We start from the raw sequence: 72,089 nt of genomic DNA on the forward strand, positions 1-72,089 counted from the left end.
GAAATAAAATATTTATCTAAAGTTGTTTGGGACAATGATATATGCTTTAGAGTTGTTACCACATATTTTAACTTGGGAGTGCGTAATAATTCGCTAGCATGGACACCTTCTTATTAAAGCCAAAATATTTGCTTCTCAAGCATGTTTAGATTTTCCTGGCACAAAACTTTTTGTATTTCCGTACTATTATCCTCAAAATTATTTCCTTTCTCTTCTTATCTAATTGCAGTAATGATTTTTTCTTCAGTTAAAGCATACATGATTTGTTGCTCATTTGGATAATCAATGAAGAAATTAATATCCATTTGATTAGTGTAGTGAAGTTGTCAAATCTAATCACTCATCCACTTCATTTGTAACTTGCAATTCATCAACATCGGGGGTCCTAATTTTGGAGTGCTTAAAACCATTGGCAATTGTCTGAAGCTTCACATCAATTGACCATGCATCAACTGTATTTATAGTTACATCAATGACTCTTATCTTTGTTAGTTCCAAGACACGATCTTCTATCCGTTTCAAAAATAGGCAATTGAAGCGCTAAATTGAAATCCTAATACTATTAAAATATGAATTGAAATCCTAATATTGTATTACTAAAACATGACTTGTAAAATAAGAAATCAAAACAATAATTTTTATAGCTACACCTCTATTAAGTTATAATCTCCTCATATTAATAAAATTAGTTGATCCCATCATTATGACTATAGAGAAGTTTTACTGTATAAACAATCTAATGATAATGTACAGAAGAACCATGAGCTCCCATGTACAAGACATGATTGCATCTCAGGTCTAGGGATAAAGTGACGCTAATGCACATAACGATGATCATTGACTAAAGATATTATACCCATGTGATCAATTGTCCAACAATCACATTCGATGCTTCATTCTCTAATAAATCACCTCATCACTCGTGCCCTTACGATATGAGTCTCATCACCCAAACATCAACATCTCATGCTAATCAATCGTGGCACGTAGTAATTCTGATCTTGTGATAATATCGTCTCAATTATTTTCACATCCGATCAAGAACAAACTTAAGAGTGAGTCACATGAAAGAATCCTAATACTCATATTCTCAAATTCTTTAAAAATAGAATTCTTTCCAAAACAAGCTCAAGGGCATATGCAACTTAATTTAATATAGATGACACAAAGTAGCATAGAATAATCGTCATTTTATTAATCATAACACATTACAGAATTTATATATAAATGTTTCCCTAAACCTTTGTCCTATCATTGGTTTTAAGGCATATACACTAACAAACTCCCACTTGCACTAAAACCAATCGCTATGGTATCCAATACCCATCTTCTCAAGATGGCGATCTAATTGTAACTGTGTCATAGGCTTTGTGAGTGGGTTAGCTGCTAACAGTGTCTTTTGCATGATAATTTAACCACCTCCAATGTACCCATTGATTATATGATATTTTTGCTGAATATGCTTAGTTTTCTGGTGAGACCTTGGTTCCTTGGATTGTGCTATCACCCCATTGTAATGTGCTCTCAATTGATGGAACCATACCAAGTTCTATTATGAATTTCTTGATCCATATCGATTCCTTTGCGGCCTTTGAAGCAGTAATATACTCAGCTTCTATAGTGGAATCTATAGTTGTAGCTTGTTTGGAACTTTTCCAACTAACTACTCCTCCATTACAAAGAAAAATAAATCCTGATGTAGATTTTCTATCATTGACATCTGATTTGAAATCTGAGTCTGTATACCCATCAATTTTTAATTCAAAACTACCGTATGTCAAAATTAAATCCTTAGTTCTTCTCAAGTACTTAAGGATATTTTTTATTGCTACCCAATGCTCTTCTCCAGCGTTGGACTAATATCTGCTTGTAATTCTTATAGCATAAGCTATATTAGGTCTTGTACATAGCATAGCATACATAAGACTACCAATTGCTAATACATATGGTATTCTGCTCATGTGTTCTCTATCCTCAGGCTTCTTGGGGCTCATTGATCTAGATAAATGAATCCCATGCCTAAAGGGTAGACGACCTCTCTTAGAATCTTGCATGTTAAATCTCTTTAATACCTTTTCTATGTATCTTTTGGATAATTGACACGACCTATCCCCTGACCCTCCCTATCCTATAAGCTCCAAGTGCACTGATAATCCGAGGATTATACTGATTTATCTAGGCTTTTTGGCCAGATTTTGGATACTTCTTATTTCATTTGTGCCTGAATTCCAACTTAATTGCATATATTATATGTTTCAGGCCAAAACATGCAGTTAGAGCAAATAATGAGCGGAATTGAGTTTCTGGACCCAGAAGCAAGCGAATCTCAGGATTCGGGGAAATTCTGAAGCGGATTTGAAGCACTATGAAGTTTCTTCCTATTGGAGAGCACCAAAGATTGAAGACTCAAGCAAGGAAGCAAGCGGAGGGCACTTCCATAATTTTAGAATTGTTCAGAAGACTTTGCTGTGGCGAAGTACTTTCTTCGCCGCGATGATAAACTCTCAGGACGGATTAAGATATTTAAACCAACTCGTTGCGAATTTTAGTTTTTCAAAACTGTGCATTTTATTTTAGGTGAGAGTTTTAGGTTTTGTTGGACCGACTATATAAGAAAAACTTAGCCATTTTAGAGGGGGGGTTTGTCATTTTTGGGAGAAAAGAAGAGAAGATTGGAGATTGAACTCTTTGGATTCATCAAATAGGGAAGATTTTTGTTCTCTTTTCTTTATTCCAACATGTTGAATGCATTGTTTACTGTTTTTATTTCTATTTGTGTTAATTTTAGTATGATCTAACTCACTTTGGGTTAGGGTTTTGATGTAATTGGGATTTTTATGATTAATCAATAAATTAATGTTGCCTCTACATTCTAATACATGGATTGTGTGATTACTCTTGTTTTTATTGAAATTAATTGTTGAACATGATGAGATTGAGAAATGAATCATGTATAAGCTTCTTAGGGTAATTGCCATTGTTGTATTGAACGCTAGAGATAGGTTTGAGAATCAATGAAATCAGTTTAGGATTTCATTAGCTTAATGAACTTGGAACTATTAATCTTCATTTTGTTGGGTGCGGAAGCTTAATAGGGAAAAGTAGGAAAACATAGCCTGAGAAGGTATGTTTTACACATTAGGGAGTCCGATTTACAATCTGTGCATGTGAGTGTAGAAGTAATATAATTTGTAGATTAATTCATAAAATCCTAGTGAAGTCAAAACCCTAACCGTTTGTTTTTAATTGATATTTCTCTTGAATTAACCTTGCTATCTTTAATTAGTTTTTAAGTATGTAGTAATTCTTGTTTTTACTTTAGCCTAAATTTCTCCCGCAAATCCAAACATCTTCAGTTTCTCCAACTCGATAAACAACTAGGAAAATCAGTGCTTAACAAACAATCCTCGTGGGAACGATACTCTACTTATCACTCTATTACTTTTTGCGACTAGTGCACTTGCTACACATTACATGTTGTAATTTCAACACATCAAGTTTTTGGCACCGTTGCCAGGGATTGATTTTTGTGTTAACATTGAACTTTTCTTGTGTTAGCTAGATTGGAGTTTAATTTTAGTTTTAATTGTTTCCTAGTTTAATTTTGTTGTTCTTTTCTGTTAGCCTGTGATCTCCCACTTTCTTTCTTTCTGTGTAGTTTATGCGAAAAGCTAGACGTCATCCAGTGGTTCCTATTGATCTAGAGATTGAAAGAACCGCAAGAAGACTTAACAAAGAAAGAAGAGAATGAGAGGCCATAGTCATTGAGATGGCAGAAAACAAAACATTGAGGGAATTATCAGTACCCACGGTTGATGGCAATGGTCCAAGTATAACTAGGCCACTAGTGCAAGCCAATACTTTCGAAATAAAGCTGAAAATCATCCAGATGATCCAATAGTTGGTACAATTTAAGGGAGATCTGAAGGAAGATCCAAATTCACACATTGCAAACATCTTGGAGATCTACGATACCTTGAAATCAAACGGAGTGTCAGATGACACCATCAGATTAAGATTGTTTCCTTTTTCATTAAGGGATAAGGCAAAGGGATGGTTAATGGCACTACCACCAGGAATAATCACAACCTCGAATGAACTAGCATAGAAGTTCCTTACTAAATACTTCCCTCCAGCGAAATCTGCAAAGATGAGAAATGATATCACATCGTTTCTACAGGAAGAGACTGAGTCACTTTATGAAGCTTGGGAAAGATACAAGGAACTACTGAGAAAGTGTCCACACCATGGTTTTCTAGTTTGGATGCAAGTCCAAACATTCTATAATGGGTTGATGGTTAATATGCAAACGATAGTGGATGCAGCATCTAAAGGAGCATTGCAAAACAAGACAGCGGAAGAAGCTTATGAGTTGCTTGAAGTCTTGGCAAGTAAAAACTATCAAAGACCTAATGAGAGAATGCAATCGAAGAAGTCTATGGGTATTCATGAAGTTGATGCTTACACGACCATTTTAGCCCAACTTACAACACTTCAGAAGCAATTAGGAGGTATGCAAGTGAATTCTATTAAAACACCTCAACTGACATGTGATGTTTGTGTAGGTAACCATGCGAGCAATGAATGTCAAGTGGAGAACACCTTCGCTTCAGCTTCATCATCATCGGAACAAGTCAACTACTTGGCAGGGAATCAAAGACAATAGAACAATCCCTTCCCCAACACGTACAATCTTGGTTGGATAAATCATCCAAACTTGTCTTAGGGCAATCAAAAACAGCAAAATAACCAATGGAATCAAAGAACAATGCCAAACAATCAAGTAGGGGTGAATAATCAACCAGCGGATCAAAGATTGTCAAAATTGGAGGATATGTTCGAGAAACTCATGCAAGAGACCACAGGTTTCATGAGTGAGATGAGGGCAAATTTCAGAAACCAATGGGCGTCCATTCAAAACTTGGAGGTACAGGTGGGGCAAATAGTAGAAAAATTGAATGAGCGGCCATAGGGTTCCCTACCAAGCAATACAGTGACAGATCCACGTGAACAAGCAAATGCAATAACTCTACAAAGTGGAACAGTCTTGGAAGAAGTGGAACAAACAGGGAAAGAGGAGAGCCCACCAAAAGACAAGGAAGATTCTGATGAAGAAGTCGACGAAAAGATCATTGTTGAAGAGAAACCAACAAGTTCCAGGGAAGATGAACCAAGGAGGGAAGAGAGGCAAAGGCAAAAGAAACAAAAATTGCCATTTCCCGAGATACCATTAGAGTTGGCACATCATACCCCTCTTGTGCCTTTTCCTTAGAGTCTTAGAAAGAAAAATCAGGATAAGAAGTTTACAGAATTCATTGAGATATTTAAAAAACTGCATATTAACATTCCTTTTGCAGATGCTCTACAACAGATGCCGAGCTATGCAAAATTCCTCAAGGATATTCTGTCAAACAAAAGGAAGTTGGAAGAGGAGGAAACAATGATGCTTACAAAGGAATGCAGTGCCATTCTACAGAAGAAGCTTCCACCAAAACTCAAGGATCCAGGGAGTTTCACTATCCCTTGTGTTATAGGAGATATTACATTTGATAGAGTTTTCTGTGATGTAGGTGCAAGCATAAAACTAATGCCTTTTTCTGTTTTTAGGAGACCAAGGATTAGTGAAGTGAAGCCAACAACCATTTCTTTGCAGCTTGCAGATAGATCCATCAAGCATCCGAGGGGCATAGTTGAAGATGTATTAGTCAATGTAGACAAAGTCATCTTTCCGGTAGACTTTGTCATGTTGGATATGGAAGAGGACAAGGAAATGCCTCTCATTTTGGGGTGACCATTTCTTGCCACTAGAAGAGCCCTAATTGATGTGGAAGAAGGAAAATTGCTTTTAAGGGTCAAAGATGAAACGGTGACATTCAATGTTTTTGACGCCATGAAATTTCCATCAGAGTCAGATTCTTGCTTTTGTGTAGACTTGGTGGACAGACTAGTAGCAGATACTATTGAAGAGAACACCCATCAACTACCTTTAGAAGCTTGCATTGCCCAATAAAAAACAATAGAGGTAGATGAGCCAGCGAAAAATGAGTGTGCTAGACTTTTGGAAGCACTTCAGCCAATAAATGCAAGCCAAGATCGAGAATTTGAAGAGTTTGACATTGAAAAAGTGAAGGAAAAGGCAAGAAAGGAAGAACCTCCAAAACTTGAACTGAAGCCTTTAACTTCTCACCTCAAATATGTGTATCTTGGTGAATCAGAAACCTTTCCGGTGATTATCAATGCAAGGCTGAGTAAAGTAGAGGAAGAGTGGTTGATTCAGGTGTTAAGGGAGCACAAATCAGCAATTGGATGGGCCATATCGGACATTAGGGGTATCTTGCCATTTTTTGTATGCACAAGATACTCATGGAAGATGATTTCAAGCCTAGGGTGCAACCAGAACAGAGAGTGAATCCTTCTATGAAGGAAGTGATGAGAAAAGAAGTGGTGAAACTTTTAGATGCAGGCATAATCTATCCTATTTCAAATAGTCCATGGGTGAGCCCGGTGCAAGTGGTTCCAAAGAAAGGGGGTATCATGATAATAAAGAATGATAGCAATGAACTGATACCAACTAGGACAGTCACGGGTTGGAGGGTGTGCATTGATTATTGGAAACTGAATGAAGCAACAAGGAATGATCATTTTCCATTTCCTTTCATCAATCAAATGTTGGAAAGATTGGCAAGGCGTGCTTATTATTATTTCTTAGATGGTTTTTCAAGTTATAATCAGATTGCCATTGCTCATGAAGATCAAGACAAGACAACATTCACTTGTCCTTATGGCACATTTGCATACAGAAGGATGCCTTTTGGGTTGTGCAACGCACTAGCCAAATTCCAGCGATGCATGATGTCAATTTTTGGTGACATGGTGGAGCGGTTCATAGAAGTCTTCATGGATGACTTCTCTATTTTCGGTTATTCTTTTGATAATTGTTTATCTAATCTCTCATTTGTTTTATAGCAATGTCAAGATAAAATTTGGTGCTCAATTGGGAGAAATGTCACTTCATGGTTCATGAAGGAATTGTACTCGGTCACCGAATCTCAAAGGATGACATCGAAGTGGATCGAGCCAAAACGAAAGTGATTGAGAAACTACCACCACCTACAAACGTTAAGGCAATTTGGAGTTTCTTGGGACATGTGTGGTTCTATAGACGGTTTATCAATGACTTCTCTAAAATCTCTAAACCCCTTTGCAATTTACTAATTAAGGATGTCTCTTTTGATTTTGATGATGAATGCATGCATGCTTTTCAAACTCTTAAACATTTATTAGTATCTGCACCCATTATTGCAGTTCCCGATTGGTGACTACCTTTTGAATTGATGTGTGATGCTAGTGACTTTGCATTAGGAGTAGTTTTAGGATAAAGGAAGAACAAAGTTTCACATGTAATTCAGTATGCCAGCAAGACACTAACCGATGCACAGTTGAATTACACCACTACTGAAAAAGAGGTGTTAGCTGTTGTTTTTGCATTTGACCAATTTCATTCTTATTTGCTAGGTGCTAAGGTGATAGTCTACATGGATCATTCAACACTCAAGCATCTGTTGGAAAAGCAAGAAGCAAAACCAAGGCTAATAAGATGGATCTTACTACTGCAAGAATTTGAATTGGAGATCCGAGACAAAAAGGGGTCAGAAAATGTAATGGCAGATCATCCATCAAGAATTGAACGACCAACCCAAGGAAGTGAAGAGGAAACTCAAATCAAGGAGACCTTTTTGGATGAGAAATTGATAAGAGTTGAGGAAGCACCTTGGTATGTAGATATTGCAAATTATTTATCACCGAGAGTGCTCCCAAATGGCATGACCTTCCAGCAGAAGAGGAAGTTTTTCTTTGACTTGAAGTTTTATTTCTAGGAAGAACCATTTCTGTATAAACACTATGCAGATCAGATGATACATAAGTGTGTCCCAGAAGAAGAGATGGAGAGTCTTTTAAGGCATTGCCATGAGAAGGAAGTGGGTGTTCATTTTAGAAGAACTAGGACAGCAGCCAAGGTTCTTCAATCTGGATTTTATTGGCCAACCCTATTCCGGGTAGTTCAGGAATGTGATCAATGTCAACGGAGTGGAAATATTTCAAGGAGAGATGAAATGCCGTTGAATAACATCCTGGTTGTTGAACTATTTGATGTGAGGTGAATTGCCTTCATGGGTCCTTTCCCAAATTATTATGGAAATATGTACATCTTGTTGGCTATGGACTATGTGTCAAAATGGGTGGAAGCAGTTGCATTACCATCCAATGATGCTAGGGTGGTGGTTAATTTTGTAAGGAAGAACATTTTCTCAAGATTTGGATTACCACGGGCAATCATCAGTGATAGGGGATCTCATTTTTGCAATAGGCAATTTGATGCTCTCTTGGGAAAATATGGAGTGAAACATAGAGTAGCCACACCATACCATCCTCAGGTCAACGAGCAAGTGGAACTGTCAAACAGGGAGTTGAAAAAGATTTTAGCGAAGACGATTAATGTGTCTAGGAAGGATTGGTCACAGAAGTTGGATGATGCATTAGGGGCATACCGCATTGCATTCAAGACTCCAATTGGTATGTCTCCATTCTGTTCGGTATATGGGAAGATATGTCACTTGCCGGTGGAACTCGAGCATAAGGCATATTGGGCTGTCAAGCGGCTAAACATGGATTTACAAGCTGCTGGGGAGGAAAGGATGCTGAAATTGAATGAACTTGATGAGTTTCGTCATGAAGCATATGAGAATGCTTCGATTTACAAGGAAAAGACCAAGATGTGGCATGACAAGCATATCACGAAGAAAAACTTTGAAGTGCGTCAAAAAGTCTTGTTGTACAATTCTAGACTTAGGCTCTTTCCTTGAAAGCTTAAGTCTAGATGGTCCGGACCCTTCATAGTTACCAAAGTCTACCCATACGGAGCTGTGGAGATTTCATATAAAGAAAAGGGGACATTTAAGGTCAATGGACAGTGGTTGAAGCCATAAATCGATGGGATGATAAGTTGCAAGTCACTACCCTTCAAACTTGACATCCCGGAATGAGGACTTGAGAATGTCAAGCTTCCGACTATAAACAAGCGCTTCTTGGGAGGCAACCCAAGTGTTTTCGTTTTTTTGTTGTTTTGAATTTTTTTAATTGTTTTATGACTTAGGAATTAATTTAATTTAGTTTGTTTTTGGTGTTTCAGGTGAATGATTGAAAAGTGGTGAAAATCGGAATTCTCCAGATTTCGCCGCGGCGAAGTAAACTCCTTGCCGCGGCGTTATTTTCACTGGAATTTTTCACCAAAGCAAGACAATTTTCTTCGCCATGGCATCTAAGGTATTGAGCGAAGTGAATTAAGTACTTCACCGCGACAAAGTTTGTTCTTCGCCGCGGCGCTGTATTCACTGGAATTTTTCACCGCAGCAAGTCTTTTCTCTTTTCTATTCTTTCTTTTCTATTTCTCTTCTTTCTTTTGTGTTTTCTACTCTTTCTTTTCTATTCTTTCTTGCTTTTCTATTCTTTCTTGCTTTTCTATTCTTTCTTTCTTTTCTATTATATTCCTTCTTTTTATTCTATTCTATTCTTTCTTTTTTTTTTCTATTCTTGTTTGCCAATCTGACTTGGTTGAGACATGGATTCGGAACCCTGGCCATGTGAGTGGGTACAATCCTCATCTACATACACTTCTAACGGACTTTACAAATTCTTCTTTCTTATTCTAAGGCCGCTCACTGAAGGCGGCGTGCATGTAGGTATGCTCTTTTGGGTACAATCCTCATCCACATGCACTTCTAACGGAATGTACAAATTCTTCTTTCTTATGCTGAGGTTGCTCACTAAAGGCGGCGTGCATGTGGGGTTATTCTTCTTCTCTGTCACTCACAGGTTCCCCATCACAACAACCTTCTCTTCTCTTATCTTTTTACGTTTCTTTAAATAAAATTTCAGATTTGAACTTCTTTAATTATATTCTTTAGAGAATGATTCTACAATTTATTTCTTTTCTTTCTTTCTCTTTATTCTTTAATGTTCTCATACATGTGTATTTGAATGAAAATATGCTTATTCTTTGCTTTTCTTTCTAAATGCAAATGTGAGAATGCATTATGGCATGTAAAGATATCATTAGGGAACTAGTATTCTCTACCAACAATATTCCCATACTTGAAATCAATCATAGATTATTAGACTAAAAATAACTAATAAATTGGAAGCACTTTTGAGGTAGTCATTCTGCGCAGGTCATATTCAAGAAGGCATATCTCAAGTTATACACATCGGATTGCTATGATCTTAGACTCATTTCAAAGCTTAGAGAAAGCGCTACAACTTTTATGTTTAGGTCTCAACCCAGTTCGATGGGTAAGATTCCCAAAAATCACTTAAGAGGCCACAGATTTGACAAGGCAGCCATGGTAATATGTTTTCTCTAAGGATTTCCATCAAACAATTCATATGCACATGCAATACGAAGTTGACTACACTTCCAAATCTTTCTCAAGCCACCAAAATAGGAGTACACTCCCTAAAGCCAACAATCAACCTAGCTGAAATTCACCCTCCACCTTTACACGTCCATTCTTCCATTTTTTTTTTTTTTTTCATCCAAAATCCATCAACTCAACACATACAAATACATCACTTTTCATCACATATTAATAAATCAATTCTCATCCCATACTAATAAATCAATTCTCTACACATATTAATGAGTCAATTTTCATCACATACTACTAATTCACTTCCCATCACATACTAATAAATTACTTCTCATGGTCATGAAATTCACATATCAAACAACCTCAATTTTCAATCCATAATTTCTCATCATCCAAACACACATACAACATAAAATAAATTTCTCTACACAACTTGTCATTAAATCAAGGCTAAAGTTGGATTTACTTACCTTGAATTTGAGTAATTTCCAACATTATAATCTCTCTTTGATAATTTCCTCTTCCTCTTAAACCCTAAGCGTATAAAATTATAAGAATTCAACACTTTAAAATTTAATCTCACTTCTTGGTGCAAGAATCTTACCTTTCGATGCTTATGATTGAAAATCTATCAAAATCTAGCCAAAATCCTATGAATTTCCTTGGAAATTAATGAAGAAATTTGAGAGAATTTGGGTAGAGAATGGCTTGAATGGAGGGTAGAGTGGCTAGGGTTTCTCTTCTTCAACTCTTAATATCATAAAATAATATATATTAGATTCCCATTTTACCCTTGTACTTTCTAGGAAATTCCATCTTTGCTCTTTAATCAATTACAATAATGCCCTCATCTCCATTGCATTTTCCATAAAATTCTACTACTTTTCACTCCTACACTTTCAACTAATTATGAGTGAAATGACCATTATACCCCAACAACGTTTTTAAGAGCTTCACACTTGTTCAAGATAACTCTAACTAGGTTCAACTAAGGGTATTAGAGCATAAATAAAACTACGTACCTTGATGTGGGCGTTACAAATTGTCAAAAGTTTGCAGCTATGAAGAAATTAGAGAAGGTGTTAGCTGAAGGGGAAAAGGAGTTTCTAACTGAGATTAAAGTTATTGGGAAAACCCATCATAGGAACCTATTTCGTTTGTTGGTTATTCCTTTGATGGACCCACTAAGGTCTTGGTATATGGGTACATGAGCAACGGTTCTCTCATTGATCTACTCTTCAGTCTTGAAAAACAACCTAATTGGATTGAAAGAATGGGTATCGCTCGCGATATAGCTAAAGGCATTCTCTATCTACATGATGAGTGTGAAACAAAAATCATTCATTGTGATATAAAACCTCAAAACATACTCATGGATGAAAATATGTGTGTAAAAGTTTCTGATTTTGGATTGTCAAAATTGATGAAGCTGGACCAAACTAATACTTTTACAGGAATTAGAGGAACGAGAGGATAGGCTGCACCAGAATGGCATCGAAATCTACCTGTGGCAGCAAAAGTAGATGTTTATAGTTTTGGAGTTGTTTTGCTAGAGCTCATATGTTGTCGTAGAAGTATGGACCTGAATCTTTCAAAGAATCAAATTATTCTCCAAGATTGGGTTTACGAGTGTTTTGAGACGGGTAAGTTGAGTTTGTTAGTAGGCAATGAAGAAGTTGAACTTAAACAATTGGAGAGGGTGATAAAAGTTGCACTTTGGTGCATTATTGATGAGCCATCGCTTCGTCCTTCGATGAAGAAAGTTTTAGTTATGTTGGAAGGGCCTGTTGACATTCCAATACCTCATAATCCCGCTTCTTATTTTAGTTGCATCTAGGTCATTGTGTTTATTTGTGTGTTCTAGCATTTACATTTTTATTACCGTGGAAAGTCAAATGTAACTAAATTTTTCAGAGTTTTTTCATTTATGTATCAGTATATGTTTCCAAAAAATGGTTTTCTTCAGGGACAAAAGTATCCTCTGTACTATAAATTCATCTATCTTGGTGCTTAACGAATTTGATGATAAACATAGAGAAGTGTTGAGGATGGACATTGTATTGCGTCGAAGTCAATAATTGTCAATTTGCATATACATTATTGGAATTTCCTATACACTTATATTTAAATTTTAAAATTTTAGATCTCCTTATTTATTTAAAATGAAGACCATCATTTACGATGTTGATCAAGGTTAAAAGATGAAATTTTAATTAATTTTATTGAATATTGTTCCTTTATACTAATAAACGGCAGTAAAAGGTTCACAAGAGTAATAAACAATAGTTTGGATTTTAAAATAAAGTTGAATTGTAAAAATAACTCATCATAGATGTCAACAGTGTGGTGACAAGACTGTCCGATGTAATTATTTCTTTTCCTAGAAATTGACAAATAAAGATGGTCGGCAGTGCAAATTCTGAATCTCGTGTTAGTACGTTGGGTATGTAAAAATTAGCTTTCTTAGAAGCCGTGTAATTGACTTAGAGAAAACAGAGAAGACTTAGAAATGCTATGTCAGTAGCAATATTAAATTAGTGAGTGTAAAAAGTAGCTTTATAGACGTAAAAACCTATACGGAAGGGAGGTCTAATTCCGTGAGGTTGAGGCCACTAGCGATCCGTTGCACCTGCACACGTAGAGAAACAAATGCATGAAGCAAATGGAAAACACCAGGGTGGTGTTTGCTGTAGGCACTCCGATACTCAATTCAGCAAGGCTGAAAGAGGCTAATTTAGTGAGAGCTAGGGAGTAGAGAGGTTACCGGGAGTCTAGTCTGGGACTGTGACTACGGCAGTGATGTGTAGCGCTCAAGTAGGAGCTTCGGGTGAGAAGGTGTAATGTCATCTAATCTTCCTTGTGAGAGGGATGGCCTCTGCTTATATAGTGACTGTTTGGTCTCCCAGTCCTGGTGGGAGTAGGAGTCCTAGTGTGACTCTGATACAAACCCTAGAGGAATTAGGGCGGTGGTGAGCTGTCTTAACAATGTTCGAATAGGAAAGTGATCTCGAACAGGAAAGTAGCCTCGAGTAGGAAAGTGATCGAAACAGGAAGGTGACCTTGAATAGGAGATTGATCAGAAATGGGAAAGTGATCTATGGGGGCCGTGGGCTCTGAACTCGCATAGAGGTCCAGAAAGTGAGCTGGGATTAGGAGGCTCGTGCCCAGATGGTTTGGGCCGACTATATCTCATATCAAATGGGCCTAATCCGACTTGGGCTGTATTGGGATTGGGCCTGGTTTCTTCCTCACTGTCGGTCCTGTTTTCCTATTTGGGCCAAGGAGGATTTTTAGCCCTAATAGTTTGTCCCCCACTCTCTGAGTTAAAAATTTCTTAAGTCAGAGAGTAGGAAGCGATCGAGGTATGCTCGGTCTTCCTTCTTGGATGACCGACCGTTGGTGTAGCGGAATAGTTTGATGTAGGTGACTCGTTTGTCAAGGGTTGCTCAATGCCCAAGCCAATCCAGAATATGTAATCACCTCAAGAGGGTATGCCCGATCGGTGTAAAGGGCTGAATCCCACCGACCGGAAGGGCGAGATATCAATCTATAGCCGGGGTGTTCACTCAGCATGTTGGGTCGAGTGAGTTAGGGAGTTTATTAAACTAAAAATTCACTTGGTCGGAATACATGGACGATCAAGTGGATGAAATGTGCGGGCCTCGACCAAGGGTTGTCCACTCGTCTGCTGCGGGAGGATGAACTGGCGAGGCCTCCTGCCTTATTCTTCTGAAAAGGGCTCAAGTCGGGCCGTTCCAAGCTGATCGATCGGTCGGCCAGGCCTCCTGGGCTACCGAAGCATGGGGCATTTTGGATCCGCTTCAGAAGTCATGGGCTGAGTCAGTCGAGAGGACAAGGCGACGGAACGTGGTTTCTGTATAGTGCTACAGTTTCCTAGGTGGCTTGGATCCCTACCACTCATACAGTGTTGATCAATTTGCATTCTGGAGGTAGGAAAATGAAGAGTTCCTCTGACCCTTAACCAATCATGGGCCGTCACGTGTCAGCCTTTGTTAGATTTCCCTTATAAAAACGAGGTTGTAGACTCTTCGTCTCCTATTTTTTGTCTTCCATTTATCTGCATTTCAAAAATTTTCCTCTTCCTTTCCTTTTTTTGTTTCAGTTTCGTTGAGCAGCGGCGGCTTTCTTTCTGCAGTCTATCGTTTTACGGTAAATACTCTTTTCTTTGGACTCTGATTTTTTTAGTTTTTTTTCTCATTGTTTGTTAGGTTTTTTGGAAAATAGGGTGAAATTTTTGAACTTTCTAGTAGTTTCGACTGGTTTTGAGGAGTTTTAGAATACAAAATTTTAGAATATGCGTGAATTTTGATATTTCTGGTGGGTTTTCGGCGAGTTGGCTAGTTTTTTGGCCTTTTTCAGGCGTTTTAGACAGAACCAAGAAGACAAAAACAATTTTAGTGCTGCTCTGACTCAGCTTGGTCAGTCTGCCTGACTGAATTGAGTGACAGGTTTGATTCTAGTTTAACTGAGTAGGTAAGTGATAATCCGTAAATTATACAGTTTTTATTAGATCTTTTTGTCGGATTTCAGGTACTTTCTAGTGCATTTTGACCTGAATTGTTGCTTAATTATTTACTTTTCGTGTTTCAGGTTAAAATGGACTTTTTGAGCAAATAAAGACAAAATTGGATAGTTTTGACTCATAAATTAGCGGATCTCAGAAGATAGGAGAGTTCCGGAGCAGGACAAAGCACGATGAAGCTTGTTCCCAAGGAAGAGAGCCGAGAATCGAAGAATCGAAGAATCGAACGAAGAAGCAAGCAAAGTGGCAGTTCTGTAATTTCAAAACTTTTCAAGGAGCTTCGCCCCGGCGAAGGAATTGTCTTCGCCGCGGCGAAGTAAGCCAGAGACAATTGGGATTTCTTCATTCTTCGCCGCGGCGAAGAATTCTTCTTCGTCGCGGCGACAGTTAATTTATTCAGTTTTGTTAAATGCACAGTTTCGTGTTGTGCGTGTTTTGGTTAGGTTATTTGGACTAAGTATAAAAGAAAAACTTAGCCTTTTTCCCAGGGATCTTTAGCTTTTTAGGTTTAGCCGTTTTTACACTTTTCTTAGAGTAAAACTTGGAGTTTTTTTCGGATTGTTTAAGGGAGAAGATTCGGATTTTGACTGGAAGATTCATCTTTTGGGGAGATTTCTTATCTTTCATCTCAGTTTCATTATGCTTAACTTGTTTATTTCTGTTTTTCGTTTTTGTAGTATTGATTTAGCTATGAACTAATCTTTTATGGGTTAGGGTTTTGATTGTAGTTTGGATTTTAATGGGTTAAGTGATTGATTGTTTTATTTTCATATGAATCTGCATGGGTTGTGTGTTACTCTGAATTTTTAATGCTTTATATGATGAACATGATGAGATTGAGAAATAATTCATGTTAGGCTTCTTGGGTAAACACAATTATAGTATTGGATGCTAGAGATAGATTCAAGAATTAATGAAATCATATTAGGACTCTTTTGCTTAATGAGTTTGGAATTATTAATCTTCAATTTGTTGGGTGCGGAAGGTTAATAAGGATGAATAGGAAAACATAGCCCGAGAGGGTATGTTTAACGCATTAGCGAGTTCGATTTACAACCATTGCATTTGAATGTGAATTTAGTGTAATTTTAAGGTAACCCATAAAATCCAAATGAAGTCAATACCCTACCCATTTTGCTTGAATTGATATTTCGTGTTTTCATATTGCTTTCTTAATTAAGTTTTAATTCTTAGTCTAAAATTCATTGTCTTTTTAATTAAAATTTGCTCCCACCAATCCAAAGTTTTCGATTGCTTCAACTAGGTAACAATAGGAAACTTAGTGCTTTGCTAACAATCCTCGTGGGAACGATATCCTACCCATCATTTTATTACTTGAGCGACTAGTGCACTTACTAGTTTTGCATGTTGTAAGAAACACGCATCAGTAAGTCCTTTGGTCCATCCGACTGAGTGGTTAAGGGAGTGTGCAGAGTGGATTGAAAAGGTGATTGGTCATCCAAACCAAGTGGGTGGTACGGCAGTGTAGGCATTTGAGTCGGTGACCAAGGGCGAGTAGACTCATAGGGTTGAGCTTGAAGGTGGGTCGGTGACTTGGGGTGAACGAGGAAAGTCTTAATCGAATCTGGGATCAGGTCGGTCGGTAGTGAGGGTCGATCGGGGTTTAGGTTTTGATCAGTTGTTGCCGGGTGCATCAACCGGTCCTGAAGAGTGAGCGATAGCCGGTTGTTATACCCTTGTTCGGTTGGTAGCGTGAGTGGTCACTTGACACTTAGATTTTTGGGAGCCCAGGTCGTGAGGTCCAATCGGTTGGTGAGGTAGGGCGAGTGGCTACCTGACACTTAGGTTTTTGGGGGCTTAGGTTGTGAGGTCCAGTCAGTTGGTGAGGTAGGGAGAGTGGCTACCTGACACTTAGGTTTTTGGGGGCCCAGGTCGTGAGGTCCAGTCGATTAATGAGGTAGGACGAGTAAGTCGATATGTCAAACTCAGAGTTGGCTAGCTCGAGTGAGGTTGCGGCAGGTTTTGGGAATGAGTACCAACACGCCCCTACCATGGTGATGATGCCCGAGGGGGGCGTTCTGATGGGCGTACCAACTGGAGTTATTGTAGCTCCTACAGGGACAAGTACTACCGGCCTGAGTGGTTCGGGTAGGCATGGGAGAAGTGGGGAAGACTCCGAAGGTGCTGGTAGTCTGTCTTCATCCAGTAGCACCTCTGAGGAAGAGCCGAGTCAACAGGGCAATGGGATCTTGACCAGGGATTATCCGCCCAGGCTTAAGGAAAGCGATGTGTGGCACATCCAAACTTTGTACCACATTCCAAGTTCGGCTGATATTCGGGTGCCACGATCATATGAGCGGTTTGACTGGGAGGCACAAGGTTGGGTTAGTGTTGATAAGAAGTGGTTTCATGACGGGTTGAGGTTGCCTATTCCTCGCCTTGTCTGGGAGGTGTTGAACCACTTCATGATTGCTCCGTCTCAGCTCATGCCGAATGGTTGGAGGTTACTTATGGCTCTGGAGGAACTCTATATCTGGAACCAGGTGATGTTCGGGCTACATGAGTTGTTGTTCTTATACTTTCTGAAGGAGAATGACAAAGAGAATGGTCGATATTTGATTAACCTGAGGCATGATCGATCTCACCTGGTGACTGGCCTGCGGTCAAGTGACAAGAACCAAAAGATCGATACTTTTTTGTGAGGGGTCAGGCTGTCTTCGGAGAGGGAGGACAAGGTGACATCTCGAGCAGCTGGCGGGCTACTGGTGAGAACTTCATTGCTTTCTTTGTACTTTGATTACTAAATCTTGATTTTGTTTTTTGCTTACAGAGCTTGAGTACAATCGAGTCGGGCCAGGCAGAGCGGAGACGGCTTGGACATGGTGACCTATAGGGTTCTAACTCTTCTGAAGGAGCAGAGGGATTGGCGGGTAGTGTTGGCAGAGTCTAACCTCAAGACCAGCCATCTTTGGGCCGGAGTAAAGGCGATTCAGCAAGGTATTCCCTTTCCTTCATTGAAGCAGACTTGGGATTTACTTTTGGCTCGGTACTGCAATCATATCATTTTTGGTGAGTCAAGGTTAACCCACTAACCGTTGAGAGTTTACCTTGCAGAGACTCTAATGAAGAAGTTTACTGTCCCCAACGCGAGCGAGTCCATTGCCCGACGTCGGAGAAGAGAAAGAGGGAATCCTCAGCCAGGGAAGATAGGAGAGTGGAGGACATGTTGGCAACGCCGCCGAGTCAGCAGCCCACCGTCGGAGCTGGGTCATGTAAAACCCCCCTCCAGTCAGGTATCCTCTGAATATCCCTCAATGAGAATCCCGAGGATACATGTCTGGAGAACAAGTTGTATTTAGAAAAATCTGTGCAAGGATAATAATAATAATATCCAAAACATGCATATAAAATGTCACGCAGGATCCAAACTTATAATTTACAAACTTTAAGAAATTACACAATCAAAACATATTTATAGGGTTGAAGCTTCCAAAGGTATTTCACAAATATTTATCATTTACATTATTTACATCAAGATAAAAACATCGAGATGACAATAAATCATCTCCCCTCACGTGTAGTCCCGCTGTCTCTAGCATCCCTCGCTTCTAGTCTACCTGCAAAGCAATCAACAATGAAAGGGTGAGCGCTAATCGCTCAGTAAGGAATGATCTATTTCATTCTGAATGTACTATTTGATCTTTATTTAAACATATCTGTTAACACATCACTTATCTTTTACATCTAGGGATACTTCCCCTTTTATTACTAATTCATATGCTTTTCATCATTTTATCCCATGGCTATATAAACATCAATGTGTACACACACATCACATATCATGACATAACATCTAAAATCATCTAACATGAGTATAAATCATCTCATGATGTAAATAACATCATAACTCATGTAATGCAACTAAATGCATATGAAACATTTAACGTCTAGCCGATCGGACCTTTCTTAGCATCTTAAGCACTTCATATCATCTAGCCTCAAATTTCATCTAGAGCTCATATCATCGGGAGGCGTGCTTACGCGTTATTTAGCATCTAAAGCATATATTCATCTTTCCTCAACCGGTATACGAGGATATGCTTACGCGTTTTCCATCGTGTCTATATGCATCTCTATCATGTCTATTTGCATCTCTAACATCTTATGGCATGTAAATACATATTTTGGTGAGCTTAATACTTTTAATTCATCTATGGATTATCAACCCATTTACATTACCTCTTGCTCACATACATCATCTTAAAACATGTATTACATTGCATCTTCATGCCATTTCATAACATTAATCATGCATTGACATCATGACCATGTATATCTTTCAAAGATCATCTAACTAATGGGTAAACATTAGTACATGGCATAATTACAATAATACATTAATAATCAATTCATAATCATAAGAATTGATTATGTTAAATCTTAAACTTTAATAACCAGTTTATGCTTCAGGCCATTTTCCATCCTTTTCTCAAACGAATTGGCTCTTGGCATAAACATAAAAGTTATAGGTCTGTGTCTTAGCTTTCTAATGCTTCAAGAATCATCTCATTTCGATTTTTATAACTCAAGTTATGGTCGAAATACTGAAGCAGGGTTAACAAAACCCCTAAGCCCACTAAATCCGAATTTTCATATTAACTATGCCACATCAATTCCTATTGACATTAACCAATAGGTTAACTTATGGATCAAATAAACCTCCCCTTAATAGTCTTTAACATCTTAAAGGAAGTGTAAAATCTCATTCCCATAATCATCCATTATTGCTATAACATTGTAAGCTAATGCAAACAACACATCAACACTTCTAATAGCAACCATTCAACACCATGTGGCCTCCAATACTACAATTTTTGCCACAATCAGTATCCACACTTCATTTTCTTCAATCAAACATAACAACTCATAAAACATAAAGAGCAATAACTTCATGTATAATGAATTCAAGGCAATAAGTAGAATAAATGAGTTCAACTACACTTGCCATCAACTAATTCTATGCCTTAAAGCTTTAATTTAAGGTTTCATAAAAATCTACAAACCCTAGCATAAACCCTAAAGTCATGGGAGGTTCTTCCTTACCTTTTTAAAGACTTCCTCCAACAAATCCTTTGCCTTTGACTTCTTTTACACCTTAATCCTACATATATAACATTATACCTCAACATCTACCTCAAATCTTCAAATCACATCAAAACTAAAGTTTTTAATCCTTACCTTAAACCCTTCAAATTGAAGATCCAAGGCTCCTATCTTGTTCTCCTTGAAAAATTATGCAAAACTCCTTGAAAACCTAGAGAAAGAAAGCTTGTTTCATGGAAGATTTGAGAGAAAATGGAAGAAATGTTGAAGAAATGCTCTCTCCCTTGGCTTGAACGAATTTCATCTCATTTATAGGAAAATATTTCATTTATTTTCCAAAATTATGCTATTGGCCCAATTATTTTAGTTGTATAACTCATAAGTCCTTAATTCTTCATATAAGGGCATTTTGGTCATTTCACACTAGACATAATTATTACTTAATTAATGGCATTAAATGCAATGAAGCTTACTCGTCCTTGACTTTTTCAATGATTATCCATAGGCAAAATGACCATTTCACCCCTAATGTCTTTTTATGGATAATTGATTCATACCGTTCCAAATGAATCAACTATTTTGCCTTTAGTTAGATTTTATGCTTTTTAACATAAAATTAACATTTAAAGGACTATTTTGAGTTAGGAATATACCTTTGACATCTTGGGTATTACAGGTCATCCCAGACCGCGGTCATGGATGAGGAGGCCGGGACGATTACATTCAAGATTCTATCTACCGCGTCGACCTATTCTGAAGTGACTTCCATGAGCAAACTGGCCAACTTGTTCTTGTTCCTGACAGACGAGGCGCGTCTGAACCAGATGAGCACAGTTGCTGCTGCTGACTGTGGAGTATCTTGTGCTTTACAGGTTTGGCTAGACTTTTGTTTTATTTAGCTCCTTACTTTCGTACTGATGACAATACCTTGTTGTGCAGGCACTCACGAGCAGTATTCACCTAAGGAAATCTGTGGTGGCGTAGGAAAAGAGGGTACAAGATGTGTCCAAGGCGAACACTAGCTTGTGCCAAAGAGAGGCAATAACCCAAAAGGCCGAGCAAGAGGGTCAGCAGCATCTGAGGGATAGCGAGCGTGAGTTGGAGAGGTTGAGGCGTGAGTTGACCATGAAGACCACGGAGATCAAGTCTCTCAGGGAGTAGTGTATTTCCATCGCTGATGACGTTATCATCAAGGCCCGAGGTGAACTCATGCTTGAGTTCAAGGAAGGGAGGACCTCTCACTAGGATCCGGACGAAGACATCCAGCTCATGCGGGAGTTGTTAGAAGAGGGAGATAGTCATCCAAGGGGCAGGATGAGGAGCAAATGCCTGACCTTGCTAGCCAGCTAGGGCTATCGGCTACTGGGGATGCGGGCGACCGAGCTGCTGGAGAGGGTACTGGCGGTGCAGACATGACGGCCGAGTCAGAGATGGAGGAGGCGACTCGTACTGAGGATACTTAGCTTAGTTTTCCTTTATGTATTTTAGGGTCTACGATGCCTTTTTTCTTGGCGTGTGCCTTTTTTCTTGGTGTGTGTGTCGTTTTTGTACTTTGAACTAAACCGTTTGGGGTTGTATGTATTATATTCGGTTGTTCTAACTTTTGATGCTTTCTTCATAGATGAGTGAGTTGTTCATTGTTTCTTTACTTGTAGATGCACTATGTTGTGTTTGTTACTTTAGTGCGGCCTAGTGGCTGAGGCATGTAGGCCTTATGTTGGGCTAGGTTGGTGATTTGATTATTGAAGGTGTAAGAACCATTCACTCGGTTTGGCCAACCGAGTACACGGTCTCCTGGATTGAATGAAGTCAATTCGAAGGTGTGAATTCTAGGATCAAACAGGGCCAACTCGAAAGTGTGAGTCGTGGGTTGGGCAGAGTCGATCTGATGGTGTAGATTTGTAGATCAGGTAGCACCGATCAGGAAGTTGATTTCATGAACTGAGCGGGGTCAATTCGAAGGTGCAAGTTCATGGATCGGGCAGGGCTGATCTGAAGGTGTTATCATGAGTCGAGCAGGGTCGATACGATGGTTCAAATCTATGGATCGACCAAGGCCGATCTGAAGGTGTTATCGTGAATCGAGCAGGATTGATTCGATGGTGCAAATTTATGGATCGGGCAGGGTTGATCTGAAGGTGTTATCGTGAATCGAGCAGTGTCGATTCAATCGTTTAAATTTGTGGATCGGGTAGGGCCGATCTGAAGGTGTAACAAACAATTGATTGAACGGAGTCGATTCGAAGACGAGAAATTTCTGAATAATACTTCATTAATACTTGGCCATGAGACCGACTGTCTATGAGGAGGTGGATAGGCCCACTCATCCTTTTTAAACGAGAAAGAAAAGTTAAAAAAAAAGGAATCATAAAAAACAAGTTCACCTAGAAATAGTAGCATTTGAGGTGAATGGCATTCCAACTGTTACTGATGTCTTTGCCCTCGGGGGTTTGGAGTTTGTAAACGCCCTTCCCTACTTCTTTAGTTATCTTGTAGGGGCCTTGCCAGGTGGGACCAAGTTTGCCAGAGTTGATCTCTTTGGTGTTTTGGAAGACCTTGCGGAGTTCCCAGTCGCCTATCTTGAAAGTGCGGATCCTCATGTTGCGGTTGTAGTGTCGGGCGGCCTGTTGCTGATAGACTTCATTACGGATGCTCGCCCATTCCCGTAGCTCGTCGACGGTGTCCAAGTTCTGGCAAAGGTTCTAGTTGTTTGATTCCTCGTCTGCCTATTGGAGCCCAGTGGACGGGACTGATACTTCGATTGGGATGACCACTTCAAAACCGTATGTAAGGGAGAAAGGGGTCTCACCCATTAACGAGCAAGCCGTGGTTCGGTATGACCAAAGGACTCCGGGTGGCTTATCTGCCCATGCACCCTTAGCTTTCTGTAATCGCTTCTTTAATGTCTGAATGATGGTCTTGTTTGATGAATCGGCCTAGCCATTAGACTGGGGGTTGTGGGGGGTTGAGAAGCTCAATTTTATTCCCCACACGTTACAGAAATCCTTGAAGCCTAAACTGATGAACTGGGATCCATTGTCGATGACGATCTCCTTCGGTATCCCAAACCTACAGATGACATTCTTCCAGATGAAAGCTTTTACCTCTCAGTCTCTGACTTGTGCAAAGGCTTCGGCATCAATCCACTTGGTAAAGTAGTCTGTCATAGCTAGCATAAAGACTCGTTGTCCAGGTGCAGTCAGTAGTTTTCCCATGATGTCCATTCCCCACTTCATAAAGGGCCAGGGTGTGAGGATGGAATAGAGTCGCTCCGGTGGGAAGTGTGAGACATGAGCAAACCTTTGACAACTATCACACTTCTTCACATAAGCGGCCGAATCGGAGCGTATGGTCTGCCAGTAATATCCAGCAGTGATCAACTGGTGTGCAAGGCTGCGTCCCCCAGCATGGTTTCCACATTAGCCTTCATAGAGTTCGGCGAGAACACTTTGGGCCTCTTTTGGGCTTGTGCACTTAAGATAGGGGCCCGAGAATGATTTTCTAAGGAGTTAGCCCTCATGTATGGTGAATTTGGCGGTTCTTGCTTTCAGTCGACGTGTTTCATTCTTGTCAGCTAGGAGTTCGTCATGTTCCAAGTACCTCACTATCGGAGTCATCTAGCAGTCGGCTAGTTCAACATCCATTACTTCCTCGTGCGACTTGTTTAGTGGTTATTCCTTCCAGTTGGCTGGCCATTGCATGAACAATAAAGGGATGGACAACTGAGAAGAACATTTGAGTGTTGAGCCAAGGTTAGAGACGGCGTCAACGTGAGAGTTCTCTACTCTCGGGACTTGGACTATGGAGAACTCTTCGAATTGGGCCTATAGTCCCTTGACCATGTTCAAGTAAGCCGTCATCTTCGAGTTGCATGCTTGGTATGTGCCTTGCAGTAGATTGACTATGAGCTAGGAGTCGGACTTTACCTTCAGTCTCTTGGCTCTAATTTCTTTGGCTAAGGAGAGTCCAACAATGAAAGCCTCATATTCGGCTTCATTGTTTGTGCACTTGAACCTAAACCGTATTGCTCGCTGGATGATGTCTCCCTCTAGTGAAATCAGTACTAGCCTGAGTCCACTTTCGTTCACGTTACTTGAGCCATCCACTAAAAGAGTCCATTTGGAGGGCGGCCATTCAGTCAAGTATAATAACTCCTTTTCTACTTGGGTGGTGGTACTCGGGGTGAAATCAGTAATGAAGTCTGCCAATGCTTAGGACTTGACAGCAGTGCGAGGTTGGTAGGATATGTCAAACTCGCTTAACTCCATTGTCCACTGCGTGAGTAGCCCTGATAGCTCTGGTTTGTGTAGTATCTTCTTGAGGGGGAAAAAGGTGAGTACAACTATGGAATGGCACTAGAAGTACGGCCTGAGCTTCCTGGATGCATGGATGAGGGCGAGGGCCAGTTTCTCCAGCTGACTGTACCGCGTTTCTACGTCGAGGAGTGACTTACTTACATAGTAGACCGGTAGCTGTTTCGTCTCTTCTTCCCAAACCAGTACTGCTGAAATTGCTGTCTTTGAGACTACCAGGTAAGAGTAAAGCTTCTCCCCATCCACAGGCTTGGAAATGAGCAGAAGGGAGATCCGGTACCTTTTTAGTTGTTACCGAGAGTCTTCGTAGGAGGGAGTCCACTAGAGCTTCTTGGACTTCTTGAGGGCATGGAAGAAGAGATGGCACTTGTCAGCAGATCTGGAGATGAATTGGCTCAAGGTGACAACTCGTCCTACCAGGCGTTGGATGTCTTTGATGCAAGCTGGAGATGGTATATTGAGGATCACTCTGATCTGGTTGGGGTTGGCTTCTATCCCTTATTAAGTCACCATGTAGCCTAAGAACTTTCCTGACAAGATGCCAAATGAGCATTTGGCTGGATTTAACTTCATGTTATACTTCCTGAGGATGGCGAATGCCTAGCTGAGGTGGCCAAGGTGCTGTTCGGCCATCTTTAACTTAACGAGCATGTCGTCAATGTAAACCTCCATGGTGTCTTCGAGGTGCTCGACAAACATCTTGTTAATTAGCCGCTAGTAGGTGGCCCCAGTGTTCTTAAGACCAAATGGCATTATCTTGTAGCAATAGGTTCCCCTTTCTGTGATGAAGGTTGTCTTCTCTTAGTCGTCCGGGTGCATCAAGATCTAGTTGTACCCTGAGAAAACGTCTATGAAACTAAGAAGCTCGTGGCCTATGGTTGCGTCAACCATCATGTCAATATGTGGAAGCGGGAAGAAATCCTTCGGGCAGGCTTTGTTCAAGTCTGTGAAGTCGATGCAGACGCTCCACTTCCCGTTCTTTTTCTTTATGACCATGACGTTCGCTAGCCATTCGGGGTAGTATACCTCTCCGATCATACCATTGCTCAAGAGCTTTTCAATCTCTTCATTGATGATTCGGTTCCTTTCTGGCGTGAATTCCTTTCTTCTCTGCTTTACTGATGGGTGATTTGGATCTACCTTGAGCTGGTAGACCATTGCGTCTGGACTGATTCCAGTCGTGTTGGCATGGGACCAGGCGAAGCAGTCTTGGTTCTGTTTGAGGAATTCCACTAGCTTTTCTCTTGTCTCGGGCTTGAGGCGGGACCCTATGTGTGTCTTTCTCTTAGGGCGTCCGGATGTATCTGTACTTCATCCAACTCTTCCATAGATGATTGATCCGGCTCAGTCGGAGGGGTTGGATGAGACTATAATTGCTATGAAGAGTTACCTTTGCCCTTAAAGGCATTCTTGTAGCAGTCTCTGGAAGCTTTGGGGTCGCCCTTGATCTCTCGTACCCCCCATTTGGTTGGAAACCTGATCGTCTGGTGGAAGGTAGATGGGATTGCTCTCATGTCGTAGATCCAGGGTAGACCCAAGATGACGTTGTAGGGAGAGGGGCAATCGATCACTAGAAAGACGGTCTGTTTGTTTACTTTGTCGGCATAGATAGGGAGGATGATATCCCCGATAGTGTACTTCTGCTCAAAGCTGAACCCAACCAGCAGTGTCGGCCGCATATTGATGTTTGCTTCTTCCAGTCTCATAGCCTTCACTGCTTCGAGGAATAGGATGTTTGCTAAAGATCCTCCATCTACGAATACTCTCTTCACTAGGATGTTAGCGATCTGCATGGAGACGACCAGAGCATTGTGATAAGGAGTGGCCAAGGTGACCGGCTTGTCATCTTCAAATCGAATTACCTGATGAGTGTGTGACCATGAGACCGGATGGATGGACTAGACTTCGTGGTGGTGGTTGGCTATGGCATATTTCTGACCCTCTGGAGATGAGCGAACAAAGCCCTTTCGGTGTGGGTTCCCGGGAGGTGGTGATGGTTCTTTTGAGCTTTTCTGGCTAATGGTGTTCTTCCCCTTATCTGTTAGCAGATCTTGGAGATGTCCCCTCTTCAGAAGTGTAGCGACCTCTAGCCGCAAGGCGATGTAGTTTGCGGTGTTGTGTCCATAGTCGCCGTGAAACTCGCACCACTTGGTCTTGTCTCTCCTTGCCTCGGGATTGAGCTTGCCCGACCACTTAATGGTGGATCCCATTCCTTTCATAATCGTGACAACCTGGGTCGGTTCGACGTTGAGGTTGTACTTCGGTATTTTGTACCAGTTCAATCCGAACTGTCTGCTCTCGGTTCTTGTTGGCTGGCGATCATATGGTTTTCTGACTCACCTCGTATTACTTGTTGGGGGTTGGTAGCAATGTTCCACTAGTCTATGCTCTGGCTTCCTGTCATTCCGCCTCGAGTCGTATCTCGGTTTATCTCATCTTCCTCCCATCTTATTTGGATCACTGCCCGGGCCAAGGCGTCTTCCATTGTGGTGTAACCCAGCTTTGTAAGTGATAAGCGTATTTTATACTATGATTTTGCATTGAATTTTGATAGGATTTAGGATACTTTTCATACAATTTGGGCCATAATTGCTACCTAATTCTATTAATTTGTCTTTGTAGGCATAAACGATGATTTTTAGCATAAATGACAGTTTTGAGCGTAAATTGTGTAACTTGAGCTTGAAAACTCGGAATGACCTGAATTTAGAAGCTTTGGAAAGCTAAGAAGAAGAGCTACAACGTTCATGTTTTGGGTTTTTCCTAATTCTGACTGGACAAAGTAAAACTTGGCTTGAAGTCGTGAAAAGGACACTGGGAACTGAAGAAAACGTCTTTGGACGTGCTTCAGTATTCTGCCATAACTTGAGCTGTAGACCTCGGATTGTGCTGATTCTTGAACGACCAGAAAGCTAATTGAAGGGATACAATTCATATGTTTAACACTTTTTCATATTCGAACTCTATCATTCCAAATTGGGCCTGTAATTCTTCGCCGCGGCAGGAAAAATCTTCGCCGCGGCGACAACTTCAGGCTGTAAAAAATAAAACGACGCTTTTTGGCTTGCTAGGACTTCGTCCTTAAGTGAGAGAGGTATAAATTAGAGCGAAAAGGAAAGAAAGGGCCTTGGTTCATGATTTGGGAGCAGCTCATGGAAGGAGAAGATTATTGAAGATTTGGGCTCAAATTAAGAAGATTTCTCCATCTTTTGCTTGCTTTCAATGATGAATCTTGATTCAGTTTGTTTTTGTTGTTTTATTTTCGTTTTTGAGTATGAACTGAGTTGTTTAGCTAGGGTTTGATGTAATCTTGATACAATGATTCAAATTTATATAGATTATTACTTTGAGTTTTAATTTCATGATTGAGTGTTTCTCTTTGCTTAATGTCTTTTGGATGCTTGATCACCATTCAAATGTGTGTTGTTCACAATGAGACTGAGAAGTGATTTGTGATTGTGCCTCTTGGGATAAATACCATAGATTAGCAAACGCTAGAGATAGGTTTAGCGATCTATGAAATCTGATAGAATTCCACAAAGCTTAAATCCTTTGAACTATTAATCTTCATTTTGTTGGGTGCGGAAGCTTAATAGGGATAAGTAGGAAAATGTAGCATGAGAATGTATGTTTTACACTTAGGAATTCGATTTTCGATCAAGGAATTAGAACTTGGGTAATAGATTCTATGTTTGGGTTAGCGTATTTAGGTGAATTCAACACCCTAGCATTTGTTTTAGAATTGTTTAATTAGTTAAGTGTTTGGGTTTTGCATTTGTATTTAGTTTGTTAATCTTCCATCAATCCATTTATTGTTGCTTCAATTAGGCCTTAAACTAGAAAATCGGTAATTAGTACCACTATCCTCGTGGGAACGATACTCACTCATCACTTTATTACTTTTTGCGACTAGTATACTTGCTATTTTTGCATGTTGTAGTAAACCGTATCAGTTTTTGGCGCTGTTGCCGAGGATAGTTGATTTAATTGATAGTACTAGTGTAGTGCTAAATTGAAGCTTTATTTCATTTTTGTAGTTAATTGTAAATATTGTATAGTCTTAAGTATGAGAATTGACATTACCTCTTTCGTGCAAGGCAACGATGAATCACTATATGAAGCTTGGGAGAGGTACACGGAGTTTTAAGGAATTGTCCATATTGGTCTACCGTTTTGGAGACAGTCCAAACATTTTACAATGGGTTCTACCAATATTCAAATGATGGTAGATGTGGCAGCAGGCGGAGCCTTAAATAACAAGACCCCAAGATGCTTATGAATTGCTTGAGTTGATGGCCAACAATAACTACCAAAGCCCTAATGAGAGAGCTGCCGAAGAAACAATGGGTCTACATGAGGTCGATGAGTTTGCCACATTATCTGCACAAGTTACATCACTTCAAAGCCAGTTGGGAGTAGAATGTAAATTCTATTCACTCACCTTTTATAACTTGTGAATTTTGTGCGGAAACCATGAGAGTGTGGAATGCCAATATGGAAACCAGTTATTCTGCTCAACAACCGAGCAAGTGAATTACATGGTTATTTCACAAAGGCTGCAAAGTGACTCCTCTCCAATGCTTACAATCTTGGGTGGGGAATCACCCAAATTTGTCCTGGAGCGATCAAAGCAGTCATCAATCAATGACAACCAACAACATCAACCAGTGGTAATCATCAACCATTAGCAAAGAATGTCGAAATTGGAGGTATATTTGGGGAATTCATGCAAGAAACCAAGTTTTATGAATGAGACACGCTCAAACTTCATAAATCAAGGAGTTGTCATTCAAAATTTGGAGGTTCAAATGGCAATTGGTTGAACAACTGACAGAGAGATCTCAAGGTTCTTTGCCAAGCACAACGGTCACAAATCCTGAAGAACAATTGAATGTCGTAACATTGAGGAGAGGTATAGTGTTGGAGCAACCTCACAATGAAGAAAAGTTGGAAGAACTTGAAGACAAGACCAATGAAGAGGAAAATCTCAAGCGGAAAGGTGTGCAAAATACTTAGGGGATTTCAACCAAGCAACTCACCTCACAAGGAACAATTTGAGGAATTTGGTGTAAATGCGCACAAGTCAATTGGTGTTGGAAGAGACTCCAAACATTGGACTCAACCATCACCATCTCATCTCAAGTACGCATATACGAATTTGAAGTTCCGAAAAATGCTTATGAGAATGTCCGAAATCCAAAGGAAAGATCAAGAGGTGGCAATGGGAAGTGAGCACCCCACAAGGTCCGGATTGACAGGACCATGGGAAAGTCGAGCTTTCACATAAACAAGCGCTTCTGGAGCAACCCAAGTCTTTTCATTGTTTTTCATTTCATTGCTATTTGAATTTGTTTTAGTTTTGTTATGATTTTGAATTAGTTTTAATTTGTGTGTTTTTGGGTGTTTCAGGTGAAGTTTGAAGCTGAGGAAAAGGAAAGAAAAACTTCAGACTTCGCCGGGCGAAGATGTTTTCTTCGCCGGGCGAAGTGCCCTGAAGAATGTTGTAGCTCCTGTAATTTTTCGCGCGGCGAAGATTTGTTGTCACCGTGGCGACGATTGTGTTTTGAATTTAGGGTTTTATCACGAAGAACTTCATCGCGGCGAAGTCTATTCCTCCCGCGGCGAAGTCTTTTTCCTTTTAAAGGCGCGTGACCTTTTATTTTTGCGAAAATTTTCCTGAAGCACTTTTCTTTTAGTTTTTGTTTTTATTCTTTATGTTTTGAGTAGGAATTGATGTTGATTTCCTGGTTTTTGGCTCTTTATTGTTTTTTTAGATTTTAGGTTTAGTTCAATAAGGTTGAGATTAGGATGTAATTCTTCATATTAATCGGTGAGGGTATCTAACACATTTGGCACCATAGACTTCATTTGTTTGCAGATGATGATGATGAGAAGCCAGGAATGGATGCCAGGATGTTGCACAAAAATCAGCCTTTACGATTAGTCAGGGGAGTATCTCATAACCTTTACTTTTGTTTTTCTATTCCTTGGATGTGTATGATGTGACATTGGGGACAATGTCATTTTAAGTTTGGGGTAGAAATAGACATAAACTTGGTTTAAGGGTATACCGGCTGGAAACCAGAACCCGCCTTAAAAACTGCCTAGCAGTACTTGGCAACCTCGGTATAACACCGCCCGTACACCTTAAACGGAAAAAAAAAAAAACATTAGTTATTTTATTTAGTTTGATTGTTTTTGCCGATGATGAATTGCATAAGTCTATGATGAAACTTGAATTGTTGGGATTTTATTCTTGGAAAATGTTACATTGCTTCAAGTTTAGGTTTATTGACTGAATTTTGATTGAGGTTTGTTGGTGGTTCAACCACCTTTTCATTTTTTTGGCATGCTTAGAAATATTTTATGTGGTTAGGTGAAGTTTGATAATGTTGTGGACTCTAGAACCTATAGAGAAGTGCTTAGGCGAAATTCTAGGATTAGACATTGTTGAGGAAAGATTTAGGCATTTTTGGGAACGTAGCCTTTCCAGCCGACCCATGAAGATCTTTCCCTAGTCACCCATTTGAGCCTTATAAGATTATCATTGCCTATTTTCCTTGCAAACCAAAAATTGTCCAATCCCTATACCCTAAACACTTTTCATACCCTTTAGGAGATTATGGACCAAATGTAGACACAAAAGAGCTTTGAGAGGTGTGTGACAGTGATGGACCAAATCTTAAGTTTGGGGGTTGCAAAAAGGGCACGAAGAAGGGGCAATAGACCTCAATGGTGTTGCAAATAATTATTGTAAATTTTATATTTGAAAAAAAAAAAAAAAAGAAAGAAAAGAAAAGAAGAAGAAGAAGAAAAAAAAAAAATTGCTTTAGTTCAATTCAAAATCAACAATAAGAAATGCATAAGTTTGAGGTTTAAAATGGTTGACACTATGATTGGTGGTTGAGAAGAAAGTGGAGATTGATGTAGCTCTTAGTGTTTGCATGAGGAACCGAGTTCTCTTGCTTTATTTATCTATCCTTTTCCTTGGAGCCCACCACCCGAGCTTAATGTTACAACTTGCAAAGACCTTTGATCCTTAGCGATGTCTAGTCCACATTGTGGACAGTAGTTCGATACTTAGGCTTTGAGTCTGCCACCATTTGATAAACTTACATTTCTCATAAAATAATCCGGGAAGTCGGAATGTGGACTGAGTGGGGATCACCTACTCGGGGATCAATAGAGAAAGATGTCGATACAACTTATAACTTCTTGGAGTGTTGAACATTTTCTACTAATAATTTTTCAACAACCTTAGAGACTTGTATAAATTCTAGGCAATTCTTGTGTTGAGTTTGAGCCTAATTTTGTTTGTTCATTTTTAGTTTTGTTGTTTGTTGTTTTGTGTTTGGTTTTGTTTCTTGCTTTTCTTCCTTTGATTTTTTATTCCTTTTTGCTCGAGGACGAGCAAATCTTAAGTTTGGGGGTGTTGATAGCGTATTTTATACTATGATTGCATTAAATTTTGATAGGATTTAGGATACTTTTCATACAATTTGGGCCATAATTGCTCCCTAATTCTATTAATTTGTCTTTGTAGGCTTAAACGATGATTTTTAGCATAATGACAGTTTTGAGCGTAAATTGTGTAACTTGAGCTTGAAAACTCAGAATGACCTGAATTTAGAAGCTTTGGAAAGCTAAGAAGAAGAGCTACAACGTTCATGTTTTGGGTTTTTCCTAATTCTGACTGGACAAAGGTGAAAACTTGGCTTGACGTCGTGAAAATGACGCTGGACCTGAAGAAAAACGTCTTTGGACGTGCTTCAGTATTCTGCCATAACTTGAGCTGTAGACCTCGGATTGTGCTGATTCTTGAACGACAGTAGGATAATTGAAAGGGATACAATTCATATGTTTAACACTTTTCCCATTCGAACTCTATCATGCTCAAATTGGGCCTGTAATTCTTCACTGCGCGAGGAAAAATCTTGCCGCGGCGCACACTGCAGCCCTGTAAAAAATAAAACGACGCTTTTTGGCTTGCTAGGGCTTCGTCCTTAAGTGAGAGAGGTATAAATTAGAGCAAAAAGGAAAGAAAAGGGCCTTGGTTCGTGATTTGGGAGGCAGCTCATGGAAGGAGAAGATTATTGAAGATTTGGGCTTCAAATTAGAGAAGATTTCTCCATCTTTTGCTTGCTTTTCAATGATGAATCTTGATTCAGTTTGTTTTGTTGTTTTATTTCGTTTTTGAGTAGAACTGAGTTTTTAGCTAGGGTTTGATGTAATCTTGATACAATGATTCAATTTATATAGATTGAATTACTTTGAGTTTTAATTTCATGATTGAGTGTTATCTCTTTGCTTAATGTCTTTTGGATGCTTGATCACCATTCAAATGTGTGTTGTTCACAATGAGACTGAGAAGTGATTGTGATTGTGCCTCTTGGGATAAATACCATAGATTAGCAAACGCTAGAGATATGTTTAGCGATCTATGAAATCTAGATAGAATTCCACAAAGCTTAAAATCCTTTGAACTATTAATCTTCATTTTGTTGGGTGCGGAAGCTTAATAGGGATAAGTAGGAAATGTAGCATGAGAATTTATGTTTTACAACTTGGGGAATTCGATTTTCGATCAAGGAATAGAACTTGGGTAATAGATTCTATGATTTGGGTTAGCGTATTTAGGTGAATTCAACACCCTAGCATTTGTTTTAGAATTGTTTAATTAGTTAAGTTGTTGGTTTTGCATTTGTATTTAGTTTGTTAATCTTCCATCAATCCAATTTATTGTTGCTTCAATTAGGACTTAAACTAGAAAAATCGTATAGTAACACTATCCTCATGGGAACGATACTCACTCTCACACTTTATTACTTTTTGCGACTAGTATACTTGCTATTTTTGCATGTTGTATAAACACGTATCAAGTTTTTGGCAAAAATAGCAAGTATACTAGTCGCAAAAGTAATAAGTGATGAGTGAGTATTGTCCCACGAGGATAGTGTACTAATACCGATTTTTTAGTTTAAGTCCTAATTGAACAACAAAATTGAATTGATGGAAGATTAACAAACTAAATAAATGCAAAACCCAATATAACTAATTAAACAATTCTAAAACAAATGCTAGGGTGTTAATTCACCTAAATACGCTAACCCAAATCATAGAATCTATTACCCAAGTTCTAATCCTTGATTGAAAATCGAATTCCCTAAGTTTAAAACATACATTCTCATGCTACATTTCCCTACTTATCCGTATTAAGCTTCCGCACCCAACAAAATGAAGATTAATAGTTCAAAGGATTTTAAGCTTTGTGGAATTCATCTAGATTTCATAGATCGCTAAACCTATCTCTAGCGTTTGCTATCTATGGTATGTATCCCAAGAGGCACAATCACAAATCACTTCTCAGTCTCATTGTGAACAACACACATTTGAATGGTGATCAAGCATCCAAAAGACATTAAGCAAAGAGATAAACACTCAATCATGAAATTAAAACTCAAAGTAATTCAATCCATATAAATTTGAATCATTGTATCAAGATTACATCAAACCCTAGCTAAACAACTCAGTTCATACTCAAAAACGAAATAAAACAACAAAAACAAACTGAATCAAGATTCATCATTGAAAAGCAAGCAAAAGATGGAGAAATCTTCTCTAATTTGAAGCCCAAATCTTCAATAATCTTCTCCTTCCATGAGCTGCCTCCCAAATCACGAACCAAGCCCCTTTTTCTTTCCTTTTCGCTCTAATTTATACCTCTCTCACTTAAGGACGAAGCCCTAGCAAGCCAAAACGCGTCGTTTTATTTTTTACAGCTGCTGCAGTTGTCGCCGCGGCGAATATTTTTCCTCGCCGCGGCGAATAATTACAGGCCCAATTTGAGCATGATAGAGTTCGAATCTGGAAAGGTGTTAAACATATGAATTGTAGCCCTTTAAATTATCTTTCTGGTCGTTCAAGAATCAGCACAATCAGAGGTCTACAGATCAAGCTATGGCAGAAATACTGAAGCATGTCCAAAGACGTTTTCCTTCAGTTCCCAGCGTACTTTTCACGACTTCAAGCCAAGTGTTCACCTTTGTCCAGTCAGAATTAGGAAAAACCCAAAACATGAACGTTGTAGCTCTTCTTCTTATCTTTCCAAAGCTTCTAAATTCAGGTCATTCCGAGTTTTCAATCTCAAGTTATGCAATTTACGCTCAAAACTGTCATTTATGCTAAAAATCATCGTTTAAGCCTACAAAGTCAAATTAATAGAATTAGGTAGCAATTATGGCCCAAATTGTATGAAAAGTATCCTAAATCCTATCAAAATTCAATGCAAAATCATAGTATAAAATACGCTTATCAGTAAGTTCTTTGTATAGTTCTCTGTCCCAGAGGAGATCCTTCCTGAAGGCATCCACGGCTGTCTCGGGGTTACATTCAGGGATGGAGATCTTCTCTTTGTTAAGCCTGCTGACATACTCTCTCAATGGCTCTCCCCTTCTCTGGTATACTCTGTATAGGTCTGTCGATAGCTTCTCGAGTTTCCTACTGCTGGCGAACTATTCCACAAAGGTGTCCTTGAGTTGAGAGAATGAGTCGATGGATCCATTCGGGAGATTCGTGTACCATTGGAGTGTCGGGCTGGATAAGCTCGAATGAAAACTTTTGCACATGCAAGCTTTCCTCAACCGTCGGGTATTAAGACAGTGAACATCCGCTGCTTGTACGAGGCTATGTGATCGACCAGGTCGGTTGTGCCATCGTACAGTTTCATGTTGGGGATGGTAAACTTCTAGGGCATATCGACTAGGGCAATCTCATCCACAAAGGGTGAATTCGCGTAGCAGTGGGGCCTGCTCTTCTTGGTTGGGACCAGAATTCCTGGGATGCGTTCATCATTGCCTTCACATCGGCCAGCCTCTTAGCCAATACCTGTTCCATAGGAGAGGGGGATACTATTAGGTCATCCGGTCTGACTGGGTCTGCCATTACATTCGTCTTTGACACATTTCGCTAGGTCATCCCTCGTGGGGTAGTTTGATAGGTCATTCCTTCTTGCACTCCCTGGTAGCATGGATCTTCGTTCATTCCTTCCGGTTTGATGACTCCCATGGTGACTGTTCTAGTGTTTCGCCCTACACAAATGGTCAGGGGAGTCGTCTGATAGTTACTCGGACCGTCAGGATGGATGGGCTCGAGTGCTTTGGTTTGTTTGGTTTGGTCATTCAACCCGTGAGGGTGAGCTGAGCCAAGCCAAATGGGGCTTATGTTGGGATGGTTGACTGGAGGTAAGGTGGGACGGTGAGAATGGGCTGGTTTTACGGGTGCGGGCTTTCTGTCACTAGATTGTCTTAATCTTGAGATTGGGATGGATCGACTGAATGATGTTCTGTTGGTAGATCTTTATCTCCATATGTCAAGACAAAATCATCGACCGCCGATGAGCTTAATGGACGCAGCCTTTTACCGGAGACCGAGGGTCGGTGCTCTAGTGTGTGGAAAGGTTGCATGGATTGGACAAGGGCGCAGAACCGATTGGGAGGTACCTAACCAGGCAGAAACTCTAGATCATAGAATTGACTCACCTTCTCTTTAAGAGACTGGTTTTATGCCCTGATGGATGCGTTTTCAGTCCAGATTGCATTATTCTCGGCTTCCAGTACGGCCACCTTGTCTAAATTTTATTGCATGAGAGCAGTCAGAGCCTCCAGTCTGGCCTCGAGGCCGGGGTTACAGTTGTCTGAATTGTCAGCCATGGAATGTTTCTCTACGTAGCAAGGTTCGTCAAGCCGAATGATTGCTAGAGACCCCACGGTAGGCGTCAAGCTGTAGACGTAAAAATCTACCTGTACAGAAGGGGGGTCTGATCTCGTGAGGTTGAGGCCACTAGCAATCCACTGCACCTGCACACGTAGAGAAACAAATGCGTGAAGCGAAAGGAAAACACCGGGGTGGTGTTTTCCGTAGGCACTCCGACGCTCAAGTCAGCAAGGCTGAAAAAGGCTAATTTAGTGAGGGCTAGGGAGTAGAGAGGTTACCGGGAGTCTAGTCTGGGACTGTGACTATAGCAGTGATGTGTAGCTCTCAAGTAGGAGCTTCGGGTGAGAAGCTGTAATGTCATCTAATCTCCTTTGTGAGAGGGCTGGCCTCTGCTTATATAGTGACTATCTGGTCTCCTAGTCCTAGTGGGAGTAGGAGTCCTAGTGTGACTCTGATACAAACCCTAGAGGAATTAGGGCGGTGGTGAGCTGCCTTACCAGTGTTCAAATAGGAAGGTGATCCCGAATAGGAAAGTAACCTCGAGTAGGAAAGTGATCAGAACAGGAAGGTGACCTTGAATAGGAGATTGATCAGGAATGGGAAAGTGATCTGTGGGGGCCGTGGGCTCTAAACTCACGTATAGGTCCAGAAAGTAAGCTGGGATTGGGAGGCTCGTGCCCAGATGGTTTGGGCCGACTGTATCTTGTATCGAATGGGCCTAATCCGGCTTGGGTCGCATCGGGATTGGGCCTGGTTTCTTCCTCACTGTCAGTCCTGTTTTCCTATTTAGGCCAAGGATGATTTTTGGCCCTAACAAGCTTTTGACAATGAGCATCTCTAGCTACATTATTCTTCCAATTACTGTATAATCAATTTTTAAATTCAAATGACACAGACAGCTCTACAAAGTTTAAGAACATCGATTACTTCAAAGTCTTCTATGCATAATATTATAATTCAATTTCCAATGAGAATATGTTATATAAGCGTAACGAGAGAAATACATAAAAGTATTTTTCCAGAGTATATAGTTGGCTTACTTGATTTTTAATTTAGAATAATCCATTTTCTTGATGCTGATATGACAGCTTGGAGAAAACTGCAAGAAGGAAAATTAGAGAAGATGAAGAAAAGTCATCATACCACGAGTGCTAGGTATAGTATTGAATGGTAATGGGTGACAATTGAAAAGTCAAGTCTTTTGAGCGACTTGACTTAGGAGACTTTTGATTTTCATAGACCTTACAAATATGCATTCCGGGATCTTCTTTATTATTTAGCTCCAAATCCATTCACTACAATCATAATTCATTTTTCCACATAAAAATGCAGAGATTGTAAGTTATTGTGACCCATTATTATTACAGTAAAATCTCTCTATAGTCATAATGATGAGACTAACTAATTTTATTACTATGAGAAGGTTATAACTTAATAGAGATATAGTTACAAAAATTTCTTATTTCATAATTCTTGTTTTAGTAGTACAATATTAGAATTTCAATTCATGTTTTAATAGCATTAGGATTTCAATTCAGCGCTTCAATTGCCTACTTTTGAAACGGACAGAAGATCGTGCCTTGAAACCAATAAAGATAACTGTCTTTGATGGAATTATAAATGCAGTTGCTGCATGGTCAATTGATGTGAAGCCACTAACAATTGTCAGTTGTTTTAAGCATTACAAAATTAAGATCCCTGGTGTTGATGAATTGCAAGTTACAATTGAAGTGGATGAGGAGAATTAAGGAGTCAATGTAGAATTAAGTGATCAGATTTGACAACTTCATTACATTAATCAAATGGATATTAATATCTTTCTTAATCATCCAAATGAGCAACAAGTCATATATGCCTTAATAGAAGAATAAATCAATGCCACAATTAGACAAGAAGAGAAAGGAAATAATTATGAGGATGATAGTACGGAAATACAAAAAGTTTCATACCCATAAGCTCTAAATATGCTTGAGAAGCTAGAAATGTTTTGGCTTCAACAAGAAAATGTTCATGTTAGCGAGTAATGTGTCTGCAAGTTAAAAGATATGGTAACAAGTCTAAAGCATAATTTATTGTCCCAAACAACTTTAAATAAATATTTTATTTCATCTTAAACCTTTAATGTATTATAGCATATATTTTTTTACAATATACATATAATTGTTACTATGTGGAGGCAACTTTCCTTAAGATGGGAATTAAAAAAATTATAACTTATTACAATGTGGAGTTTATTCTTATTTATAACTATCCCAAATTGAGAATATAATTTTTTATGACTATGTAGAGTTTATTCATACATAGAGTATCATTATAAAGAGGTTTTACTGTATTATTATTATTATTATTATTAACTTCTCACATCAGTTACTTGTAACTTTCCATCAGTTATCAGTGGTAACTTCCCTATATACAACTTCTTCTTTGATGGATTAGAAAAAATACAGATTATGTAATATTTTTACATAAAACTAAATATTACACAGAGGGAAAATAGGACATTAATCTACAAGAAAGTCAGTGATTCTCTATATATACATGGAATGAAGTCTTGGATAGACTAGAGTCAATCTCAAGTGTCTCCTATAGTATTTGGAAACTAATTGCTATGGTTGGAGATATGTTCTTGGACTTTTGCTTTTGATTTATTAAATTGATGACATATTGCTTTTATTTGGTATCAGAGCAATATCTCTAGTTTAGTATTCATTTCCTTTCAATTTAATTTATAAATATACATATGTCAAGTTCCAATGTGTTTGATTGAAATTGGGAATTATGGTTTTGAGCAAGTTACCTATATTAATTTGGGCTTTGATTTAGCAATTTTGGAATTATGTTAAAATCTTATTCTAGTTTTATGGGTAATTGCAAATCTGCGATTGGCTACTGTATAATATGTGTTTATCTACAATACAGTTATATAATTCCATACATATTAGTTATGATTATTCCATATTTATTTTGGGGAATTGGTTTTGGTAAATCTAATGGGGAAATTCAATTCCTTATAAAATATGAGAAAATCAGCTTTTGAATCGAAAAAAACGAATTTGTTGATAAACGAATTCAATTCCTAATGGCTAAAATCAAGCTTTGCTTGATTCAAGCCATTGATCAAGCTTTGCTTGATTGTAGCTAGTAGCTAGAATGTGAAATATGACTCATAATATGTATAAACTGCTTCTTGATAATGTTAAAAATCTTGTCGAAGATTCATTCAAAGGTGTATAGTATAAGGGACGCCAAAATAGTATTCTACCCTTTAATGAGCAGAGAAAAATATACACAAGAAAATTAATTAACCCTTGAATGAGTCAACACTTGCACTATCATTATTACCAAAGACTTTATACAGTCAAATATATGTTTTTTTCCAATTAATTGGTATATATGTTTATGTATACCAATTAATTCTCTTATTTTTCCTTTCAAATATATTTTATTTAAAGCAGTCAAATGTTAGTTGTTCTACAATATATATTTCCTCAGTCTTTGTTATGATATTTCCATTTTTTTGAAAAAAAAAAAAATTTGAAACTTTGAAAATAATGTGCTTTGGAAATGATTTTCAAAGTGTTTCGTTAAACAAATTCTTAAATTGATATTTATAATATACAATGTTATGTTTGAAGAAGTAGATTTTCAAATTGCGGTTGTGTGTATAAAGATAAAAAGGGACTTATATTTGTCTCTACAATATCAGAGCCAAACCGCTTATAGATTCCAATTTCTGCGTGTGCGAAGGATTACCTCCCCTCGGATATTGGCTTCTTTAAGTTACTTATTGGTTCCAATTTCTGCGTGTGCGGAGGATTACCTCCCCTGGGATATTGGCTCCTCTAAGTTTTGGTTATGTTTTATTTCTCTGTTTCATATGTTATGTTTATATGTCATATTTGGGTCTTACGCTATCCTTATCATTTGAGGTGATATTACACATCCAAGAGGTTGAACTTACACACATGGAATCTTCTTCAGCTTTATCTACGTTTACTGCTCCCATAAATACTAGCTTATCTAGATCTTCTTCTAAAATAGACAGTTTGCATGAAATATCTTATATCCCAGAAAATCAAAAAATCCAAGACACTATCCCTCCTATTGTAAATCCTTATACAGCCTTTTCCAAGTCCTCGTCTTCTTTGTCTAAAACCTTTAAAACTCTTGTCCATCCTTCAAGAAAGCAAGACAAAGAGTATGTCCAGACTAGTAATTTTGACAAGTGTCAAATTCCAGCCACATCCCAAGAACAATATGTTACTTTGGAAATCCCTCAAGACTCCATTACTTAATGGATCCGTGAAGGATACTCTCATGTGCACTTTGGCGCTATCCGGCTCGCTCTCTCTTATCATGGCAGAAAAGGACTCCCAGTCTCTGTTCGAATTGCTTTATTGGACACCAGATTTGTTCAATATCAACATGCTTGTATAGGGACAGCACAGACAACTTTGAATGCTGGGACAGTCATTATGACGCTGTTTCCTAATTTCAACATGTCCCTCTCTGATGTTCATTGCTCTAAGGCTCTTAAAGTTCAATTACAAATCGTTGGTGCAGCTTTAAATCCAGGAAGTATTGCAGCTACTTTGCATTATCAAATGGTTTGGCGAATCCAAGACCATGCTCTTGATCTTGCTATCCCTACAACTACTGATGCACTGCTCCTTACTGTTGACTCTCAGAATACTCCTCACTATATCAATATTCCCAGGAAAATTTCTAGAGATGATTTGATTAAATTGTTACCTGACTCTTAGGTGACGAGTTACAAGTCTCTTCACAAAAAAGAAACTCCAGTGGTCTTTACAGAATCTACCCTGCATGATAACAGTGATGGAACAACAACTATCAGATTTAAGTCTCCAGCAACTCCCAGTGCTCCACCTTTGAGTTTTCGACAAACTCAATTCATGATTACTTTGGTCAAGCCCACTACTGTAGTATAGGAACCTGGACTTTCCATTCATTCTTTTCAACAATCTGGTGCTCCTGTCTATCATCAATATGATCTAGTCACTGGTCACACTCCATTTAATCTTGACTACCAATGCTCGGAATGCCATGATGATCCTATTTGGGAAATCGATGAGCATTATCTTCCAAGACGAAACTATTCCAACCAGAAAAAGAAGAAAGCTCGTTGCAGTCAGACAGATCTTCATTCCCGATTTGAAGACCATGATCCTAAAGTTGGTCTTTTTGGTCAACCGTCTGGTAAATTTGACTATTATGTCAAATATTCTCCACCAACCAGAAAAGATTCACCATCCTGTAATCCCTCATGGGACATCCCGCCGAGACCTCAACCTAAACCACCTTTAAAACTATCCAAACCTACCAAATCACCTTACTTTAAACAGCCTTTACCATGTTATAAACAGTCTCTACGGTGGATTGCAAAAGAACATAAACCAACCCATTCACCCCTTGCTCATACTCCCCCTGTTCAATCCGTTATGATGATCCAATCCCCTGAGCCCTCAAAGACAGGACAACATTTCAATTATGCTACAGATTTTCCTTCTCTTCAGGAAACTGCCACTCAACAACCGAGAGTTGTTCCTTCCAAAGCTATACAGCCTGATGGATCCACCCCTAAACTCTCCCAAGCTGAAGCAGTTCTCAATTGGCAGACTGAAAATGCTTTAGCCCAAAACAAAACCATGACCAGACTTGAACAAAAATTGGATTTAGTAGCTTATCAGGTGGACTCTTAGTCTCAGAACCAAACTATGCTGATTTCTTAGCTACAAAAACAAATTGATCATCTCCAAAACTGGATTGATCAGCTCCATCAAGAATTAATGCACATTGTCAATGGCTCTCATGGCTATTCAACTCAGTTTCTTCAGAAGGAAGCAGAAATGAAGTCATTAAAAACCCAAATGGCATCGCTTCAGCAGGAATATCTTAAGCAAAAGCTCAGACAACCACAGATTTTCCCTAAAATGTCATTAGTACCAAACCCTTTTGATTCCACAACAGCATGGCCACAACCCTCTTTTTCCCCTTTCCCAAAAATTAGCCAACTTTAGTCTCACCTCATATACCTTCCGGTGCTGTTCAAGCTTTTGGCAACACTGAACAGTTATATGCCAAGCTCCGCAAAGAACGTGATGAAAAGATCAAGCTGGAACGAGAACAAAAGAAGCAAGAAAAGTATTCTGCTAGACCGCAGACCCCATCCGCTGATATTCCTGACTCTTTCTCTTCCAGTCACTCAGATCCTCCATCTCCTAAGCCTCATCGTCCTTTATCAAAGGATAAGGCTCCAATGCACATAATGATGATGGAAGACCGCCAACCTTCTGCTAATCCTGACTCTTCAGAAAATCCCGTCTCTTCCAATTTTATGAGCTCTTTTTTGCGAGACATGGCAGAAAGGCAACGTCTTGTCGCCTCGGGTCTTTCTCAGGATTCTCTATCTACTTTCCAAACAGAATCAGAAACCGATATACCTTCGACTGATGAATCCTTTGAAAGTGACTTTGACTCTGACAATGATACTTCTGATCAACAGCCTCATGTTTATCCTCAACTGATGACCCATCAACCTGAATCGTCCAGACCACCTGTTTTTTCTGAGGTCGATGATGAGATGCCTGAAGGTGATGATTCCATTCTAGACTCTCCGCCTATGTATCGACAATCTCATCATACTCCGACTGAACGTGACTCTTATACAACCTCAGCAAAGCTCCATACTTTTACCGTCGATGATCTTCCTCCACACAAATGGAGAACTCGAATATATGAATTTTAGGCCTGGTTACAAGCTGAGATGTTGAAACCTAATGCCCAAGTCTCCACTGTACTTACGCAGTTTACAACTAGATTTGGTGGCATTCTCTGTGATTGGTGGATAAGTCTTCAAGAGTATAGACAAAATTTGTTCATCCAAATGCTAGATATCAACCAAGCCCTGTATCTCCTGTATGATGAATTCTATGGATTACCTTACCTTTGTGAGAACCAAGTCAGAGAAGAATATTTCAAGATGCGATGCTGTTCTCTAAAAAAGAAAGATCTTGACAGGCATTACAAAGAGATGGTAAAACGATATCATATACTTAAAGGTATGGATGATCCTAACATGAAGCAAGCCTTTTTGCCATCTATTCCTGAATCCCTAAGTCATGAAGCAACCAAGCTTATGCAGTCCCAGAACAAACAACTTGGATCCACTTCTCTTGGAGAAATTTAACAGTTTGTTATTCTTACTCTGGAAAAGCTCTGTTCTCAAAAACAATTTTTTGATGATTATATGAAGCGTTCTAAACAGCTAACAAAGGTTTGTCAACGACCAGACTTACAAATCAAATGCAAATCAGATCGCTCATGTTCTTGTCCTACCAAGAAGAAGTTTCATTCTAGACGCATCAAGTTTTCTCCACCTAATGCTCCAGGCAGATGCAAATTTCGACGTTTCAAGCACTACAAGTTTCTTCGAAAATGGAAACGCAAAGGAAAACGGTCTAATCTGTGTTATTTGTGCAACTGCCCGGGTCATTTTGCCAAAAATTGTCCAAACAAGCCCAAGCAGTCAGTCAAAATGATGCAACAACTTTCTCAGCTCACAGATATTGATTTTTCTGATGATGATGTTGAAAGTTGGTTTTCCATGGATGACGAACCCACTTCAGACACTATTTTCCAGTTTGCAGCCACTGATACTGAGTACTCTGATTCAGATGATTATCACTATTTCTACCATATCCAACAAGCACCACAATCCCTTCCATCATTAGCCTTCTCATGTCACATACCTACAGCAAAAGTTCAGATCTTCCCCACCAAATACTCCAAGCCCATTTCAGTCATAGCATTTTTTAATACTGGTGCTACTCGTACCATTATCAACCCTAAGATCCTTCCAGTCTCTTAGTGGAAACCTCATCAGGAAATATTCTACACTGCTAATAGTGAGACTTTCACTACACATCTGATTAGCAAACCCATTAAAATCCAAAATTTCCCAAGATGTTTCACTTTTCATAAAGTTCTTGGTTCCGATCTACCTGGCAAAGACATGGTTCTAGGTTTTGATGTTTATTCTAAACTCAATAAACTTAGAATCCTTCCTGATGGTGTTCGGTACAAGATATTTTTCCAATCCTGGACCACACAGCCTAATTTATTCTAGATTGAAGGCAATCCTATTGGGCAGATCAAGACCCAGCTTATTTCCCGCTCTTGTGCAGGTTCTCATGCTGATTTTCTCACTAAATGTGCTCATCCATTATGGAAGAATTCGGATTTCTTTATCCGTCTTCCATTCGTCAAGAGTGAACATATCAATCCCACTAAAGCTAGTCATTCCGGCATGTCACCAGAACATCTCCGTCTTGCCCAACAAGAATGTACTCAGCTTTTATCTCAAGGATTGATTGAACCCACAGACTCTCAATGGGCATGTGAAGATTTTTATGTCAATAAACGGGCAGAACAGGCCAGAGGAAAACTTAGATTTGTTATCAATTATCAGCCCTTGAATTTCTTTCTTCATGATGATAAATTTCCTCTGCCTTCAAGACAAATTCTTTTTGAAAATCTCCATAATGCAAAGATGTTTTCCAAATTTTATCTCAAAGCTGGATTTTGGCAATTGGAATTCATCCTGATGATCGTCATAAGATTGCTTTCTGCATTCCCAATCAACACTACCAGTGGACAGTCATGCCTTTTGGACTTAAAGTCGCTCCTTCCTTGTTTCAGAAAGCCATGACGAAGATTTTTGCTCCCCTTCTGCATACATGTCTCATTTATATCGATGATATCCTTCTCTTTTCAAAAGATGAGGAATCTCATATACGTCTTCTTCGTGACTTTGCTGATATCATCCACACTTATGGTATCATGCTATCTGAGAAGAAAATGCAGTTAGGACAAACAAAGATTGATTTTCTTGGTATGGTGATTGCTGATGGCAAGTATGATCTTCAGCCTCATATTGCTAATGAATTGCAAAAATTCCCAGATGTTCTCACAACCAAGAAAGAGATACAACAATTCTTGGGAATTGCCAATTACATGCGCAGTTTCATTCCCAACATTTCTCGTTTCACTACTCCACTTTCCCAGATGCTTAAGAAGAATCCTCCAGAGTGGTCTGAAAAGCAAACAAACATAGTCAAAAGTCTCAAGCGCGCATCCTTCCATACACAGCCGTTGAAGATTCCTTTTTCGGGGAAACGAATTCTTCAGACGGATGCTAGTAACACTCATTGGGGTGCAGTACTTTTTGAACAAGATGAGGACAAGGTAAGACATTTGTGCGGATACCAGAGTGGACAATTCAAACCACACCAGCAGCATTATCATTCTACTTTCAAGGAAGTATTAGCAGTAAAAAATGCCATTGAAAGGTTTGAATTCCACCTTGTTGGACATCATTTCTTTGTTGAAACGGATATGAAGTCTTTTGATCAAATGCTACGTTTCCACAAGAAAAAAGTTTCGCATTAGCAGTTACTTCGCTGGGCAAAATGGTTCAGTAAATATTCCTTCACCGTCCAGCATATCAAAGGTCACACCAACACCATTGCAGATTATTTATCCAGACCTAAAACTAAACAAGTTGGTTTCATGAACCCTAGATCCAAACCTCTTCCATGTTTCATGTTCCAACCATTAACCCAGTCCAGTTCATGTTCATCAACCTCTTCACCAAACCATAATCCAAATGTACATACTGAATTCGATAACCTTGTTCAAACACGTACCATTGATGAAAATGCTACCACCCTCATGTTTTCTTACCAACTTCAATGCATTGAAAAATGTGGTCAATCCATGTATGATATGGTCTATAATGTTTTTTCACAGACATCACTCTATCAGATCTGATGGCCTATATTTTTTACAGCATCAAGTCACATTTCATCGGTCCTATCCATATGACCTCGTCCATAATATGTTTGATCATCCTGTTGAGATTAGATCAATTCAAAAAATCTTTTTTGAAAAAAATCAGATCATTCCAGATGCGATATGGCTATCCTTTCATGATGATGCTCCGTGGGAACTCTTTCCTCCAGACTACACTGAGAAATTACTTCGAGCCAAACAGACATGCGTACGTTCCATCAATGCTCAATTCGATGACAATTCATCTTATCCAGAATGGTGGTACCGGGACTCACAGCCAAATACTGTGTAGGAAGAAGAGCTTTAGCAGTCTCGTGATTACTATCTCCAAAAATCCAAGCGACAACAATACGTGAATGCACCACATACATCTGCAGCGCCAACATCTCAGATTCCAGATATTTCTTCGGATACTCATCCAGATACATCTCCCCGATAAAACCCTGCTGACTGGATTCAATCAATGGGTTGTCTCGACTTCCAGGATGAAGACTCATGGCACGTTACCAATCTGTTAGATGATTAACAACCCACGTGTCCTAAAATAAATAGTTGTGTCCTTTATGTAAAATAAGAGTGGACTAAATGGCAATATGCCATCTCAATGTAATATCTCCCGTATCCTTTGTACATAGTCAAGAATTGTAGGCTACTTAATGTAAAAAAAAAAAAAAAACCAAAGTAAAAAAAGTTAGTCTTGTATTTAATAACTCATTTATGAGTGGTTGTATCCCTTGTATCTATAAATAAAGCCTTTTACCTTCTCGAGCGGAGGAGGAACTTTGTTGTAAACTTTGTAAACACTTTTGTTTATTTCTCTCACTCTTCATTTCCATATTTTCTCTACACTTCCATACTTTCTCTGCACATCTTTACTACACTTCTTCCATGTTTCTTTCATATTTTTAAATTTCTCTCAACCTCAAGGGTGATGTAATACTCTGAAAATGTTATAGATAGCAAAAGATCCCATATATGTTTTATTTTATGTTCTTTAACATGTTTAATATTTATGTTTTCATTTATGTTCTTGTTCTTTATTTATGTACATGTTCTCTATTTATATGGTTGTTTAATTTTCACTAGCCCTTTTAGATGATGTTAGAATCCGTGTGGGTGTACGTGTGTGTGGGATAAAATGAGGGCCTTGACCATTATTTCGACCGATCGTTGTGTTGATTGGTTTCGCTTAGGTCGGCTATCATAGTTTCCCACATGCATAAACTCCATGATTTTCTGACAGCATCTCTAAGGTCTAGTAATCTGTGTGGTATATTAAAAAATATTTTCTTAAAATAATTTAATAATATATAAAAGTTAAAAACAAAAAACTAGAATTTGGGATTAGTGCCAGAACTGGAATGCCAAACCACCACCGGTGGTGGTTTTCGGCGACCACCTTCTCGTGGTGCGTCCAATGACACAGCTAGCATCAAAATGATCAAAACAAGCCGATCTATGTTATTCCAGTTACATCGTCGGACTCCTTCGTGGCGTTTAGCCGTATGAGGCTTACGCCGCCTCTTTTTCCAGTGATGTCATCTGGATCGCATAGATCGGATCACGTTGATGTTCGAGAAACTGGCGCTGTCGCCAGGCACTGCATGAAAAAGTCGCCAGTGTCGGTGGTGATTGTTCTGGTAGTATAGCCCGGTGGCTATTCAAGCAGCTATAGTTTGTGCTATGTTTTTTCAATTTAAAAAATAATTATTCAAATTAATCTGATTTTGTCATTTAAACATACAAAATCATCTTAAAAAATAATCTGATTTTGAAAAGTGTGTTTGTTTTATTATTTTCGATAGGATTTTTGATATTTTTAGAGCTAGATGGAAATAATAACATAGGATTTGAAAATTAACAAAAACATCTCTTTAGGTTTGCTAATTTATTAAACACCCTAATATATAATTTTTTTAAAATGACAAAAATACCCCCACCCACAGTTATCAGATTCCGACCACGTTACGGAGCACGATCAATTGGATCTGGCCTTTTGTGTGTCGATATGGTTTTTTTTCGATCAGATCTAGCTGAAAGTGTGCCATTATACCAGATTCTGACCACCTTCCTGCGATGGTGGTTGAAATCTGATAAATGTGGATAGGTGAGGGTGTTTTTGTTAATTTTTAAATTTTTTTTCTGAGGGTGTTTAGTTAAATTAATAAATTTAAAAGATTTAAAAATAATTGAAGAAAATACTGAAAATATAATAGTATTTTCTTAATAATAAAACAAACAATTATTTTGAGGATAAAATTGAAAATAGGATAGGAAATAATGAAACAAGGGACCTAGGTAGCTTTTGTAGTCCTTTTATAAAAATCTATTATTCAAACTTAATCAATTATTTACCACACACTTTTGTATCGTTGCAGCTTAAAACTTGATTGTTTCTTAACCTACAACAATTCCAAAGCACACTAAATGCAAGAAATTAGAGATGATATGTCGAACATGTATAATTGTTACATAAGTATATCGAGAATAGTTTCGCATTACTTTTAAGATTATAAAAATGTAAAACAAGATCTTCGGCTCTTCATTAGATGTCCATGATATTATGGTATTGATAGTTTTGAAAATATGTTAATCTTCATAAATTGTATGCACATCTATGTATGTCTTTTTCTCATTATTTGTTTTTCTAATGTATATATGACCGAGTCGACGTTCTACAGTAGTTATATTTTGATATTTTCTGATTCTTCGTGTGAATTCAAAGGTAATGAAATCAACATACATGCCTATGAGTCAAAAGTTGACTTGTATGGGAGACTTTGGCCTCCGCAGTTTTAAATATATGCATTACAGAGTTGTCATTCTCATTCGCTACCGTAAAATCAGGATCAATTTATCCGAAATAATTTCAGAAGATGCAGATATTTCATTTTCTTTTCCTTCATGCTGCATGCTTTCTCTTATGTGCATCTTTTAATGTTAATGCGCAACGAAAACAATTTAATATAAGTCTAGGATCTTCTCTAGCACCCAGCACAAACTCTTCATGGCTGTTACGCTCTGGTCTCTATGCCTTCGGAAGCCTATGCTGTTGGAATTTTTCTTGCTGGAATTCCTGAGAAACTGTAGTCTGGACAGCGAACCGAGATGATCCACCAGTCTTTGGCAACGCTAGTTTGCTGTTGAATACTGAAGGCAGGCTTGTCCTGCAATGAAAGATTAGTGACGGACTTGAAAAAGAAAATAAAAGGAAATGAATGAATCGAGAGAAAAAGAAGAAAGACTCTGTTTCTTGTTCTATTATTAAAACATTTGTTAACTCAATATTAGTTACAGAAGACTTTATATAGTCTGATACAAAAGCTTACAAAACGCACCGTGTGGTGACAATTTTATTTCTTTACAAAAACAACCCTACTTAACTTCTAATCTTTGCAGAAACAACCCTGCTTCTTATACTTAAGAGGAAGAAGAGCAAAAGTTGATTGGTGTGACTTGGTGTGGTTTTCAAAGGCTATTCCAAGGTACTCTATGATCTTGTGGATGACATTAAAGGAGAGATTGCCTACAAAAGACAAGTTGATGAGGTATGGTGTTACAACTAATGCTTATTGTTGTTTTTGTAACTTAGGTAAGGAATCTCTTGACCACCTTTTTTTTGCATGCCCTTTTTCTAAATCTATTTGGAGTAAAATCCTTATGTTTTGGCATGATTACATCCCCCATTTGGCTAGAAAATGGAAAGGTAAGAGTCTAAAAGTCACCTTGGGTAGGCTTTGTCTAAGGGCGGTGTATTGGGTTCGGAAGGAGCGAAATTATAGAATCTTTGGGGGAGAGTGCAAGGATTCTCGCACTATTATCAATACTATCAAAAGTGTGGTGAGAGACAAAGCCATGAAACTTAGCAATATTAAATCTTTCTACAAAAATAGAAAGCTGGCTGATACATGGGGATTTCCTAAAACCATTTTCAAAAACACCTTTTTCACTCCCAACGTTATTGGAGACCATGTGATCGGGTGAGATGTTGTTATCTCGATTAGAAACTTATTGAGTTACTCATTGTTTTGTGAAGTTTTTGTCGTGGTGCATCCTCACTATCTTTGTTTCTCTCTTGTGAGTCTTCTTTGTGTCTCATTGTATGTGTTTTGAAACCAAACCCAGGAGATTATCCTGAGGATGGTGTCTTCTTGTTGATTTCTTAGTTAGATTATTTCTCTTGGGTCTTATCTCCCATATTGGTTTATATAGTCTCCCATATTGGTTTATATAGGCTCCCAAAAAAGTTGTGAGGCATCAAGCTTAGACGTTTATTTTTACACCTTATGCGAGGATGTCCCACTGCAGGTTCACCGCCTTTTTGTAGCCTTTGTAAATCCTTTCTCTTTAAATATAATATTACAATTTACTTAGGAAAAAAAAAAAAAAGTTTGATCTTGATCTCGCTATCCCTACAACTACTGATGCACTGCTCTTTACTGTTGACTCTCAGAATACTCCTCACTGTATCAATATTCCCAGACAAATTTCCAGAGATGATTTGATCAAATTGTTACCCGACTCTTGGGTGACGAGTTACGAGTCTCTTCACAAAAAAGATACTTCGATGGTTTCTACAGAATCTACCATGCATGATAACAGTGATGGGACAACAACTATCAGATTTAAGTCTCCAGCAACTCCCAGTGCTCCACCTTTGAGTTTTAGACAAACTCAATTCATGATTACTTCGGTCATGCCCACTACTGCAATAGGGAACCTGGACTTTCCATTCATTCTTTTCAACAATCTGGTGCTTCTATCTATCATCAATATGATCCAGTCACTGGTCACACTCTCTTTGATCTTGATTGCCAATGCTCGGAATGTCGTGATGATCCTATTTGGGAAATCGATGAGCATTATCTTCCAAGACGAAACTATTCCAACCAGAAAAAGAAGAAAGCTCGCTGCAGTCAGACAGATCTTCATTCTCAATTTGAAGAACATGATCCTGAAGTTGGTCTTCTTGGTCAACCGTCTGGTAAATTTGACTATTATGTCAAATATTCTCCACCAGGTAGAAAAGATTCACCATCTAGTAATCCCTCATGGGACATCCCTCCGAAATCTCAACCCAAATCACTTTTCAAATTATCCAAACCTGCCAAATCACCTTACTTCATACAGCATCCAAAAAAAAAAAAAAAAAAATACCATTTTGATTAAATGGTATATATATAAAACCAAAAATAAGTTTTTGCTTATTTATTGAAGAAAACAAAAGAGATAAAGCAAATTCCGTGGAATTATCGTAGGAATCTACCAATCTGACAACTGAATTTCTCTGTGTCAACTTCACGTGCAAGGTTGTCCTAACAAACCCATCTCTCATTTTTAACTAAAAACGAGAAAAGAGAATCAAAATCAAGCTTTCAGCTCTTAAATTGTATCTATCCATGGCTTCTCCTCCGAGAAAACCCCTATCTCTTGGCTTTTGCATGGTCTCGTTGAGCTTCTTCTTCTTCTCCTGTTCTGTCTTAGCTTCTAGAACTTTCCCTTCAGATACCGACAAAGTCGAATTGGGTCTCTACTACGAGTCATTGTGTCCGTACAGTGCCAATTTTATTATAAATTATTTAGTTAAGGTCTTTGAAGATGATGACCTCCTCTCGGTCGTTGATCTTCATCTTTACCCTTGGGGTAATGCCAAAATCAGAAACGGCACCAACACCACCTTCGATTGTCAGGTCCCACTGTTTTATTATCATTCTCAATTGGGTTTTCTTTTCTTTCCAAGAATATGAAATAAGAAGAAAGTCCTTAAAGCTTAAATTGAGTTAAAGTTTTCAATTTTATTTATTGCAGCATGGTCCATCTGAATGCTTGTTGAACACTGTGGAAGCTTGTGCTATTGCTATCTGGCCTGACGTGGTAAGCCTTGGTTTCAATGTAGTATGAGCTTATAAAATTTCATGATAATTTGTGGGTAATACAGTGGAAAATTTCCCAATTCAATTGTAATTTTTAAGACATAAAACTTTAANTTTGAGATCAAATTTGGAAAACATCTTTGCGTTATGGAGATTTGCAAAAAGAATTTGTCTTGAAGGCAGAGGAAATTTATCATCACGAAGAAAGAAATTCAAGGGCTGATAATTGATAACAAGTCTGAGTTTTTCTCTGGCCTGTTCTGCCCATTTATTGACATAAAAAGCTTCACATGCCCATTGAGAGTCTGCGGGTTCAATCAATCCTTGAGATAAAAGCTGAGTACATTCTTGTTGGGCAAGACTGAGATGTTCTGGTGACATGTCGGAATGACTAGCTTTAGTGGGATTTATATCTTCGCTCTTGATGAATGGAAGACGGATAAAGAAATCCGAATTCTTCCATAATGGATGAGCACATTTAGTGAAAAAATCAGCATGAGAATCTACGCAAGAGCGGGAAATAAGCTGGGTCTTGATCTGCTCAATAGGATTGCCTTCAATCTGGAATAAATTAGGTTGTATGGTCCAGGATTGGAAAAACATCTTGTATCGAACACCATCAGGAAGGATTCTAAGTTTATTGAGTTTAGAATAAACATCAAAACCTAGAACCATGTCTTTGCCAGGTAGATCGGAACCAAAAACTTTATGAAAAGTGAAACATCCTGGAAAAATTTGGATTTTAATGGGTTTGCTAATCAGATGAGTAGTGAAAGTCTCACTATTAGTAGTGTAGAATATTTCCTAATGAGGTTTCCACTGAGAGGCTGGAGGGATCTTAGGGTTGATAATGGTACGAGTAGCACCAGTATCAAAAAATGCTATGACTGAAATGGGCTTGGAGTATTTGGTGGGGAAGATCTGAACTTTTGCTGTAGGTATGTGACATGAGAAGGCTAATGATGGAAGGGATTGTGGTGCTTGTTGGATATGGTAGAAATAGTGACAATCATCTGAATCAGAGTACTCAGTATCAGTGGCTGCAAACTGGAAAATAGTGTCTGAAGTGGGTTCGTCATCCATGGAAAACCAACTTTCAATATCATCATCAGAAAAATCGATATCTGTGAGCTGAGAAAGTTGTTGCATCATTTTGACTGACTGCTTGGGCTTGTTTGGACAATTTTTGGCAAAATGACCCGGGCGGTTACACAAATAACACCGATTCGACCGTTTTCCTTTGCGTTTCCTTTTTCGAAGAAACTTACGATGCTTCAAACGTCGAAAGTTGCGTCTGCCTGGAGCATTAGGTGGAGAAAACTTGATGCGTCTGGAATGAAACTTTTTCTTGGTAGGACAAGAACATGAGCGATCAGATTTACATTTAATCTGCAAGTCTGGTCTTTGACAAACCTTTGTCAGCTGTTTAGAACGCTTCATATAATCGTCAAAAAATTGTTTTTGAGAACAGAGCTTTTCCAGAGCAAGAATAACAAACTGGTAAATTTCACCAAGAGAAGTGGATCCAAGTTGTTTGTTCTAGGACTGTATAAGCTTGGTTGCTTCATGACTTAGGGATTCAGGAATTGATGCCAAAAAGGCTTGCTTCATATTAGGATCATCCATACCCCTAAGTATATGATATCATTTTACCATCTCTTTGTAATGCCTGTCAAGATCTTTCTTTTTTAGAGAACAGCATCGCATCTTGAAATATTCTTCTCTGACTTGGTTCTCATAAAGGTGAGGTAATCCACAGAATTCATCATACAGGAGATACAGGGCTTGGTTGATATCTGGCATTTGGATGAACAAATTTTGTCTATACTCCTGAAGACTTATCCACCAATCACGAAGAATGCCACCAAATCTAGTTGTAAACTGCGTAAGGACAGTGGAGACTTGGGCATTAGGTTTTAGCATCTCAGCTTGTAACCAGGCCTGAAATTCATACATTTGAGTTCTCCATTTGTGTGGAGGCAGATCATCGACGGTAAAAGTATGGAGCTTTGCTGAGGCTGTATAAGAGTCACGTTTAGCTGGAGTGTGACGAGATTGTTGATACATAGGCGGAGAGTCTGGAATGGAACCATCACCTTCAGGCATCTCATCATCGACCTCAGAAACAACAGGTGGTCTGGACGATTCAGGTTGATGAGTCATCAGTTGGGGATAAACATAAGATGTTGATCAGAAGTATCATTGTCAGAGTCAAAGTCACTTTCAAAGGATTCATCAGTCGAAGGTATATCGGCTTCTGATTCTATTTGGAAGGTAGATAGAGAATCCTGAGATAGACCCGAGGCGGCAAGACATTGCCTTTCTACCATGTCTCGCAAAAAAGAGCTCATAAAATTGGAAGAGACGGGATTTTCTGAAGAGTCAGGATTAGCAGAAGGTTGGCGGTCTTCCATCATCATTATATGCATTGGAGCCTTATCCTTAGATAAAGGACGATGAGGCTTAAGAGATGGAGGATCTGAGTGACTGGAAGAGAAAGAGTCAAGAATATCAGCGGATGGAGTCTAAGGTCTAGCAGAATACGTTTCTCGCTTCTTTTGGTCTCGTTCCAGCTTGATCTTTTCATCACGTTCTTTACGGAGCTTGGCATATAAATGTTCAGTGTTGCCAAAAGCTTGAACAGCACCAGAAGGTATATGAGGTGAGACCAACGGTTGGCTAATTTTTGGGAAAGGGGAAAAAGAGGGTTGTGGCCATGCTGTTGTGGAATCAAAAGGGTTTGGTACCAATGACATTTCAGGGAAAGTCTGTGGTTGTCTAAGTTTTTGCTTAAGATATTCCTATTGAAGCGATGCCATTTGGGTTTTTAATGACTTCATTTCTGCTTCATTCTGAAGAAACTGAGCTGAATAGCCATGAGAGCTACTGACAATATGCATTAAATCATGATGGAGCTGATCAATACGGTTTTGGAGATGATCAATTTGCTTTTGTAGCCGAGAAATCAGCATAGTTTGGTTTTGAGATTGAGAGTCCACCTGATGAGCTACTAAATCTTGTTTTTGTTCAAGTCTGGTCATGGTTTTGTTTTGGGCTAAAGCATTTTCAATCTGCCAATTGAGAACTGCTTCAGCTTGGGAGAGTTTGGGTGTGGATCCATCAGGCTGTATAACTTTGGAAGGAACCACTTTTAGTTGTTGAGTGGCAGTTTCTTGAAGGGAAGGAAAATTTGTGTCATAATTAAAATGTTGTCCTGTCTTTGTGGGCTCAGGGGATTGGATCATCATGACGGATTGAACAGGTGGAGTATGAGCAAGGGGTGAATGGGTTGGTTTATTTTCTTTGGCAATCCACCACAGAGACTGTTGATAACATGGTAAAGGCTGTTTGAAGTAAGGTGATTTGGCAGGTTTGGATAGTTTTAAAGGTGATTTGGGTTGAGATTTCGGAGGGATGTCCCATGAGGGATTACTGGATGGTGAATCTTTTCTGGCTAGGGGAGAATATTTGACATAATAGTCAAATTTACTGGACGGTTGACCAAGAAGACCAACTTCAGGATCATGTTCTTCAAATCAGGAATGAAGATCTGTCTAACTGCAGCGAGCTTTATTCTTTTCCTATGTCTACCAAAATGGCATAATCTATATTGTTTTTTCACAGACATCACTCTATCAGATCTGACGGCCTATATTTTTCACAACATCAAGTCACATTTCATCGTTGCTATCCATATGACCTCGTCCATAATATGTTTGATCATCCTGTTGAGACTAGATCAATTCAAAAAATCCTTTTTGAAAAAAATCAAATCATTCCAGATGCAATATGGCCATCCTTTCATGATGATGCTCCGTGGGAACTTTTTCCTTCAGACTACACTGAGAAATTACTCTGAGCCAAACAGACATGCATACGTTCCATCAATGCTTAATTCGATGACAATTCATCTTATCCAGAATGGTGGTACCCAGACTCACAGCCAGATACTGTGCAGGAAGAAGAGCTTCAGCAGTCTCATGATTACTATCTCCATAAATCCAGGTGACAACAATACGTGAATGCACCACGTACATCTGCAGCGCCAAAATCTCAGATTCCAGGCATTTCTTCAGATACTCATCCAGATACATCTCTCCGACAAATCCCTACTGACTAGATTCAATCAATGGGTTGTCTCGACTTCCAGGATGAAGACTCGTGGCATGTTACCAATCTGTCAAACGATTAATGACCCGCGTATCCTAAAATAAGTAGTTGTGTCCTTTATGTAAAATAAGGGTGGACTAAATGGCAATATGCCATCTCAATGTATTATCTCTCGTATCCTTTGTAAAAAGTCAAGAATTGTAGGCTACTTAATGTGAAAAAAAAAAAAAAAAAAAAACCAAAGTCAAAAAGGTTAGTCTTGTATTTAATGAGTCATTTATGAGTGGTTGTCTCTCTTTTATCGATAAATAAAGGCTTTTCACTTCTCAGGAGGAGGAGGAACTTTGTTGTAAACTTTGTAAACACTTTTGTTTATTTCTCTCACTCTTCTGTTCCATATTTTCTCTACACTTCCATACTTTCTCTACACATCTTTCCTATACTTCTTCCATGTTTCTTTCATATTTCTAAGTTTTCCTCAACCTCAAGGGTGTTGTAATACTCTGAAAATGTTATAGATAGCAAAAGATCCCATATATGTTTTAATTTATGTTCTTTAACATGTTTAATATTTATGTTTTCATTTACGTTCTTGTTCTTTATTTATGTACATATTCTTCATTTATATTCATGTTCTCTATTTATGTGGCTGTTTAATATTCACTAGCCCTTTTAGATGATGTTGGAATCTGTGTGGGTGTATGTGTGTGTGGGATAAAAGGAGGGCCTTGACCATCATTTCGACCGATCGTTGTGTTGATTGGTTTCGCTTAGGTCGGCTATCATAGTTTCCCACATGCATAAACTCCATGATTTTCTGACAACATCTCTAAGGTCTAGTAAACCGTGTGGTATCAGACCTAAAAATAAACAAGTTGGTTTCATGAACCCTAGATCCAAACCTCTTCCATGTTTCATGTTCCAACCATTAACCCAGTCCAGTTCATGTTCATCATCCTCTTCACCAAAACATACTCCAGATGTACCTCATGAATTTGATGACCTTGTTCGAACTCGTACCATTGATGAAAATGCTACCACCCTCATGTTTTCTTACCAACTTCAATGCATTGAAAAATGTGGTCAATCCATGTATGATATGTTAGGAGTCCATCCAGATTAACCATTTTCAAAAATCATTTGTTTACCTCCAAGTCTTGATATCATATTTCCAGAAGAATTATTATGGTTCTTTTGGTATATGTTACACCAATACCACATTGCCATTCAATTCCCGATCCATCATATGTAAAAAAGAATGTATAACAAATTAATCATCTTTCTGGAAGCATAGCTTTGCTAAATAAACACAAAGTGTAGAGTGGAATTCTATCTATAACACAAAAGTTAAAAAGGGAATATATTCAGTACCTGCAGTTGAGGAGAGCTGTCAAATAGCATTATTTCATCGATAGTGTCATTTTGCTTGTTAACGGCATAATGGTATCTTCGGGCTTTAAGTTTTTCTTTTATGCCAGGGTATGCCCCTGGACGGCAAGCAGCAAGCACATGGAGAGGAGTGTTTCCTTTTGCATCCTTCTTAGTAATAAGATCTCGTATAACTGGATTTTCTAGCAAACTATTCAATTGTTGAACAGTTAACTTAGTCATGGCAAATTGAAGAACATTCCATCCACGGTCGTCAACCATTTGACAACAATCTGGACACTGGGAAATAATTTCTTCTGTTATCTGCATATGCACATATTTTCTTTTCGGTATGTACCACGCATGAAATGGAAATGCATTGCTGACTGCCATATGAAGAGGTTTCATCTTTCTATCTTTATCAGCAACATATGCAGCAGATATATCAGATTCTAAAAGTAGTTTTGCAATGGGAAAACGACCATACTATGCAGCGAAATGAAGTGTAGTCCACCCGTTTTGATTTCTATTTTTGGTCAAACACTTTCTGTTCTTTAGCCATTCTCTTGTACTACCTGAAACAAATTAAATAATAAAAAATTGAAGTAATATAGTATATCAAACCCTACTTAAGGCCTCATAATAGCAAACCCCCAAGGACTTGGAGAAATTACAAACTTAATAAAATAGGCATTTAATAACAATTGATAAATAAAACACAAAAATCTTACACAATTTTTTACAAAATCTAGCCTCATAATAGTTGCTTGAGGTCGCAAATGGTATCTTGGTAGGCGCTTGAGGCCGAGAATGACCTCATGGCAGTCGTTGGAGGCCAAGAAAGACCTCACAACAAATATTGAGGCCGAGAATGACCTTGAGCAATTGCAGCGGAGGCCATTTCCGGCCTTGGGTAGTCGTGGGGAGGCTATTTCAGCCTGGTCATAGCAAACTAAGGCTGAGAAAGGCCTTACAACTAATATTTCTGGCCTTGTACTGTTGCGAGGAGGTTGTTTTCGGCCTGGGGCAGCAGTAGAGAGGTCTTGTTCGACCTCAACCTCATGGCAGTCGATCTGAAGTTTCCCTTAACTTTATCTTTTTTCCGGAAGCCATACATGGAAGTTGTATCCAAGTCAACATCAGTTTCTACCATGTCTGAATCATTCCTGGTAGTAAACCCATTCCCTTCATTTGCCAGGTCATTGTTAATTCTTCATTAATAATAACCTGCCCATATTCTTCCATTTCAATACTGTTTAGACATTGAAAAATATTACCTGTACTAATGCTACAATTACCTTGCTTCTGTTGCTTCAGGTTGTTCTTCCCTTTTTCAGAACCCTTTTTTGGCGGCCTCCTAACTTCAGGACTGGCAGCTTGCATATTTTTATTCACCGGATTTAAGCCACTTTCCCTTGAATGAGAATTCTTAGTTTGTCTCAAAGAAGGATCATTTGCAGACTTGGAAATAGTTGGTTGTTTCTCTTTAACTTTACGAGACACTAATTGAAAACCATCATTTCCCACTACTTCTCAGAAACCATTTGTGCATGTTGGGAAACTCCTTTGGGTTGCTTAGGACAATTTTGATCACTGTGACCGAACACATTACATACCTAGCAGAGGGAAGGTTTCCACTTAAATTCCACTCTGATCTCCATAAGTTTAGGTCTACTTCTCCTCACTAGGCATTTTTACCTTAATCTCTTCAGACAGTTTCTTGGAAGCTTCTACTTCAATAAGGACCCTTACAATACCGATGCGGCGTACTCCATTTCTACAGGTGTCTTCAGTAATCCTGTCCATACCTAATGGTCTTCCAACTCTACTTGCTATGTAGTTCAATCCTTCCACGGACCAAAGCTCAAGCGGGACATTATAGAATTTAACCCATAATGGGATCGATCACGGAGACTCCTTGTTGAGCTCTATCTCAAGTTGCCATCTTTGGAGAAGGATGGGGTGATGTTGGAACAACCAAGGGCCTTCCTCTAGACACTTTAACATAGCTTCCTCTTCCTTGAATTTGAAAAAGAAGAAACCTCTTTCATTCATCATGACTTCTGATAATCCGTATTTATTCCACATTTTCATAGCAAGGTATTGGACCGAAAGGAAAGCTGGTTTTTTCTCAACAAATGACCCAACCAAGCAATTTTCCCATTTCCTCTTACCTTCTAAAGTTAGAGAAAGTGGAGGCTAGACAACTGAAACACCCTCACAGTTCACCTCAAGTCTATAGAAATTCATCTTTACTTTTTCTCTCGGCTGCCGTTCGGACGCTATGACAGCCCAACTTCGGTTTTTGTCCCCCAACAGTCCTAAGAAGAAAAAGCGTTCATGTAAATGGGTGAGCAGTAGGGGGCTCGTCGTATAAGAGACAGATTGGGCCACCAAAGACTGATCGGACTTTTTCTTCTTACTAATGGGTTCATATTGATCTTGATTCAAGGCCCCAACATCAGATGTTAATTCAGCATAATTCCCCCAGTCCAAACTTCCACTTGCCTGCCCAACATTTGCCATCAACCCAACCTTTTTATTAAAGCCCAACTCACTTGATAATGTTTGGGCTCGACTTATTTCAACCCACTACCCGGCCCAATAACTGTTATCCTCTCCCCATTCTCTTGCAGTTCCAATGTGGGAGAAATATCAATAGTAATCTTCGCCAATTGTCAGACGTCACAGCCAAAGGCAACCCATCCACATTCAAACCTTCATCCTTTCCAAATATTGAGTTGCATGTTTGATTGTGATCCCTTTCCGCCATTATTGGTTGTGAATTTTGCGTTGGAATCTCTGCATTTGACTGTATCATCGTGAAGCTTTCGTCTTCTACCAAAGGACTACCCCCAAGACAAGGTTGATTCCTACTCACTTCGAGGGCTGAGCTCGGATCATTAGTTTCATTATCAGTCACCATATTCACCATCTCATTGATAAACACCTGACCAACTAATTCCATCCCTCCCATCTTCAACACTTCATTACTTTTCCCAAAATCACCTCCTCCATTTATCCCAATAACTCCAGAAAGACCAAGCTCATCACTGTCTGATACCTAAATACCATCCATCGACATTTTTCGATTAGGCATATTTACCCCCAATTTCACATCCCTTCGAGACCCTTGTGATTTACCCACCATATGATTGTTGCCTCCCTTCTTCGGTTTCATGTTCTGAACATCGATTGACATTTGAAACGAGCGAAAAAACCTTAGGAAATTGTGAGTGAACTGTAGCTATGGACTGTGGAAGACTCCACAGAAAAAGTTACTGTAGTAAATGACAGTTTTGTCATCCGGTCACTTCCCCGCTATTATTTTTGAGATATACATATTTTCTTCATTTTTCTCTTTTTACAATTAAATAATATATATATATATATAATTTATTAAATGTATTTGTAGGATAATTTTGTAAGACTGAGAATTTAATTTGCCATATTTGATGAATTTAAAAGTTAATTTTATATATATAATTTTTCAAAGTCAAGGAGAGTCAACTAACCCCCCCTGCTAGTAAAAGGTTCTGTTGACGTGGTTATCTGACACTCAATTTAGCATAGTGAACAATGAATGAGCTCATCAAAAGAGCTTAGAGGGAGAATCAATAGTGATTGAACTTAGTATATGAAAAATGGAGGTGCAATAGCTCCACTAAGATTTTAGAGAATGGTCAATGGAGATGAAGAGGCAGCCTCCAAAATTAGAAAACTAAGATTTACCTTCCGTTGTAAAACAAAACAACTTTCTTCATATAGTGATAAGGTTTGGTGGTTGGCTGCTAAGTGGTTTATTGAAATAGTGACATGCGACATTGCAAACCTAGGGCAAGACCACCAAATATTCCCTACAAATGTTGAGCTATACAAACGATGAGTCAGCCAAAACCCGTATATGTCTTTGCAGCAACAATACACTTATATAGTGGAATGGGGAGTGAGGGGCGACTAGCAGACTAATTACCTTCCTGGCTCCCTCAGGTACAACATGAATTGTGGTGCCACTAGGGTGATGAGGGCAACTGTGCGAGTAGACGTTTGCCGCACTTGATGAGAGGTGGTAAGGGCAGACACGGCCCACAAAAAAATCGGCACAGCCCCCAACGACATGACACAAAAATTTCATGTCATGCCATGGCCCGTGAGCCCTAGGTTTTGGCACGTGAGCCAGCACGACACGGCCCATGTGCCATAAAATATAAATAAAAAAATATTTAGGGGGTCGAGCTTTTGGCATGTGGGCAGGCCTGACACGGCGTGGCTCACGTGCCATAAAAAATTAAAAAAAAAAAAAAATATATATATATATATATATATACATATATTATAATCAAGATACAAAATCAAGTTATTGATGATATATTAGAAGATTTCAAGATACAAAATCATGTTGCTAATGATATATTAAAAGATTTCAAAAATTTAGATATGGAGTAAAGTGAAAATATATGATACTTGTAAGTTGTACATGTATGATGTAACATAAAAGTTTATTTTTCCATGCATAGCATAGGTTTTTTTTACTTTGTTGGTTTATTCCGCCATAAGTGAAGTATTAATAAAATTTTAGAGGTACCATCGTCATTTTTTATAAATATAATTATAAAAATTATAAAAATATTTAAATATTTTGAAAAGACACGTAGGCCGGCCCAGGAAAGCATGACGCGGCACGGTGGGCATGGGCCTTGAGTTTAAAAAATGTAGCACAGTGGGCCACGAAAATTTCGATACGACATGTCACGACATGGCCCATCACCACCTGCACTTGATAACACTTTATATTTTGAAAAATGATAGAGTTACCGAAAAGTTTACATCGAATTTGTGTACTGAATGACGTGACACAATCCTGACCGTTGATTAATATTAACTGATAATAAATTAACGGTCAGGATTTAACCACGTCATTTAGTACACAAATTTGGTGCACACCTATCTAGTATTAGTTTTATATTTTTCTATTATAGTAGCTAATGAGTGCAGGTAGCAATCGACCCACCCTTCTATTGATGCTTTTCGTTGATGTTGGGCACCAACTCTGATAGACCAATAGAAATCTTGACTACGCTACTTTTAGGATATAAGTTGCACATGGCACTTTCTTGATGCTGGAAAGATTTTACCCATAACCATCCTTTAATTTATAGGAATTGTGAACAGTAATAAACTGTAACACAGTAAAATCCCACTATAAAGATACTTTATATATAAATAATCTCTTTGTAGTCATCAAAAATTATAATTACAATTTAGGATAGTTATAAATAAGAATAAATTAAACTTTGTAATAAGTTATAATTTTTTTAATTCTTGCCTTAAGAAATTGTCTCCACATAATAATAATAATCTATATATTACAAATAAAAAAAAAAAAAAAAAAAAAAAAAACAAAAAAAAAAAAATATATATATATATATATTATTATATATATTATTATAATATATATTATGTTACATTAAAGATTTAAGATAAAATAAAAATATTTATCTAAAATGTGAATTGTAAAATAAGAAATTAAGTAATATTAAAATTAAATATAAATCTTAATACTACTAAGACAATAAATTAAAATCTTAATACATACTACTAAAATATTAATTATAAAATAAGAAAGCAAAAGAGTAATTTTTGTAACTACACTGCTATTAAGTTATAACATTCTTATAATAATGAATTAGTTTGATCCTGCCATTATAATTATATAAAGTTTTTAAATAAGTTATCACTATTCAAATGTTAACTATTGTTAAGTTAATTTACATAAAACTAAAAATAGACTTGTAAGGTTCAACAATAATTTTATAAGGTAATATGATTGAAAAATATTTATAGCCAACTGATACGGATACTAGAGGAGAAGCCAACTAACCATTTTTTAAATGGTCAGTCATCTGAACATGTACACTACAACAGAAGTAAAAAAGATTTCCCCTTATTCTAACAAATTACAGCTACAAATTTAATCGTAGAGCAACACCATCGTTGAGCTTTCTCACAATTGCAAATTAAACTTTTTTGTTTATTCTACTGAAATTAAACAGAGAAGAGAAGGCTACCGTTAGATATCTCTCAGCATTCTGTTAACAACATTTAGGCTCCGTTTGATTGGTTTTTGGGAATACTATTATTAGTATTCCAAAAAAAGTTAAATAGTAAAATACCAAAAAACTCACAATATTATCCAATATTATTCAACATTTTTTAAACTCCCTAAATTTGTTAATTTAATTAAATACCCCTAAATATTTTTTTTCGAAATTGTAAAAACACCCCTAAACCCACATTATACCAGATACCGGCCACCACTGCCGGAAGTTGGCTGGAATCTGATATAATGACGCACTACTGGTTGAATCTAGCCGGTAGTGCTCCGATCTAGCCTTTTCCGGCCAGATCCACAGTGGATCTGGTCGGAAAAGGCCAGATCTAAAGCCGTAACCAGACGTCAACGACGGCCAACATATGATCGTCGTTGACCATCAACGACGATCGTATCTTTGGCCGTCGTTGACGATCAAATGCGGCTAGATCTGGCCGTCAATGGCTAGATCTAGCCGTAGATCTGGCTTTTGCTGGTCAGATCCATAGTGGATCTGACCAGAAAAGGCCATATCGGCACATGACCCGCAAGATCCAGTTGGTCATACGCCGATACGACGACTCCAGCCACCCTCTGGTATTTTGTTAACTTTTAAAGTTTTATTATAGGGGTGTTTTTGTTAACTTTCAAAGTTTTATTATAGGGGTGTTTAGTAAATAAACAAACATAGGAGGTATTTTTATTAATTTTCAAATTCTACATCGTAATACCCGCCCAATTCAACTTTTTTTAACTTTTTTCAAAAAACTTTTTTAAAAAATGAAAAAAAAAAAGTGAACCAAACGGAACCTTATTAAATTTAACAGAATAACTAACAGACTAGAGCACACTAACGGAATCTGATTACCTCTCTAATTAACTTTTGCCACAAGAAAGGAGAACACCCCAATTATCTTTTTCCGTTTGCATAAAAAAAATTGTGGGTGAAGTATTATTGAATTAACAAACTTATCTTCTAATAACTGACTTAACAACCTAGCATCAACAGAACAAAACTAACATCCTGCTCAATGGTGGAGCTTTTAGAGAGGGCTAGCCCGGGCTAGCTTTGCAGAAAATTTTTTATAAATTTTTACGTAATCTATTTATGTTTTAAATTTGATATCTCTTTAGAGAAAGGACATCCAACTCTAATGATTCATCATATTTGTTTGTCCATTTTGAACCCAAATTTCAATTAATTTAAATATATATTTGTATAACAAATGCAATTTAAGGAATAAGGTTCAAGATGTCGCTATGACTAGATGCATATATTTTTTTAGTTAAAAAATTCTCTCACATTGTGACGATTTGCTTAAAAAAAGGTGTTAATCAAGAAGTTTTTATGTCACTGAAAAAAAACAAAAAAACAGAAAATAAGCCCGGGTAAAGAAACTTATTGGCTAAGCTCCTGATCGTTCGTTCATACTTCTTCTTCTTCTTTTCTCAAATACATATCCTATACGAAGAATCACGAGGAAGAAGCTCAAGCCGATTAAACAAGTGGCAATGGCAAACCCCAAAGAAGGTGATGACGCTGCATATGTGCCTGAAGAAAAAGCAACCACCATTGCCACTATGGCTGACGAGATGAGCAAACGAGTATGTGCACGATAAAACACAAATCTGGACAAGTTCCATGATGCAAAGAAGTGGAGAAAGACAGCGGCGAGGGAGAGAACGAAGGCTGTAGCATCTGTTATAACAAAAGCTTGAATAGCTGCTTTTCTACTTAGGAATGCCGTGCCTTTTTCAGTTTGGTAGGCACCGGGCATTGTTAAAGCTGCTGTGAAAGTTACTGTTGCTATGAGTGTAGCAACCACCAATTCAGAATCTTTTGTTTTCTCATATCTAGGGAGCCTATCAAATATCCACAATGGACTTTTACTAATAACACCTCGTCGATATGGTCCAGTACCATCAGAACTTGACAATTCTTGGATCTCTTCCTGTAGAAAAGTAAATCAAATTAAGATATTGTAGAAAAATTTAATGTAAAAGTAGTAATGAAATATTAATTATAAGTACAAAACACCATTTTACTAGCATGCAATGCCTGATTAGTTGATGTTACATACTTTGTGTTTTAAGGTCATGATGTTTGTGATTGAAATGGAATGGGAATTGTGTATTGGGAATGGAAATCGAAGAACGGAAATGTTACCAAGTAATGGAATCCCATTCCATTGTTTGCGTGTAATATGGAGTGTTGATGGAATAAAATAAAATTTGTAGTTTTTGGACAAAAGTACCCCCAATTTATCTTATTTAATAGATACAAAATTTTATTTTTTATTTACACCTAAAAAAAACAAGTTGGTTTCATGAACCAGATCCAAACCTCTTCCATGTTTCATGTTCCAACCATTAACCCAGTCCGTTCTGTTCATCATCCTCTTCACCAAACCTCTCCCGATGTACCTCCTGAATTTGATGACCTTGTTCGAACTCGTACCATTGATGAAAATGCTCCACCCTCTGTTTTTCTACCAACTTCAATGCATTGAAAATGTGGTCAATCCATGTATGATTGTTAGGGGTCCATCCAGATTACCCTTTTCAAAAATCTTTTGTTTACCTCCAGTCTTGATATCATATTTCAGAAGAATTATATGGTTCTTTTGGTATATGTTACACAATACCACATTGCATTCAATTCCCGATCCATCATATGTAAAAAAGAATGTATAACAAATTAATCATTTTCTGGAAGCATAGCTTTGCTAAATAAACACAAAGTGTAGAGTGGAATCTATCTATAACACAAAAGTTAAAAAGGGAATATATTCAGTACCTGCAGTTGAGGAGAGCTGTCAAATAGCATTATTTCATCGATAGTGTCATTTTGCTTGTTAACGCAGGCATAATGGTATCTTCGGGCTAAGTTTTTCTTTATGCCAGGTATGCCCCTGGACGGCAAGCAGCAAGCACATGGAGAGGAGTGTTTCTTTTGCATCCTTCTTAGTAATAAGATCTCGTATAACTGGATTTTCTAGCAAACATTCAATTGTTGAACAGTAACTTAGTCATGGCAAAGAAGAACATCCATCCACGGTCGTCAAACATTTGACACCATCTGGACATGGGAAATATTCTTCTGGTATCTGCATATGCACATATTTTCTTTTCGGTATGTACCACGCATGAAATGGAAATGCATTGCTGACTGCCATATGAAGAGGTTTCATCTTTCTATCTTTATCAGCAACATATGCAGCAGATATATCAGATTCTAAAAGTAGTTGCAATGGGAAAACGACCATACTATGCAGCGAAATGAAGTGTAGCCACCCGTTTTGATTTCTATTTTGGTCAAACACTTTTGTTCTTTAGCCATTCTCTTGTACTACCTGAAACAATAAATAAAAAAAATTGAAGTAATATAGTATATCAAACCATCTTAAGGCCTCATAATAGCAAACCCCAAGGACTGGAGAAATACCAACTTAATAAAAATAGGCATTTAATAACAATTGATAAATAAACACAAAAACTTACACAATTTTTTACAAATCTAGCCTCATAATAGTTGCTGAGGTCGCAAATGGTATCTTGGTAGGCGCTTGAGGCGGCGAGAATGACCTCATGGCAGTTTGGAGGCCAAGAAGAAAGACCTCACAACAAATATTGAGGCCGAGAGAACCTTGAGCAATTGCAGCGGAGGCCATTTCGGCCTTGGGTAGTCGTGGGGAGGCTATTTCAGCCTGGTCATAGCAACTAAGGCTGAGAAAGGCCTTACAAACTAATATTCTGGCCTTGTACTGTTGCGAGGAGGTTGTTTTCGGCCTGGCGTGGGCAGCAGTAGAGAGGTCTTGTTCGACCTCAACTCATGGCAGTCGATCTGAAGTCCTAACTTTATCTTTTTTCCGGAAGCCATACATGAAGTTGTATCCAAGTCAACATCAGTTTCTACCAGTCTGAATCATTCCTGGTAGTAAACCCATTCCCTTCATTTGCAGGTCATTGTAATTCTTCATTAATAATAACCTGCCCATATTCTTCCATTTCATACTGTTTAGACATTGAAAAATATTACCTGTACTAATGCTACAATTACCTGCTTCTGTGCTTCAGGTTGTTCTTTCCCTTTTTCAGAACCCTTTTTTGGCGGGCTCTAACTTCAGGACTGGCGCTTGATATATTTTATTCACCGGATTTAAGCCACTTTCCCTTGAATGAGAATTCTTAGTTGTCTCAAAGAAGGATCATTTGCAACTTGGAAATAGTTGGTTGTTTCTCTCTTAACTTTACGAGACACTAATTGAAAAACATCATTCCCAAACTTCTCAGAAACCATTGTGCATGTTGGGAAACTCCTTTGGGTTGCTTAGGACAATTTTGATCACTGTGACGAAACCATTACATACCTAGCAGAGGGAGGTTTCCACTAAATTCCACTCTGACTCCATAAGTTTAGGTCTACTTCTCCTCACTAGGCATTTTTACTTAATCTCTTCAGACAAGTTTCTTGGAAGCTTTACTCAATAAGGACCCTTACAATACCGAAGCGGCGTACTCCATTTCTACAGGTGTCTTCAGTAATCCTGTCCATACCTAATGGTCTTCCAACTCTACTTGCTATGTAGTTCAATCCTTCCACGGACCAAAGCTCAAGCGGGACATTATAGAATTTAACCCATAATGGGATCGATCACGGAGACTCCTGTTGAGCTCTATCTCAAGTCCATCTTTGGAGAAGGATGGGGTTATGTTGGAACAACCAAGGGCTCCTCTAGACACTTTAACATAGCTTCCTCTTCCTTGAATTTGAAAAAGAGAAAACCTCTTTCATTCATCAGACTTCTGATAATCCGTATTTATTACATTTTCATAGCAAGGTATTGGACCGAAAGGAAAGGAAAGCTGGTTTTTCTCAACAAATGACCCAACCAAGCAATTTTCCATTTCCTCTTACCTTCTAAGTTAGAGAAAGTGGAGGCTAGACAACTGAAACACCCTCACAGTTCACCTCAAGTCTATAGAAATATCTTACTTTTTCTCTCGGTGCCGTTCGGACGCTATGACAGCCCAACTTCGGTTTTTGTCCCCAACAGTCCTAAGAAGAAAAAGGTTCATGTAAAAGTGTGGTGAGCAGTAGGGGGCTCGTTATAAGAGACAGATTGGGCCCCAAAGATGATCGGACTTTTCTTCTTATAATGGGGTCATATTGATCTTGATTCAAGGCCCACATCAGATGTTAATTCAGCATAATTCCCCCAGTCCAAACTTCACTTGCCTGCCCAACATTTGCCATCAACCCAACCTTTTATTAAAGCCCAACTACATTGATAATGTTGGGCTAGCTTATTTCAACCCACTACCCGGCCCCAATAACTGTTATCCCCTCCCCATTCTCTTCCGTTCCATGTGGGGAAATATCATAGTAATCTTCGCAATTGGCAGACGTCACAGACAAGGCAACCCATCCACATTCAAACCTTCATCCTTTCCAAATATTGAGTTGCAGTTTGATTGTGATCCCTTTCCCCTTATTGGTTGTGAATTTTGCGTTGGAATCTCTGCATTTGAATGTATCATGTGAAGCTTTCGTCTTCTACCAAAGGACTACCCCCAAGACAAGGTTGATTCCTAATCACTTCGAGGGCTGAGCTCGGATCATTAGTTTCATTATCAGTCACCATATCACCATCTCTTGATAAAACACCGACCAACTAATTCCATCCCTCCCATCTTCAACACTTCATTACTTTTCCCAAAATCACCTCCTCCATTTATCCCAATAACTCCAGAAAGACCAAGCTCATCACTGTCTGATAACTAAATACCACACCATCGACATTTTCGATTAGGCATATTTACCCCAATTTCACATCCCTTCGAGACCTTGTGATTTACCCACCATATGATTGTTGCCTCCCTTCTTCGGTTTCATGTTCTGAACATCGATTGACATTTGAAACGAGCGAAAAAACCTTAGGAAATTGTGGTGAAATGTAGCTATGGACTGTGGAAGACTACAGAAAAAGTTACTGTAGTAAATGACAGTTTTGTCATCCGGTCATCCGCTATTTTTTTGAGATATACATATTTTCTTCATTTTTCTCTTTTTACAATTAAATAAATATATATATATATAATTTATTAATGTATTTGTAGGATATTTTGTAAGACTGAGAATTTAATTTGCCATATTTGATGAATTAAAAGTTAAATTTATATATATAATTTTCAAGTCAAGGAGAGTCAACTAACCCCCCCTGCTAGTAAAAGGTTCTGTTGACGTGGTTATCTGACACTCAATTGCATAGTGAACAATGAATGAGCTCATCAAAAGAGCTAGAGGGAGAATCAATAGTGATTGAACTTAGTATATGAAAAATGGAGGTGCAATAGCTCCACTAAGATTTTAGAGAATGGTCAATGGAGAGAAGAGGCAGCCTCCAAAATTAGAAACTAAGATTACCTTCCGTTGTAAAACAAAACAACTTTCTTCAATAGTGATAAGGTTTGGTGGTTGGCTGCTAAGTGGTTTATTGAAATAGTGACATGCGACATTGCAAACCTAGGGCAAGACCACCAAATATTCCCTACAAATGTTGAGCTATACAAACGATGAGTCAGCCAAACCCGTATATGTCTTTGCAGCAACAATACACTATATAGTGGAATGGGGAGTGAGGGGCGACTAGCAGACTAATTACCTTCCGGCTCTCAGGTACAACATGAATTGTGGTGCCACTAGGGTGATGAGGGCAACTGTGCGAGTAGACGTTTGCCGCACTTGATGAGAGGGGGTAAGGGCAAGACACGGCCCACAAAAAAATCGGCACAGCCCCCAACGACATGACACAAAAATTTCATGTATGCCATGGCCCGGAGCCCTAGGTTTTGGCACGTGAGCCAGCACGACACGGCCCATGTGCCATAAATATAATAAAAAATATTTAGGGGGTCGACGAGCTTTTGGCATGTGGGCAGGCTGACACGGCGTGGCTCACGTGCCATAAAAAATTAAAAAAAAAAAAAAATATAATATATATATATATATACATTATAAATAAAGATACAAAATCAAGTTATTGATGATATATTAGAAGATTTCAAGATACAAAATCATGTTGCTAATGAATATTAAAAGATTTCAAAATTTAGATATGGAGTAAAGTGAAAAATATTGATACTTGTAAGTTGTACATGTATGATGTAACATAAAAGTTTATTTTCCATGCATAGCATAGGTTTTTTTTTACTTTGTTGGTTTTATTCCGCCATAAGTGAAGTATTAAAAAATTTTAGAGGTACCATCGTCATTTTTTATAAATATAATTATAAAAATTATAAAAATATTTAAATATTTGAAAAGACACGTAGGCCGGCCAGGAAAGCATGAAGCGGCACGGTGGGCATGGGCCTTGAGTTTAAAAATGTAGCACAGTGGGCCACGAAAATTTCGATACGACATGTCACGACATGGCCCATCACCACTGCACTTGATAACACTTTATATTTTGAAAAATGATAGAGTTACCGAAAAGTTACATCGAATTTGTGTTCTGAATGACGTGACACAATCCTGACCGTTGATTAATATTAACTGATAATAAATTAACGGTCAGGATTTAACCACGTCATTTAGTACACAAATTTGGTGCACACCTATCTAGTATAGTTTATATTTTTCTATATAGTAGCTAATGGTCAGGTAGCAATCGACCCACCCTTCTATTGATGCTTTTCGTTGATGTTGGGCACCAACTCTGATAGACAATAGAATCTTGACTACGCTACTTTTAGGATATAAGTTGCACATGGCCACTTTCTTGATGCTGGAAAGATTTTACCCAAACCATCCTTTAATATAGGAATTGTGAACAAATAAACTGTAACACAGTAAAATCCCACTATAAAGACTTTATATATAAATAATCTCTTTGTAGTCATCAAAAATTATAATTACAATTAGGATAGTTTAAATAAGAATAATTAAACTTTGTAATAAGTTATAATTTTTTAATTCTTGCCTTAAGAATGTCTCCACATAATAATAATAATCTATATATTACAAAAAAAAAAAAAAAAAAAAAAATATATATATATATAATATATATATATATATTATTATAATATATATTATGTTACATTAAAGATTAAGATAAAAAAAAATATTTATCTAAAATGTGAATTGTAAAATAAGAAATTAAGTAATATTAAAATTAAAATAAATCTTAATACTACTAAACAATAAATTAAAATCTAATACATACTACTAAAATATTAATATAAAATAGAAAGCAAAAGAGTTTTTTGTAACTACACTGCTATTAAGTTATAACATTCTTATAATAATGAATTAGTTTGATCCTGCCATTATAATTAATAAGATTTTTAAAAAGTTATCACTATTCAAATGTTAACTATGTTAAGTTAATTTACATAAAACTAAAAATAGACTTGTAAGGTTCAACAATAATTTATAAGGAATATGATTGAAAAATATTTATAGACTGATACGGATACTAGAGGAGAAGCCAACTAACCATTTTTAAACTGGTTTCCCACATGCATAAACTCCATGATTTTCTGACAACATCTCTAAGGTCTAGTAACCCTTGTGTAATAAAGTATTATTATTAAATAAAATATTATATAAATACTTTAAAGCAATTATTATTAATTAAAATGGTCTAAATATTTGATTTAGTTATGCCCAAAGGCCAAAGTGATAATTACTATAGTTAATATATATGTATT

The 72,089-nt window shown here is 38.2% G+C and overlaps 2 protein-coding genes and 1 non-coding gene across 3 annotated transcripts; 1 reads left to right on the forward strand and 2 right to left on the reverse strand.

Moving 5' to 3' along the window:
- Nucleotides 1-4,147: 4,147 nt before the first annotated feature.
- Nucleotides 4,148-4,254, reverse strand: LOC116130708. The gene has a single exon (XR_004128110.1). It is a non-coding gene; the product is annotated as a small nucleolar RNA R71 (small nucleolar RNA).
- A 21,469-nt stretch (nucleotides 4,255-25,723) lies between these two features.
- On the reverse strand, nucleotides 25,724-26,566 carry LOC116130681. Its single transcript, XM_031416407.1, has 2 exons — nucleotides 26,287-26,566; nucleotides 25,724-26,193 (listed from the first exon to the last, which is right to left on the reverse strand). Exons 1-2 carry the CDS (start codon nucleotides 26,564-26,566, stop codon nucleotides 25,724-25,726), a joined length of 750 nt encoding a protein of 249 aa, XP_031272267.1.
- Nucleotides 26,567-51,156: 24,590 nt separating this feature from the next.
- Nucleotides 51,157-51,833, forward strand: LOC116130682 (gamma-interferon-responsive lysosomal thiol protein-like). Its single transcript, XM_031416408.1, has 2 exons — nucleotides 51,157-51,622; nucleotides 51,741-51,833. Exons 1-2 carry the CDS (start codon nucleotides 51,332-51,334, stop codon nucleotides 51,831-51,833), a joined length of 384 nt encoding a protein of 127 aa, XP_031272268.1. The 5' UTR covers nucleotides 51,157-51,331.
- Nucleotides 51,834-72,089: the final 20,256 nt, after the last annotated feature.

This window comes from Pistacia vera, unplaced genomic scaffold, assembly GCF_008641045.1.
Source record: "Pistacia vera cultivar Batoury unplaced genomic scaffold, PisVer_v2 Contig223, whole genome shotgun sequence".
In the NCBI taxonomy this organism is placed as follows: Eukaryota; Viridiplantae; Streptophyta; class Magnoliopsida; order Sapindales; family Anacardiaceae; genus Pistacia; species Pistacia vera.

Excerpts from the sequence above, each read along its gene's own strand:
- LOC116130682 (XM_031416408.1), top strand. The coding sequence starts at position 51,332 with ATGGCTTCTCCTCCGAGAAAACCCCTATCTCTTGGCTTTTGCATGGTC. Across the intron at positions 51,623-51,740 it reads ACACCACCTTCGATTGTCAG|CATGGTCCATCTGAATGCTT; the intron begins GTCCCACTGTTT and ends TATTTATTGCAG.
- LOC116130681 (XM_031416407.1), bottom strand. The coding sequence starts at position 26,566 with ATGAAAGGAATGGGATCCACCATTAAGTGGTCGGGCAAGCTCAATCCC. Across the intron at positions 26,194-26,286 it reads TGTTCGCTCATCTCCAGAGG|ATGACAAGCCGGTCACCTTG; the intron begins GTCAGAAATATG and ends TTCGATTTGAAG.